Genomic DNA, 59,905 nt, shown 5'->3' on the forward strand with positions numbered 1-59,905 from the left:
ATTTTTGAACCATACATGTTATGAGCCTTATCTTGGTTTGATAATTTTTTAGAGACACCAAGGCTTGCATTGATTACATAATAATCCAAATGCACCTCCTGTTTTAGGTACTCAGGTTTAATTCTATCTAATAACCATCCAATTATGAATTTTCTTGGATAAAAAAATCACAAACATGCTTGGTGTCTAGACTCATTTTTATTTCCATAAGGCTACAATTTATACACCAAATGTTCCATCTTTTATTCTAAAGTTCTTTAGATAATTAACCTCATTTTTTAAAACTTTTCCAGCTTTCCAATCAATCAATTGCGCATCTTGTCAACAAATCATATACAAACAACAAAAGACAAGGACATCTTACCAAAAGACATTCAACTATGACAAGTGTAAAGAGACAGACTTGGTACTGGCCAACGACCGTGGTATGAGTATGAATAGAATTTCACTTGTCCAATTACTACTACTTATGATCCTCACTACCTCAGTATATGTCTCAACAAGCTCAATATACCATTATCTACACCCCGCTTCCTAAAAGTCCATCAAAAAACCTCTTTCCATACTTTATCATGTGCTTCTTTCGAGTTGACAAAGATCATGTGTAGATTCTATAATTTCAATGTACCCATCAAATGCTTAAGCAAGAAAACTACTGTATCTAACTTCCTTGCAAAAATCCAATGGGTTCCTTGAAATTGTCTTAAGGCTCCAAGCCTCCAACTGCAGCCGAGCAAAAAACACTATGTACAACAAAATCATCAAATGGCAATAAAATTGAGGCTCTTTCAAATTTTAGCATGTTGAAATCTTCCAATGATGAATATAGTGGACTATAAATAAATGCAACTTCAGTTCATTAAGCTATGGTTCTCAAAAGTAAAATCACTAAGCTATGATGCATGTCTTTAATCAGGATATAAGGCTTCTATACAGCTCTGCCACATACCAAATAAAAGTGTTAACATGTGGATGACCTGTACTATAACACCATTCAACACCTGAAACAACAGTTGTAACAGAAGCACATTTACTGAAGGAACAGATGTTTTGTGGAGTCTAACTATTCCTTATATATCTTAATGATACCACATAAACCAGAACAGGTAGAATCCACAACAAGCAGGCAGCAACATGTACATGGCAGATTGAAAGATGTAACAAAAATAGGCAATAAAACTAAGCATAAATTAGCGAGTATTGTTTTCCTAAGTCAAATGGATAGATTTCTAAACAAAGAGAGTGGGAATGTTATAAAATAAGCATGAAACAAGGGCATTAACTACTCACATTATCAGCATCCCAAACCCTCACAGTTTTGTCAAAAGAAGACGTAGCCAGGCGTGGCATGCTTGGGCTAAATCGAACATCAGTAATCAGCAAAGTGTGTTCTTCCAAAGTCGATTTTGGCTTTAGAGTTTCAGTGTACCACAAAACAGCCTGCATTAAAAAAATCATTCAACGACGTGGCCAAACCATCAACTTTATATAAGAATTTCTCAAGCAACACTAAGGACTCGTTTGGTTCGCGGGTAAAGAAGGGGGAAAGTGTGATCAACGGGAAAGTAACGAGATGCCACTTATTTAGTTGGAGTTTTCAAAGGAGAGAGATGGAAAAGTTGTATTTCCATAGGAATATGATTCTCATATTTCATAAAAAAGTCTTTTCCATGTGAAACATGGAAAAGTTATTTTCCTATGAGGCGAAAATCACTCAATCTTTATTTTTTTGTCAAAAAAGGCCCTTCAGCATTAAAGAGGCATTAAATTAAAGACCTAATTTTTATTAAGGGTGTAATAGGAATTACACATAACTTTTTCAGAAAAGTGGATGGTCAACCAAACATAAGCACTCTAGAAATCTGTCACTTTTCCATGTTTAACCAAACATGCCAAATGTACATTCCCAGGCATTCTCTTCCTATAAATCTTCTACCCAGGAATCATATTCGTAGGAGAGAAAATGCTTCCAGTGAACCAAACGAGAGCCCTAAGAGATATCCCATCCAGATAAGTGACAATTTTTTACTGAAATAGAGCATTTTCTATTTGGTTCTGACCTTCTTATCATGGCCTCCAGTTGCTAGCAGTTTTCCATCAGAGGAGAAGTGGCAACAAACGACTTTATTTGTACTCGCTTGGGATGATCCGATCTCAGTAAATGTAAACCCTGACAGTGCAGTTCTGATAACATTAAACATAAAGTGAACCGAAGAAGATGAAAACCTTTTTTACCCATCTTTTCTTTTTATAGTAGCAGAGCAAAAGCATCTCATTTAAACAATGAACCAACATAAAAGGCAGCACCTTTGCTGACATCCAAACAGCGACCAACTGTATCTCTTGGATCTGTGTCATCATGAGATAAAAAAGACTCGACATTATCACCCAAAGATCCATCCTCCACAAACCGATCCATGTCAGCCTGCAATTCAATATCTTTATCATCCCACTGCCAAAATGAAGTGCTAATGAGTGTCTGTGCAAGTAAAGATGATGTGTTAACTTTCACTAATTTACAACCCAAGTTCCAGGGCACTTACTAACTGGTTTGTTGGCGATGTTAGAGTTCCAGTTCCTTCAGAACCAAAGACGATCAATGGCTTAGATGACCCACCCTTTTGTTGCAATTGTGGCATTGATATCGCATCTCCTGGTGTGTGAGTAGATGGTGTTGAGGGTGCCGAGCTTGGAGAGGGTCCAGCAGTGTTTGCAGTTCCGGAACTGTTGGCAGGACCTGAGGATGAGACAGGCTGCTTTCGCTTACGCCCACCTTGAGTTTTTGAAGCCTGAAAATCCACAAAAAAGATCGTGTTCCAAACCTTAATGAGCATGTAAACCAAATTAACTCTAAATTGTCCATAACCAAGAGGTACAGCTTAATGATGTTTTTTCCACTGATTCTGGGCACAAGAACAACAGCCATAGAAAAACAGGAGTTATTCGGTATTATTCTAAGATAAACTTACAGTAGCATATTCGCCGACAATTCTTAAATTAACATCCTAGTTTCCCAACTCGATTCATTTTGTCGTATTTCTTATCCAAATTTCCAGAAAAAATCAGCCAGAGCAAATCATTGTTGTTGCTGTCAAAGAAATGGGCTCCAAATTTATAAATTTAATCTCCATTACTGTTCTCATAGGGCAATCAGAAAATATTTACATTCAGCACCATACTAGCAAATGTTCTACAAACTGTAAAACAATCCACTTGTTTTTTCAAAAAGGATTGAAGCCCCCAATGTTCTGCAAGACAATGGACGGTGGTTAGCTCTATAAATGTGTACAAATAGCATCATATCACTGACCCAGTATATCCAAAAGTAGACCATATAAGTTTAAGAAACTTCCATATTCTCCAAATTATAGATTATCTTCGATATAGATGTCAGATAAGTTACTACAATTAGTTATAAACATGGTAAAAATGCTATAGTTGAAGTTTACAAGAAGCAGGTGTAAAGTGAGATGCTTACATTTAGAGCCTAAATGAGGTGTCTGCATTTTCTTACCATTAAATCAGGTTGTTAGTAGAAAAAATCAAAAAGAAAAGCAGAAATGTTGTTATCCTGTTGCAAGGGCTGTGGGGCTCTTACATAAATCAAAGGAGGAAGTTGACAAACTATAACCTTAATTACAATAAATGCACCCCTGCATACTAAGATGAGGAGTAAGGCATGTACACTGAACAAAAGCTGCTATTTGAGATGCCGTCTTATACCATAATCTATAAGGTTTTATCTGAAGTATTCGTATAAACCAGGAAATGTTTCAATTTTCTACGCACCTTCTTAGACTATGATTACATCATTAGTGAAGGTAACAGAACCCTGGCAACAAAATTGCTCTGCAAGTCACATTTGAGATGCCACTGCATGAAAAGAAAAGACAAACCTGATCAGTTCCTCTAAAGGAGCTTGACATGCTTCCGTCCACTGTTACATTGCCAGTACTGAGCTTTTCTTGTTTAGGAAGAAGGTAATTTGAATTTTGTGACTGCAAACTTGAAATAGCATGCTGTTGAAGCTGCTGCTGTTGGCTACCACTTCGCTGCTGCTGCTGCTGTTGCAACTGAGCTATTTTCTACTAAACGAAGATAAGAAGATAAGATAGCAGAAGGCAATCCTTGCAAACAGAAGATCATAAAACAAAACATAGCTATAAGTCTATTTCTTCGGAACCAATAATATGCAGTTATACAACCATTGGGAGTGGCAGCTGCTGCTATGTAACTAACATTATGCTTTTTGTCAGTAACAAACATCACTAATACAACAAACAATAACACAACAGCATGTAGCAGATATATGCAGATCTGATATGTAATTAAAAGCTTTTGCAATAGATCGTCAATTTTCATTTCCCATTTTCATAATAAGCCAAGATGATAATTTGAGGCATCAGGGCAGTCCATACAGCCTGCAAGCACTGGTGGCCAATGGCAAAGAAGAGCAATAGCAACCAGCTAATTGCAGGACAAAAACAGTCTTTGATTGCCCAACAGGGGAATGGAAAATACACATTATAACATAGTTGACAAATATGCCCATGATAATTATTGCAAAAGTTTATGTCAAGTAGCGGCAAGATGAAACAACACCAACAACAAGAAAAAAAACTTGCATTTCAACAATAAAATTCATTTATTGGCTGAAACAACTTAATTATGCAGTTATACAACCATCAGGAATGGAAGGTACTGCTTTGTAATTTACATCATGCTTTTTGTCGGAAACAAATATCACTTAGAACACACAATAACACAACAGTATGCAGTAGACATATGCAGGTCTGATATGCAATCAAAAGCTTTTGCAACAAATCATCGATTTACATTTTCCACTATCATAATAGCTCATTATGATAATTTTAGGCATCAGGGCAGTCTACATAGCCTGTAAGCATTGGTGGCCAATGACAAAGAATAGTGATCGCAACCATCTTTTGCAGGACAAAAACAGTCTTGATTGCCAAACAGGGGATCGTAACATACACATTATAACATAGTTGACAAATATGCTCATTATGATTACTGCAAGAGTTTATGTCCAGTTGTAGCAGCAAGATGAAACAAGACCCAAAAAACTTTCATTTCAACAACAAAGTTCAATTACTACCTAACACATCTTCATCATGATATTTGCAGATAATTGTCAGGAACTCTTGAAATTTATCATAAGAACTGTTTCATGATTATACCTTTTCTATCCACAAAAATAAGAAATTATATAAAGCTTTCAACAAGTAGAAGCACCAAGATAAGAAAAGGATTAGAGGTGCACCTTAATTAGCATATCTGTATCAGCACGAGGTATAACAGGGCATGAAGTTTGCGTTGGAGATCCAACATTTGGAATGACATCAACATTGTTTGATTGACCATCCTTCCCAAGAAGCATGTTCCTATTGTTCAGAAGCATCCTTAGCCTTCTGCTGTCAACATCACCAGCTGATGGGGATGTCAAATTCTGCTGTGCTTGAAAAAGTAGCTGTTGTTGGTGTGGACTTAGAAACTGAAGTTGATGAAATTGTTGTGGGGATTGCATAAATGATTTTTGTTGTTGCAGAATTCCTGAACGGAGCTGGTCAAGTCCCTGAAAAAAGTAAAAAAAAAATAACAAAAGATGTACAAACAAGGCACGTTGCTAAGTAAGGAACAGACATGAAAGTTTGCATACGTGCAAAGGGTTTGGATACAGAAATCAGATGCAAAAGTGATAGTTGAATTTGAGACAGCATAAAACTCGCAACAACATATTCGCAGTTTAAAAGGTAATAAATATCTAATGACTTTAGGAATGGTACCAAGCTGTAAGAAAAACAAAAGGATGTAACAGAAGTATTTTTTTCATCGAATAAAAGTTAGTGGTTCTGGATGCACTGCGAAAGAGAAACATGTATAGGAGAAACCCGAGCTACTAAAGGAAGTGAAATGATGTCTAACAAAAATTAGTCTATCAATGACAAGCTGCTATAGAGAAACTGCAGGACTCAGTTTCTTTTTTTCTTTATTTCTTTTTTTTTTGAGGTGAGGATAGGAACCCAAAAACATCACGACTGCCATTTTCAGAATAATGTTTAAATACTATGGAGCTTATTAGGGAGGTGCTAAAGTGTCAATTATAAAAATCCAAAACAATAAACATCGGTAGTCAGAAAATTGTGTTTTAAGGATGTATAAATCTTTCGATCACAAGGATTGGAATTTTGGAAGACAAAATCATAGAATTTGATCAAGGGATAAAACTGCTAACTATAAGCCAATGAGGAAAACATAATGAAAAGGCAGTGATTATCCACAATAATTACCATGGTAAGATGAAAGCAAAGGTAAATGGTGCCAAAAAGTTTGCAAATAACTGGTTTTGTGAATGTGTATTGTCTCATAAATGCAGGCTGCATCCAGGATTTGTTTAAATTTGTCACATACAAAGAAAAAACCCTGTGGTTTGTATTGTTTGGTATGTACAGTTTGGGAATATGCTGTTTACATATTCAGCCAGATAAGGGGCTAAATTGGTGTCACACCAAACTCTAGAAAACTGGATAAAAGAACCTAGTAAGCATGGGGAATGCAATGTCAATTGATGTTCAACAAAAAATGAAACATATTCACAATTGACGGACAAGAAGTCAAGCACTACCGTAAAGAGAGTACTTTCGTTACCTTCAACATCTATTTAAGAGATAAAAAAAAAAGAAGGGGAGACAAATTAACACATTTATAATGAAATTAGAATAAGACAGATGATGATGCAGAAAGATGATACTGGGATGTTGTGTGTGACATCTAGGTGACTTGCATTGCATGCATTATAGAGGTCGAAAATGATGAAGGTGGAAATGCAAAACATGAATAAAGCACAAATGAAATTCACAAATCTAAGTTTTACAAGTCATGAAGACAAAACTTACTGTGAGAGGCCATCCTTTCAAAGTCAAGTTGTTCCCTGTTTGATTTGATCCTGCCATGATTGCGATTACTGAGTTTATATAGCTTAAGAACAACTACTTCAGTTAATCTTAGAAATATTTTTTATATATTATAGTAAAGAAGGAAGGGTAAGCCATTGATAGGACCACAACTGAGCAATATATCAAACTCAAGTGATAGTGATCATAGGCGATCAAGGCTGTAGCTTCATGGAGCAAATAAAATATGATAAGAGCACACACAGAGCTATAATCAAAACGATATAACTAGAAAGCAAATTACCTACCAAATCTTAATTGAAACAAAATATTGAAAGCAGTACACAAATCGTGAAAATATGTTAGGATGTGCACAAACATGGTAATATGCATTTTCAGTTAAAAGTTCCAAATATGTAAACAAATTAAAATGAACTAAAAAGTTCATAACAGCAACTACCTGGAATTCCAATTTGCGATCCATCAGGACCTGCAGCCCTAGGGTTCAAAGCAGGATTCATCTCAGTCTTGATGTCCTGTCAAAATTTCAGTTACACCAGCAACAACAAAAACAAAAAACAGTAATCGCATTGCTTACTAAAAACTAACCTGTGTTGCTCCAGGAAGTTGCTGATTCCTAACCTGAACCTGCTGCAAAGTCCCTGATAAGCTACCAGCTGAACCATGAAAAACTTGCCTGAAATGAAAACATGATCAAATGGCAGATCTAGCATAGTTGTTTGAGATGTTTCGCCCATCTGACAACTCTACGCAAATGCAAACTATAGATGCACAAAGGCACCATAACCATGATGATTAGAGAAAATAACATTAGCTGCAATCTGTGACATATTTAAACTTCATTAAATCTTAATAATCATTGAGTATCATGCAAGTTTTAGGACATATACCCTGAAGGCTGTCCAGATGTTGCAGCTGATTTTAACAATGATGCATGGCTTGGATCCACTAGCTGACCCACATTTTCACCAAATCTTTGCTGCAAACAAATTGCCCAGATGGCGAAGGATCAGTTGATAAGCAAGTAAATACTATGTAAGCAAAAACAATACATGTCAGCATAGAATTACCTTTGAAGAGGTTTCATCTAAAGGGTCCCTTTGAAGTGGAAACTTCAATCGTTCCTCATACATTTTTGTTGCCAAGGCATTAGCAATTCCAGAACTCTGCCGCATTAAAGAGTCACTGCCAACAAGCCCATTCACAGTGCCATTTAGAAGATGAGCTCCCTCTCTACATTGCTGCTGCTGCTGTTGCTGCTGCTGCTGCTGCTGCTGCTGTTGCTGCTGCTGCTGCTGCCGCCTCTGTAAAAGTTGTTGCATTTGAATTTGTTGATGTTGTTGCTGCTGTTGAGGTGGTGCCTGCTGCTGCTCCCTTGCTTTTGTATGTTGAGTCTGCCGTCGTAAAAGGCAATGGATGTTAACGGCCAAAAATTAGTAGGCTGCAGCTGCCAAATCAACTTGAACTTTAAAAGAAGCATGTCTATAACATGCATAACAATATCAGCATACCTTAGAAATTGCAATTCTCTTGTGACAGGGAGCATCTTTTGCATGGTAACATTTACATAACACATCACCATCACATGCTCAGTTTTCTTTTCAAAATGAATAAAAACATATGGAAAAGGATATGAAGCAGCCATGCAAGCACAAGCATTTGAACCAGACAAATATCATTTATCACACTCCTGATCTGGAATAAAAATGATAATTTACTGCATACAAGAAAGCCTATTGCAGTAAATGGTACTAGGTAAACCATTACAGAAGACAGCACTCGGTAGAAAATGCAGAAAGGGGTCCAAACAAAGAGAAATTACTGCCTACATGCCTAGAATGAAATCGATAAAAGATGATGCATTTCAAGCAATTAGAATTTCTACTGTGGTGTTATGAAGCCAAATCAGCCATTCTACAAAGTTAAATACATATTCAATATCTGATATGTTACATGTGTAAAAAACGGCCTTCATGCTGCCTGAAAGACAATACTGTCACAGATCAGAATGTGTAGATAACAAAACAAGTTCAATTTCAGAACTAATCAGCTGAAGTAGATACACAATACGATGCCAAAGAGTGCTTCATGTAACTTTTTTCCCTAGATAAGGGACTAACAACTTGCAGCATATAAATGCACAATCTTGCCCAAGAAAAGGAGAACGGAGAACAAAACAAAAAAGGAGAATAAAAGGAGAATGGAGAATAAATGCACAATCTTACAGCATATAGATGCACAATCTTGCCCAAAAAAGGAGAATGGAGAATAAAATCGATGTTTTTTTAAACAAAAATGAAAATAATATTATGAACGGCCATAAAAACTTGCCTCAATGTATGACGATGCGACAACAGAATGCTTTTCATTTGTCCGTGCAATGAATATATCCCAAAAAACAGACCACCACTCAAAAAGAAAACCACCAGGAGCATCAATTGCTGAAAATTAGGTAATCAAAGTATTCAAATAATATCAATTTAATAAAAAGAAAATCCAAGCATAAAAAAGTACCAACAATCTCCATGGCTTCCGGAAATTTCTCTGCAACTTACCGACCGGATCAGAAGATACCTTCCCTTCAGCTTGGAAGGCCTTTGCAGTTGCCTGCAGATTTCTCTTCACTAAATAATCATAAATATACACATCCAGCCTGTTTTGAGCATTCCATAGAAGATTACAGCATCAGTCAAAGAGTAAGAAATTTCTAATAGAGGGGGAGAGACGTGCCAAGTGCATAGAAACGAAGAAAGCTTACAATTGAGCCAGAAGAACAAATCTTCCGGAGAGGAAAAACAGAGAAAAATGAAAACTTTATTTCTTGAGCTAAAACTCGGCAATAGAGTAAATGGGAAATAAAAAGTAAGGACGGGGGAAAAAATAACAAGAACATCAACGAAAAGATGTAGCAGAAGAAAAGGAAGAATATTTTTAATTCTCCATTACTTGATGCAAGAGCTGCAAAGATTCCATCAAATAAAAATTTCAGCACTTGCAATCCACGATAAAAGAAATACAAGAATCCAGTAAGGACCATGCAGAAAATTGAATCTAAACGAAAAAAAGAGGGCAAAAAAGCACAAGGAACAAAGAAAAAGATTTCTAATAAACAAGAAAATATTTTGTTAAAACAGCATCAAATCTCCTAAACACTGACCCTGAGCAAGAAAACACACTGAAACTCACAAAAATCGGTTCTTGAAATAGAAATAACAAAAAGATCAAAAAAATCAAAAAAATCGGCCAAAGATGGAAAATCCTGGAACAAAATGGGCGGCTAGCAGCTCAAACGCATCAAAACCCTAGCGGACACAACCCTACAATAACGGCTACCAAATACACAAGAAGAACCCACCAGGAAACAGCGATCAAAATATGAAAACTAGATAACCGACAAAATCGAATGATAAAGAAGACAAGACCCTACAAAAATCCGAAACGAAACAGAGATTTCAAACAAGCAAGGCTTCAAAGGGTTACATTTTAACCCTACGATAACGGCTACCAAATACGCAAGAAGAACCCACCAGGAAACAGCGATCAAAATATGAAAAACTAGATAACCGACAAAATCGAATGATAAAGAAGACAAAACCCTCCAAAAATCCGAAACGAAACAGAGATTTCAAACAAGCAAGGCATCAAAAGCTTACATTTTATCGGCTTCCCAGTTGGTCTGCGACATGATTCCGGCCAATCCAAAACCGACCAAATCCTCTCTCCTCCGCTGCGTCTCTCCCTCTTCCCCAAACTCTCACTCTTCGAGCCGAGAGACTTCAGAGAATCCGAACTTAATCTTCTTCCCCCTCCTCGAATCGGATTCCATCAAGAAAGCACGAGCATCGCCTTTCTTTGTCCCCCACCCTTTTTTCGTCTTCTCGTAACTCCCAGCCGCAGCTCTATTCCTTCTTTTATCCAAAACAGAGGTCAGGAGAGAGAACAGAGGAAACCGTCGAGAAAAAATTAAAAAAAAAAACTCTCAGCGACTGGGTAGACAGCCGTACCCTATTTATATTAGGGCTAAAAATCTTGAGAATAAATGAATAAAAATAAAATACGTCTCGATATTTTCGCTTCTGTAAGTCGACGACGATGGTTACCGATGAATACCCTTTTTATCGTCTCCAGCCTCCCCTTAAAATTTATATGCGGGTTAAGAATTGTAGTCCAAGGTATCCTGGTTCCTGTCCGATCATTAATCCCCATTCCGATTTCTATAAATAGAATAAAGTACAAAATAATATTAAGATTAAAGATAAATTATACTTAGATCCAATAGTACGAAAAACCTAAAATTACTTTAAAAATAACCAAAATAATCCTTAAAAAAACTTTCTAGCATTTATATATTTATTATACTTATACTCAATATTTTATAAAAACTTATACTTACACCCATTTAAATTGACAATATTAGTAAAACCGTTTATTTACCTCTCTAAAAAAATAAGATTTTTCGTTCGCTTTTTAGACTCTCGAAACTCTTCAAATTATTCCATCTTCCAAAGTCTTTTTCTCTTTAAGATTAAGCAGCTATAGGTTATTTTCCGCTTTACCACCCCACCACGAATGTCTCTTTCCGACAAGCGACCAGCAAAAAACTTCTTTTTTAACTGACATTTGACGACGAACATCCTTTTCGACCAGCTCCATCCTTTCTGATCAGATTTTTTTCTCGTTTTTTGCCCCACCACATCATAAAAACCAAAGATGTTGACGTGTTATTTGTTGATTTTGAACTCTACTTTTTCAATATTGTAAACATAATTTCTTAATATTATCATTAGAATGAGGATTCCTATATCTACATATGGAGCTATAATATCTCTGATAGCCTGTCATCAAAAGGATTCAAATCAATACATACGTGAAAACTTTTTGTTTGGAGGGTGCATCAATTGCAGTTCTATTGTCTAGTTTGAACCATGGATAGGCTGGCTCAAGCAACAAAATTCTTGATGTTAATTCTCTGCAGCAGAAAATTTTAGAGGCATTCACTTGTTTGAGAGAACTAGATTGCTTTTTTCTTTAACACATGACTCTTTTCTGCTAAATTATCAAGATTAAGCTCATATCCATGGCATCTCATGGTTGTTTTTCTCTCTAGATGGATGTTATATCACTTAAAACTAGTTTGGTCATTTTTAATTTTTTTTCTGATGTTGCATTTAGTCTTATTTAAGTTAATGGTTTAGCTAACATTTTTGTTAGGTTATGGGTTAAAGGATTGGATAAAAACAAACCTCAGTGGGATAGAAGTAAATTTTTCAAACTACTGGATGTAAGTATAATATATCCATAATTTTAGGAGCTTTTATAATTTATTCATTATGAAGGAGTAATTTTGACTTTTTATATGAGCAAAATAGATTCACTGATGCCGTTAATTTAGTGGTAAATATAAGTTTTAGGAACTGGTAGATATAAGTATAATAAATGTAAATTTCAATAGGAACTTTTGTGATATACTCTTATCTCAATTCTCTCATGTTGGCTCTACTTTGGACGTATATATAAGAGATCAGCACCATCTCAATTCTCTCATGTTGGCTCTACTTTGGACGTATATATAAGAGATCAGCACCATCTCAAATTCTCAATTCTCTCACGTTGGCTCTACTTTGTCCAAAACCCACTCCCTTGGCCCAAAATCAACACACCGAGCGCGAGAAACTGGCTTCACCACATGGGCGGACGGGATTCGTTTGAGATGGCAATTTCAACAGTAAATCATGCATCCGTACAGTGGTTTCTATGCGACAGCTCCCTCAGGCATTGCCTTGCCGAGGCGAGACTACATTATATATTTATTGCCCGTGGATCGGTCCGAAGGGGTCCACGGCATTGACCGTCTGATTCACAAATACGGACAGCATCGAACGGGATCGTGGTTGTATCCTTCACCTCCTTTCGCGCCCATCCACCGTTGAATCGCTAACCGCACAGCTCTCAAAGCGCTCCAAACCCGATCATTTCATCCATCTGTACAAACTCAAAGCAAGCAGTGGATGATCCAACTGTGGATGGACGCGAAGGAAGGTGAAGGATACGATATAATCCCATTGAACAGAGGCGTGTTTTTCAGGTCGTACAATCACCAAATCGGACGGTCTTGATCAAGTACAGAGTTGATGATTGTATGTAAGACTTGCAAACTTTTTTCAAGTTTTCTTTTGTCAATCAGTAAATAGATTGACAAATTAAATACTGCAAGAAAGCAGTTTTTGGACGTCGATTTGGCTGCTGCAGCTATCGCGATAGCCTTGTTGGAGACATCAAGGGAAAGGCCTCATTTTGTTCTAAAATATCGGAATCGCCCTTGCTTTGAGTCGGCGCCCTGGATTCCTTCCAGCTTTCCGTTCCCGGCCATTTACGAGGTTATTATGGTCACTTTGATATGTTTTGCCAACGAATCTATCCTTATCTCGCCAGCTCAATCCATGCTGTCTGATCTTGATCAGACGGTTGTCGGCGATTTAGAGCTGGAAAAAAAATAGACTAAAATGGTTCTCTGTTCCCATAATCAGCCGTCTGATCTAGATCATACGGTGGAGACGGGTGCGATATCGAACTCGCGAAGCGGTCATCGACGCAAGGTTGATCTTGTCGTTTAGAGGAACAAAGGTGTCAGTCCTTGCCGGGGAACGAGGTTTTCTTGATTGCGCAGCCCACGTCCCCTTCTTAAAATGACAAGAGAGCTCCCTACAGACAGGCCGGGCAAGGCTACAAAATAGGGGTAATTTCGTCATTGAGACGCTATCGTTACGTAAATAAGTGGCCAGAGACGCGTTGCCAAGGATCGGGCCGAGGGAACGTTCTCCGTCGTTCGATCTTTTGATCAACATCTTAAATGATTGGAGAAGCATCTGGGAGGAAGTCCAGTGACTGGACGGACGATAATGCACGGGAGCTTGACCTACGTACCACGGGAGCTAATCCTACTTACCACCGCATGGAAGAGCCTACGCGGGCTCAGATCGGTCGTTCCCTCTGCCAGATAAATCCATCTAGCCGTCCATCACCGACGGGAAGTTTTCTGTGCGCATGGACGTTTTCTGTGCGCATAGAAAAATGCTGTGCGTACTCTAACCGTATCCCGAGCTGTTTTTATAAACTGTTAAGAATAAAATAGATATTCTTTCGTGAACCATGTATTCCGAGTATCGCGTATAAGAACTCGGTTAGGTGCTAATTCCAGCTAATGCCAAGGGATACGCCAAGCATTAGTCATAAAATAATCTTGTGGTGCTTCGGATATGGAATATCGGAAACGACCAAAGAGTACTTTGGGGTATGCTCTTATCCAGTTATCATTCTCTCAATTTCCAACGGTTTGCTGGATTGGCTGCTTCTTCCTGCGAAGCTACATCCACTCGCATTTATCCTGGCTGGCTGCATGCAATTACCCCACAGTTATAAGCAGGGATAATCTTATATTTTTTTTTAAAATATGCACATCCATTATTATGTATGTCATGAAAGTATACTAGGTCAACAGAATTTTAGTTCAAACATTGCAAGATACATAGAATTTTTTTGCACGAATACCCTCCTAAATATCAAATTTTGCATGAATACCCTTCCAAAATTAATATTTGCATGTATACACTCGTAAAACGCTTGTTCTGTTATTTTATTTTTTTATATTCTTATTTTTGCATATGTACTCACGTCATCTAAGGTCGTTAAAAAATTAACGATTTTAAATTAAAATAAATAGAATATTCTTAATGGATAGATGTGCAAAAGAAAACATTTATAAGATGATCGCGATAGAGGACAAAAAGTAATTTCAAAATTTTATTTTATTTTTAATTAAAATAAATATGGTTTTTATTAACGGTGTTAGAAGAATCATTATATTAGGAGCATTTGTACAAAAATACTGTTTTATGAAAGTACATAAATAAATATAAATTTTAAGAGCGCATTTACGCAAATTTAAATTTTTAGACGAATACTTATGTAAAAAACCCAAATACATATTATTAATAAACTATAAATTGAAAAGTATATGATGGAGTCATCCTATCGATCACCTTGTAATTTCAAAGACTTATATCGTTCGAAGACATAAACTATATTTAATTTTGTGGCATATGTATGAGTGTGTTTCCAATTAACCAGGACAATTATGCTTATTACTTGTCGACAGCTAGGTTGAAAATTGCCTTGATTAATTGATTAAACTAAGTTTATTAAACCCACCAGTATTAACTTGGAAATTTAAAACTTGGTGTTGCCAGAGATTGGTTCACTACATAGACGGATTGTTGATGTCAATTAAGCCTTGCTTACTGCAACAACTTTCGCATCAGTTTGGTGATCTGGACGGTGATTTATAGCTTTTCCCTTTGGAGTATTATGTAGTCGGGGAGAACTGCTTAAGACTATGGGTTGAAAGGGAATAAATTAACTTGTTCAAACTACAAGAGATCTTCATTTTCTGCTCTCTCTCTCTCTCTCTCTATGTTGACACATTGTTTTGAGAGAGAGAGAGAGAGTAGAGAAAGGGATATGCTAAGGGTACAGAAAAGGAAGATCCTTTTTTTTCTTTTTCTTGGCTGACATGCCGTGACATGTGGCACTATACAACTATCTATAAAGAGAGCTTGATGACCCTAGAAGGAGATTTCATTATGGTAATCGATTAGATTCGGGACGCTGAGCGACATGTAGATGATCATCTTTTTCTTAGCGATATACGGTGGATGGTGAGAGACTGTGAATCCTCTTAGGTTACTCATGTGTACCGGAAGACAAATGAAAATGCCTTAATCTCCCAAATCCAATTTCTAGCTCTTCCTGCATCATTCAAATCCCATTTCACCATATTTACTTTTATAAAAATAATTTTCCAAAGTTACCCTCTATTTAATTAATTTTTCAAAACTACATCTTTGTTTAATTAATTTTCAATTTTGATTTCGATTCCAATCACGAATGAAATGTGTGAGAGAATATAGCCATTCTGATTTTCATTCCAACCCATTTAAATTTCAGTTATCAACCAAACACTCCCTAAGTAAAATTATATTTATGTACACACACACACACATATATATATATATATATGTAGACATACATACAACATGCACACGCATGTTCGTATGTATGCGCTAGCAATTGAGCTCATGCAATGCATGTTTCGAGGAAGAGAGAAGAAAACAAATGATAAAAGTTCAATTATTCTAGTTGTGAAATCAAAGAATCTAATCTATTTTGGAGTCAAATTGAACTGAGAGATAGGATGCAATTTGTTTGATAGTTTTAGGAAGAATGTCCAATTTGATTGAAAAAGAAGAAAAAGTGGATGTCATATTTAATGGTGTGAGTGGGGAATATTTTTAAGATAATTAGGAGAGGTATTATTAGTACAAAAATAACAAGCAAAATAAAAAAAATATTTTTTTATTTTATTTTAAACTGACATATACATGTATTCGTGCAGGCATATATAGATAGAAACATATATACATATATACATACATAAATACATAGATATATATAGAAAGAGAGAATAAGATAGACTTGGCTATACTTGAATATGTCTCTATTAAAATTAAGACTGGATAGAACGATAGAGATCTTACGTCGATGATTTGAGTTATTGGATGTGACCTACTATTTCTCAATTATCTATATTTGGAAAATTATGCAATCTGAAATTTTTTAGTCCGTGCATCAAGCAGTCAAATATATATATATATATATATATATATATATATATATATATATATATATATATATATATATATATATATATATATATATATATATATATATATATATATATATTACTTCATATTATTTAAACGATCTTTTTGATGTATTGACTGCGGGTATCTAAATCATAGGATTTTTTTTTATGTGCTGGTACTTTAGATTCTAACTCACTAAAGCACTGGGCAATAGAAAAATTTCAAAGAGCAATCCTAGTTATTGGCAGTACAGCCCCTACCCAACTGTACTGCAACAAAAGTCTCGTACTGCAATTCCGGATTCCAGTAGCGACCCCACGCAAAACCCCACATAAATCTCTTTCAGCTCTTCTTTTCCCTGTTGCTTCTGGGATTTATATGAAATTGGTATGAAGCCTCCACTCAAGCTAGCGATGGAAGAATTATATCGCGTCCCAGCGGAATCAATCTCTTATTCACCCTTTTCAATCGGACTCACATATCATGTGCACAAGGTATTAGAGAAAGAAGTGAAAAATAAGTACCGTAAAACGGCTACATGCCTAAAGCGAATAGCAGCTACTTTTGTACTGAAAGGAAGCACCCCCAACCGGCGGAGCCCGTTTGTAAGCTACAAGCCCGTTGGATCTCCGACCAGTCGACGGCCGGGGGAGATTCTCCGGCATGATATTCTCCAGAGAATTCACATGCCAGGGAGGACACCTCCTCCTGTCACTCCACCTCGCCACCTTTCCTTCCGATACCTCCATGACCTTCAGATGATCTCCAGCAGGGACTCTGCGCCCGTCGCCGCCCGCAAAGCCGGCGGCACTCGAGCCAATTATGATGCATGCTGCGGTTGCGACGCACCGGCTTCCCCAGCTTGCTTCTTTGCTCGCAGGCCTGAACAGGTTTTAAGGACATTAACAAACCGCGTATATATATATATAATTTATAGAGATCTAGAGAGAGCTGGCAAGGCATCGGCTGTGACGGTGGTGCATGGTATTAAACCAGGCATATTCCAGAGTGCAGGAAATTAAATTGGAGCTCACCATGGGGTAAGAGGGGTTTTGTTCGATGGCGAGGGGCGTGGAGGAGGAGGTGAGGAAGAGGAAGAGGGGGGTCTGAGGCAGGAGCTGATAGAAATCGCCATGTCCGCTCTTTGTTAATTTAGTGAAGTTTGATGTTTTTGGTTGGGGGGGGGGGGGGGGGGTTTGGGTTTAAATAGAGAGAGAGAGAGAGAGTGATGATTACATGATGATTAATTGATTGCATACATACAGCTTGGAGAGAAGGGAGGGGGCTTGCGCGTAGTTGGTCAGATCACGGCTGTTGATGAGGACACGGACGGTGGACTTTAGTGGTTTTCCGGGGAAAAAAAAGGAAAAGGGCGGATTTTAGCAGAGAAAGTTCTCTGCTTGCCGTCTGGAGTTACCAATAGCGTGCGGACTTTGGGCGACGCGTTGAATGTGGTGGAACCCACAGGTGAGATATTTGTGTGCGTGACTCGTGCACGAGATTGTGCCTTTGGGCGGGCTTTCAGCAGCCGTTCGATTGCGATCGGATGGTGCTAGGTGGCACCGTATAAACGCTTCTCGATGTGAGATGACCAGGTCAGGGTATCGCATATCACGGCTCCATTGACCATTGATGGGGAGTGGGGAGTAGAGCCCGCTGGAAACTTGGATGCACGTTTTTATCGTACTCTTGGTAGTGGTCCTCCGCCCTGGAAGATGGGAAGTCAAGCAGCCAATTTTTTGGCGTCAGGTATTGGAAGCCAGATCACCGCACTTTCAGGCCCTATTGGAAGGGCTAAAATATAATTATTAAATAATTAATTTTTTATAAAAATTCTACTATCAATAGTTTTTCTTTCAAAAACTCTACTGCCAATAGCTTTTCAAGCAGAACCTTAGAGCGCTTGTTATATAGAAATTAGATTTATTTTTTTAACTTTTTTTGTTAAATAGAGAAGACTAGAAGATAATTAGGATTGTAGATTAGATGGAAACTTTTTTTGATTCCGGCCAAATCTGATTTAATATTCAAATCATGATATTAGACTTGGATGTAACATATCATCGATTGGATTAGACCTATAAAAACTATTTTAAACTCAGCAAAGTATTTGGGACGTATTGAGGTCAAGCTAAAATGTTAGGATTCAAGCTAGATCGGGTCAACTCGGGTTTATCGTCCGAAGCATGTATCTAGTTATGTTTTTTTAACCAAAATATATAAATTAATAACTAAATATAAAAATAAAAAATAAGTAAAATTTAAAAGTGGGAAATTTAATTTAATTTTTTATTAAAAAAATTTACTTTCATCCCATCAATTGATCACTCTTAACTTTAGAAACTATATATATATACACACACACACACACAAAGAGAGAAGTGTTTCCCAAAATAAACAATGAAATACATTTTTTAAATATAATTAGTGAAAGTAGATGTGGGGAGATGTAGTTGTTGAAAATAAAAAAGGAGAATTAGTTAGAGGCTTCATTCAATGAAGTAAAGAGTTTAGACTGAAGAAGAAGGCTTATGTGAGTTGGGTCTTTGCATTGGGCCAGATTGGGTTCCAATCAGACGAGTCTTATTTTTTGTTGATCCAAAGTAGGCACATATGACATATGGGCCAGGCCCGATTGAGTCTAGTTGAACACTACATGATCCCAACCCGAGTTGAAATTTAAGTAAGGTCCAATTTTTGAACCGGACCCAACCAATGGGTCTTCAAATACAAAAAGGGCCGGGTCTAATCGAGTCAAGACCGAGCCGAGTTATAGGCCGTTCCAATCCATTTGTAGGCTTATCCATAATGCGGTAATAGACTTCAACATAGGGTTTTCCCTGCTTTGGATATCCTTACCCTCCAAATCCTAGTAAACAAGAGATTTGAATTCAAGTTATTTAGCTCAATCATCAAAGACACTTTGCTCCACGAGCTGGCACCTTCATTGCATGGTACATAGCACATTATGGTCCTAGGATAGTACAAAACTGAGATTTAAATTTAATTAGACCTGCTTTTTGAAAAAAAAGAAAAAAAAATAGAGCCAGACTTGAATTACTTTAAGTTCTAAAATTCTAATAATAACAATTGTCGTCTGCCTGTAACTATCCCCATGCTAGGTTTGTTCGATAATAAAATTATGGGCTATTACGATGGTCATTAATATATGTAATAACTAATAGTGGAATAATCAATTCATGGTGGAGAGATTATGATGCTACATTCAATCAAAATGAATACGTTTTTCATTCCCTAACATATCGATTTTAAGTAAAAAAATTCTTTGGAAGAATGACGGTAATGTCAAACAACAATTTTCATTCATATTATATGACGGTCGTTAAAATGGGATGACACTTATGTAAAAATCAATTATCTATATAAAAAGATAGAAGGCCTTTAATGTTATTATCATAGATATTATAACACTATAATGGCTATTAATTCAATATTTGACTGTTTTAACGATGCAGACTTCCATACTAAGCTGTATCACTAAGTTGAAGCCTGGCTAATGGCTGTATTGATTTGCGAGCAGTCAGATGGTACTAAATTATGCAGTCTATACATTATTAATAATACCCAAGTTTTATAAGTAATAATATCATCCTAAATTTGATAAGATCAGATTAGTTGATGTGAAGAACTTTCATGCAGCATATATCTTCAAGATGGCCTATATGGAACATCACTTTTCTTGATTTCCAACATTTCTCAGTACTCCAGATATCAGGGATTAATTAGATCAAACTTGACATTAGGGACTACTGTGCGAACTTTCCCAATCCAGCTAGTACACAGTGGATGGGCAGGTTGTTTGAGGCTGAGAAAGAAGCTTATAAGCATCTTTGAGATTAATAATTTTGCACCTGCGTCCCTTGCTCCGGCAAAGTTGATCCATCCAGTTTCCTCTAGGAATGAGGAATATCCAAGTGACATTGAGAATCTCGCTTGGCAGGATTCCAGCGAGCTGAGGAATATCCAACTCATCGGACGGCATAGTGGAAATCGATCGGCTACCATAGCAGCTCTGCAATCTACAGCTTCCATATTGAGAAGCAATGGGATCTTATTTAATGGTGTATTCTCTATTCAAGGATGAGCCTAGAATTGGATGGTTTTTTAAGCTCAATATTCTCCACAAAATCGTCACCAAAGTTCTTGCTGTTAGATTAGCCAAATTTGTTGGAGGATGAATCTCAATCGGCACTTGTTAAAGGGAGGTGCATCATTGACAATTTATGTTGCGCCCATAAAATGGTGGCTTTTTGTAAGAGAATCAAACTCAAGGGGGTTGTATGTAAGAATGGCTTTTGATGAGGTGAATTGGAGCTCTCTCTTGGCAGTTCTTCGAGGAAGAATATTCTTAGATAAGTGGGCGAGCTGGATCGAAGCATTACCTTCTTCTGCATCTATTGGTGCCCCAGTGAATGGTTCACCGAGCAAATGGATTAAGTGTCGATAGGGACTCAGACAAGGAGAACCCCTATCTCAGGCTCTCTTTATCTTGGTGATTGATGTTCTATCCTGAGTCTTGAAGCAAGCGGGCTAGCTCCATTGGTCAAAATTGAAAAAATGGGTTCCACTCTGGCTTCTCGAAACCTTACGAGTCTTTCAAAAAGAAAATCTTAGCGGCAATCAAGGCAGTTCACTTGGCTTTCGAACAAGCTTCGGGGCTAAAAACAAATTTCCAAAAAAGTTCGCCGATTTGCATGAACAAGGAAAGAGAGGAGGCTACTTTGCTGGCTTGTCCACCTTGATGAATTGCGAAAAATTGGTCATTTCCTTTTACCTATTTGGGTTTGCCGCTTAGCGATCGAAAGCTTCCGAAGCATTATTGGATGCCCCTCATTGAGATGGTCTCCTCTAGGCTCGCCGCTTGGAAAGATAAACTTAAAACTCCTTAGCATCAGGGTCGTCTTACTTTTGATTGATGCAGTGCTATCAGCGATACCATCTTATTACGTATCGGTCTTCTAGCTTCCACATTGGGTGGTCAACAGAATTGATCAACTTCGATGAGCCTTTTTGTGGAAAGGTGAGGACCATATGAGCGGTTTCCATTGTTTGGTTAGCTGGGATGGTATTTGCAGAGATAAAAAAGGTGATGGCCTGGGCATTAAAAATCTTGGTGGCATGAACCAAGTTCTTTGGCCGAGTGGGCTTGGAAACTAATCAGAGGTCCTCATGCCTGCCATGCAAGGAGGAAATGTGGAATCAGGGTGAAAGAATCATTCGTGAGAATTTCTTCGGTTTGCTCTGTATCTTGTAATCACCTATGTGATTCTTTAACGAATGCTAGGGAGAGCTTCCTGGCTTCATTTTCCATCAACCCAAATAAAAAAAAAAAAAAATGGAGGAGGTCATGAATGCATGCTTGCAACTGATTTTGTTTTCCCTGAAAAAGGTGATTTTGTTGTTGCAAGAGCAATGATGCAGATCGGGCATAGCAAGGATCCTAGTCTTTTGATCCTCACTTGCTACGTGCCTCGACCATTTATCTTTCCCCTCTGTTTGTGTCGGGCTGCTGGATTTGCCAGCCTTTGCTCTGCTGCTGTGCAGGGGAACGGAGATCTTTCGGATAAATGTGGCCTGTGCCCTTCGGGACTGGATGAAGGACCGGGATGAAATGTGGCCTGTGCCCTTCGGGACCGGGATGTCGTCAGGCCTCTGAGCACCGAGCCTGAGGTGATGAGGATGAGGCTGGCTGAGGAGCGTGAGTTCCTGCTCGTAAGCAGCGACAAATTAGGATGTATTCTTGTAGTCGGAACGAAACTGGCGGCAGCAATCACATGTTGCAAGGATCCAGTTAATCAAGTCCTCGAGAGGAAGAATGGCGACAATCTTCTTATTGGTTGTAGGGATCGAGGGTTTGAATTAGAGAGGAGCTTTTTGCGAGAGAGAGAGAGAGAGAGAGAGAGAGAGAGAGAGAGCTCGTTGGGTAACTTGGATAAATCTGACAAAAGGAGCTTTATTTGCAATATCTAGCTGCCAAGACATGAACTCTAGCTTTGTGCTTTGTCAGGTAGATGGTTAATTTCTCTTCTTTTTTTTTTCTTTTTTTTGAGTGTATGATAGAAAATCTAGAAAGAGGTGTTTGCTATATATTCTGAATAACATCCAGCCATGATCATTCTGAAGAACAAAAGCGGTCATGATCCCATCTAGTGAAGAACCTGGATAGGAAGGCATATGTTATGATGTGTTGGCTATCTTTCTTAAGATGCTGGAGGTCTTTGCGATGATATAGGCACAGATGCTATTCTTTCATTGTTTATACAGTTATATTGTCGCAACCTAAGACTAGATTAGTTGGAAATTATTATTTGAGTTTTTTTTTTGACCCCGCATAAGCATCCAAAAACTACTTAGAAATTCTCACATAAATTTTATAATTTAAGAGTTAAAGCTGTCTTCAGCCATTCAGTTGTGTGTTTTCCTTTTGGATGCTGGTGGTGTGCACTTTGTTCGGATGTCCTCCAACTGTTAAGGGACCATAAAATATTTGACTATTATTGAACGAATGATTGTTTACTTAGCCCATGATGGGTTTTATTCTTCCAAAAACAAATATCACAAGCATCCTATCGAGACCTTTACTCGTCCAACTCATAGTTTATTGAAGGCTTTTGTTTTTTTGATGGTCCCCTGACCATTTTTAAGAAGTAAGTGACATCCAAGCATCATGCTCCCCCACTGATTTTAGCTCGGCAGTATATTGTTCGCCAGCCGCCGCCGACCCTTATTTTCCCGTCAATTGCATCAGTCTTCGCCTTCTCCCTTGTTGATTTGATAGCACATTTCTCGTAGAATTTTCCAAGTTATTTCTTTTCGGAGCGAGTTGACATAAGAGTCAAAGCTGCGTCATAAATGAGGCCCAACTTGATGGGTATGGAAGTTAATGCATAAGGTCGCACGTATGTCCGCTTCTAGATATATAGCCTTCCTCTGGTTACTCCTCAGGAGCCCTATTTTCGGCCTCAACAGGGATCTAGATTCCTCAAGGTCTCTGTTTCATGTCTTTGATTACTCCGAATTGGTCCCCGCTGTCTTGAACCCTGCTTTCCACAGCAGAAGGGTGGGTCATGGCCATTTAAACGAGGGTGTTGCCTTATGATCTGTCATCGACCGTGGAAAGGGCACTAGCGTGGCACATGGCTAAGGGGCTGTCCAATCCCTTCTCTGTAGCATTTACCTTTTTCTTGTCCCCCGCTCAGAGTGGAATCAAAGGAGCCATTGATTAGGGGTTCTTTTTCTTGTTCCGCATCTTTGGTAGTTCTTGGAGAATAATGCTTCCAGTCTTGAAAATTTTCCAGCTCTTCCCGTTAAAGGAAAGAGTCTTGATTATCTGCTCTATTTTTTAGTAATTCTTTGGGTATTTCCTATCTCCACTGGTTAAATATGATAGAAATAATTGGGCATCTCAAGCATGCCAGCAGAAATAATTGGTGGATGCCTAACATTTTGTTATATATTGTGTGATTAGTTATATTGCCGTTAAATTATGAGCCGAAGATGGTTGTCGCTAAGCATGCCTTTAGGTTGGTGAGAACCAAAGAGAAATAAGGTTGAATGAGAATAAGGTGAGTACGAATTGGTAGTCGTTGAGGCCAACCTGCAAGAAATTCACTTACCACAAAGTTTCTGGTGGAAGATCTTCTAATACTTAAGTCAGAAAATTAAAACAACAGTATGGAAGAAAAAAATAATAGAGGGAAGTTGACAACGTGACAACCCTTCCGTGCGAGCAGCACGTGGCGACAATCGCGGCGCTCGTGCTCTAACTGCAACCTTGATTTAACTGTCCGCTTTTATTACTTTCGAGCAAAGCGGCATCTCGATTTTCATCTAGATCGTTCATCTCGGCTAAGATAGAAGTCGAGAGGGTCGATTCACGCTTGTGGTCGAGACGTACAATATTTTTCCCATCAAATTTTATCCTCATGTTTTAGGATTGCCTATATATAAATTCTTATTAATGGGATGTTCCATCTGTATCTTTTAACCTATTAACTATGGGCGACCGTATAACAAGTCTTAGAACAGCATGGATTAGCTTGGTAGTCGTGTTGAGGCCTAGATTGGTCGTGACAACCTATATGCAATAAGAAAATCACAAACGACGTAATTTACTGCATTAGTCTTAAATCCCGCTGCAGAATATATATGTCTTTTGATAAATTTATCGTTTAGTGATTGCTAATTTGCATTCCTCTAGATAAGAAGATACAAGGACAAAAGGAGTGCAAACAAAAACCATATACGGTGGCATTTGAACTAGGTGACTCGGTAAGACTCCACTGCAGTGGAAGGAATTGTTAGAAAGGAGCAACCCAGGATGAACGAATGATTGCTTCCACATGGAGAGCCATAAAGGATGGACCCAGCTGGCATCATGCATCATGGAAGTATTTATGCTACTTTACAACATTTTGTATCCATTACGATAGTAAACTCCTAGCTGCCAACGAATGGGCTTTTTAGCCATATAAAATTGAAGCATCGAACGATTTAGGAGTTTTTTTATAAAATAAAATTCAGCGCGTGGTTAGAGAGGCCGGCAACATCATGCCCCTCAAAATGATCAATCTTTAACGTACATATATACCTTCATCGATTCGCTTACATGGCGGCCCGCCAGGGGTACACCGAGCTAACGGTAAACTTTCATTTGGCTACCAAACTCCCTCGATCACAGCCATGAGTTGAGACAGCGACGGTGATGGGCTCCACACGGTAGCAGCAATGCACTGCAGCATTCACGGACCACTGTGCTTCGTTCCACTCACTCGCGGTGGAATTAATTATCAAAGCGATTCCCGGCATTGGAAACCCCTTCAACCCCTCCTCCTCCTAACAAAAAGCACGGCTCTTTATTTTTTTTCCTCCCCCACTCTCGTGATTCCCTTTCCTCTCCCCTCTCCCTCTCTCTCTCTCTTTCTCTCTCCCCCTCCCTCCCTCCGACACCTAACCTCTTCGATCTCCCAACCTCCTCTCCTAATGGTACTATTATGTCTTCCCCAAATCGCGGTCTTTCGGTGTGAAAAACCGCCTTTTCTAGTTCACCATTGAGCTCCTCGCTCGCCTCCGGCCGCCTCCTTGTTCTCGCTCTCCCAATGGGGCTTCCAGTGCTCTTGTCGTTGGTATGCTTCATCGCCATGGCCGGAGTGGGGAGGGCGGAGCCGACGCAGGACAGGGCGGCGCTTCTGGCCTTCATCTCCCGGGTCCGCCACGAGCCGCGCGTCCAGTGGAGCGCCAACGTCTCCGCCTGCAGCTGGGTCGGCGTCACCTGCGACCCCGGCAACACCTCGGTGGTGGAGCTCCGCCTCCCGGGAGTCGCCCTGGTGGGCACCATACCCGCCGGCACCCTCGGCCGCCTCGCCTCCCTCCGCGTCCTCTCCCTCCGCGCCAACCGCCTCTCGGGCCCCATCCCCGACGATATCGGCAACCTCACCATCCTTCGGAGCCTCTACCTCCAGGAAAACCAGTTCTCCGGCGGGATACCGCCGGCCGTGTCCAGGCTGGGCGGGCTCCGCCGCCTCGACCTCTCCGGGAACAACCTCACCGGCGAGATCCCCTTCGCGCTCAACAGCCTCACGCACCTCACCGGCCTCTTCCTCGAGCGCAACCGCCTCTCCGGCAGCCTCCCCAGCATCAGCATCAACTCCCTCGTCGACTTCAACGTGTCCTACAACAACCTCAACGGATCGATCCCCCAGACCCTCGATCGCTTTCCGGCGTCCTCCTTCGCCGGAAATCTAAACCTCTGCGGCGCTCCCCTCCCGCCGTGCACCCCATTCTTCCCCTCCCCCGCCCCATCCCCCGGAGGAAACCCGGCAGGGGGATCGAAATCGTCCAAGAAGCTGTCCACGGCGGCGATCATCGCGATCGCGGCGGGCGGCGGCGCGTTGCTGCTGCTAGTGCTTCTGCTGTTGCTGATCTGCTGGGCGTTCCGGCGGCGGAGGGAGCGGCGGCGGCGGAGGGAGAAGGCGGCGAAGGGGGTCGGAGCAGCGGCGGGGGCGGGGAGGTCGGGGGAGACGGGGATGACGTCGTCGTCCAAGGAAGAGATGCGGGGAGCGGGAGGGACGGTGGAGGGGGAGAGGAACCGGCTGGTATTCGTGGGAAGGGGCGGGGGTTACAGCTTCGACCTGGAGGATTTGCTGCGGGCGTCCGCGGAGGTACTGGGGAAGGGCAGCGTGGGGACGTCGTACAAGGCGGTGCTGGAGGAGGGGACGACGGTGGTGGTGAAGCGGCTCAAGGACGTGGTGGCCACGAAGCGGGAGTTCGAGCTCCACATGGAAACCCTGGGCAAGGTGGACCACCGCAATTTATTACCGCTTCGAGCCTACTATTATTCCAAGGACGAGAAGCTCCTCGTCTTCGACTACCTTTCCGCCGGCAGCCTCTCCTCCCTCCTTCACGGTCAGTGCATTCCCTCTCTCTCTCGATTTCTGTCTCTCAAAATAAAACTAATTAAAGATGATCATTACAAAGTAAGTTTAGTTAATAGAATATCATCGGTTCAAATGCGTTAAAAGGGTAAAAAATAAGAATTGGAACGGAGATTAGCGGGCTCGGTGACCCATTTTATTTAGGTAGAAATGGAGGATATTTTTGTTGTGGGAAAAGAAAAGGATGGTACGGCGGTAGGCAGTGGCTACCAGCAGAGGCTTGGGCGGTAAGCGTCCGGCTTGTGGAATTCTATACCCGAAACCGGCTCATCGCGTGTTCACAAAAAGAGAGAGAGAAAAAAAAGCGGTCGTTGTAGCGTTATAACAGCCGTTTTAGCAGTTAGACTCGATAACAATAGCAATTAGTGAAGGCCGTTTGCCATTCGCTAATTGGCTGAATGAAAAATATTTCTTTAAGGCAAATCTTCCAGCGGCGAACGCTAAATTGGTAATTGGAGCGAAAAATGCCGGTTATTGCTTGTTCTTAACCAGGACGCTCCAAAGGATACAAGTCGGTTCCGCATAGTAGGATGGATGGGTCCGGTATGGTTGATAGATACAGCTGTCCGTAGGTGCGACGAAGGAGCAAAAAAAAAAAAAAAAGGAGTGCTGGTCGAGGTGCCATGTGGACAGTCAATTATCGGGGTCTTCGGTCAACAGTAGCAGTTGCGGAACTCGTTTTTATTCCAACGTGGCGCTTCTATCCGTCTCGCGCTCGCCAACCTTATATTATGTGCGGGAGAATGATCGGTGTGGGCCCCCTTTTCGAAAGAGACTTTTTGTCCGTCGCGTGGTTACATCCTCGGGTTACATTCTCTGTAACCACGCGCACCACTTATTCAGCCGTTCTTTAGATTTGTAATTACCACTCATTTTTTCACGCGTATACGCTCGCCTTGTGAGCTGCTGTGTAAGCGTCGAGTATGCTTTATGTGGACGCACCGTGCTTCCTGCTGTTTTCTTGTGTCTGGGTCAGCGATGTGATCACCCGTATTCCACTTGCATGGATTTCCCCCCCTGGCCGTATGCTTTTGTTTTGTCTCTATAGATATATACTTCTCTTCAAATTTCTGACTATTTTCGGCCGATATGCCCTCTTTGGTCTTTACAATTTTAATGCTGGATCCGGCAGCTTTTGTTCGGCAGTCGCATGCTTGCCTTTTTACCTATTACTTTCTTTAACTTTGATCCATGACGTCTGCCTCTCTTGTTTGTTCTTTTTTCTTTATTGATTCCGTTTTTCTTTTGTTTACGCGTTCTCTCTCTCTCTCTCTCTCTTTCTTTTTACCGCCCCGGCAGACAAACGTCGACATCTTCTCTTAATCCTTACAAGTCAAATTTCCGCGTGGCGTCTCCGTCAGCGCCCGTCAATTGTCTTAATCAACAAGGATCTTCTCGCGTCAGACCCACACGATTGACGTGATACAGGAATAGTCCCCTTTAGGAAGAGAGTTGGGTGGCCTTCCGTAGTTGCAAGGCCTTTTTTTTTTTTTAGCAAGATCTTAATTGTCAACCTCTGGTTGGCCCTCATATCAAAATAATTCATTTTTATTCACTTTTGTCAGCAGTTTTATGTATCTCCCATAATAATAATTTTTGAATATCCAGATTGCGAAAAAAGAGAAAAATAGTTTTTAACAATTGATTACTTCTTTATGATTTTTTTTATAGTACATATTATTCTTTTCAATTGTCTGGAGACGTGTTTTTTTTTTTTTTTTTTGAGGGAATCCTGGAGACGCGCTTTAACTTGCAAAAGTCACATCTTGAGTTTGAAATCAGGACCGCCTTTCAGGGACCCCAAAAAAAAAGACGAAAAAAAGGGAGAAGGACGTGCACTAAATCGTGGCCTGGGCATTGGGATAAAGTTATTTACCAGGAAGAAAATAATTTTAGGAAGGTCCGAGGATCAAAAATAACTTAAATCGTTATTAAAGAATAACGAATTAATCATCTGAACAATTTTTTTTAAAAAAATTATTACTTCCCTCATATTTTGTATTTAATTTTTGACTTTGACTTTGACTAACTGCACGACAACAGGGAGCCGGGGATCCGGGCGGACGCCTCTGGACTGGGACAGCCGGATCCGCGTGGCACTGGCGGCCGGCCGCGGCCTTGCCCACCTGCACTCCGCTGCGCGGCTGGTCCATGGCAACGTCAAGGCCTCGAACGTGCTTCTGCCGCAGGACCTGGAGTCGGCGCTTCTCTCCGACTTCGGTCTCCAACCGCTCTTCGGCCCCTCCGCCCCGCCCAACCGCGTCGCCGGCTACCGCGCCCCCGAGGTCCTCGAGACCCGCCGCCCCACCTTCAAGTCCGACGTCTACAGCTACGGCGTCTTGTTGTTGGAATTGTTGACGGGGAAGGCGCCGAACCAGGCGTCGCTCGGGGAGGATGGGATCGATCTCCCGCGGTGGGTACAGTCGGTGGTGAGGGAGGAGTGGACGGCGGAGGTGTTCGACGTGGAGCTTATGCGTTACCCCAACATCGAGGAGGAAATGGTGCAGCTGCTCCAGATCGCCATGGCCTGCGTCGCCACCGTCCCCGACGCCCGCCCGGACATCCCCGAGGTCCTCCGCATGATGGAGGATCTCCTCAACCGGACGGAGGGAGACGACGCCCTCCGCGGTTCCTCTGACGACCCGTCCAAGGGTGGCTCCGCCGGGCCCACGCCGCCCGCCGCCGCCACCCCGTGACTACTATGATGGTGGATGGATTTGATGATGGCTGCCGATCCTTCTCTTCCCTCGCAAGGGGACGTCCGCAGAATATATAGAAGTCATCACCACCGAAAATAGAAAAATTGTGCATTTTCTGTACTCTCTCTGTTCCCAATTTTTTTTTACCCCGCTGGCTTCCTTTTTTTTTCCTTTTTATTTAATCCAAATTGATTCGTTTCGGGGGGTAATGGATGGGATTGGATTCCATGGCTTCTGGGAAGTGGAACCGGACCGTCAAGTTGAAAGTTTTTAGTTGGATTTAATTTGGATTCATTTTCTTTCTTCTGCTGCTCGTACTTTTATTGCCAGAGAATTTATTCTCTCTTCTTGACATCTTGTGGAGAGAGGTGTGCGCTGTGATGTCTCGGTTGCGTGTTTTTTTTTTAATTTTAATTCTACATCGAAGGGTATGCCAAAGAAATACAAAAGGGAACACACACCAGAGAGAGAGAGAGAGAGAGAGAGAGAGAGAGAGAGAGATCGATCCCTATCATTCAACAGGTTGGGTTGTAAGATATAACTCATGAAATTAGTCTGTTATTTAATAGAGTTAGGACTGGAATATTTTTGGATTCTTCTGATGCTGGCACAGGGAATTTTAACTCTCGTTGCTGTTAGAAGCTGAATTTTGAGTCCAACCTGATGAAGATAAATATGTGATTGTGTTTTAAGAGTAGGTGCTTTACATGTTAAATTTGCCCATCTCAGGTCATGTTAGGATACAACCGAGCGCATAAAATATTGGGCTGTCGTAAGGATTAGAAGATAAGTATCGCTGTAACTAAGATTTAATATTTAATGGTACATCTGCATCTGTATTTTGTATTTTAATAGGATTTATTGATCACGCCGGGACTGCAATATGGGATTCACACATCTTTCATCTTAATTTGAATATTTTTTTATTTCATGGATGTATTTATATTTATATTATTTAATGCATTAATTTATATAAAAAAAAAAGAAGAAGAAAAGGCTACGAGATGTTAGGTTATGTAAAAGTAAACTCATGTATGATATGTAAGTACATGGCAGCTGGTGGTGGGCAGCAGCCTGTCAGCCTTTCGACGACCCGACTGAAGCTGGCACACCTATTCCCCCTGTATCATCGGTAATTCATCTAGTCCCGATTCCTATTCGCACCCCATGATGCGCTATGTTTGTCCAAATATCGGGCCGGTTTCTCCCATTGATGGTTTCTTTTAATTTAGAACATTATGGAAGGGAATTCATCCGCTTTAACTTTTTGAAGTGGGGGTGTGCCGACGACAGGCTGGCCAGCGGGGAGTCTTCTTTTTGTCGCGGTTCGTAACATCCTTTTTATATTAACTTTTTTTTTTTAAAATAGTTTATGGGTTTGCTGCTGGGAGCCTCACGCGAAACAGTGGAATGGGATATGGAATGCTGGGGGTCTCTCTTTTATGTCATTCGCACCTGCTACATACTTTAGAGGAGGTGATGCATGAGCAAGGGGGGCTGGAGGAATCACATGCAGCCAGCGAGTGGTGCCGTGCTGATCTCTTTCTCGACCGCACCGTCTGATGATTAGCATTTTTCTGGCTGATGGAATTCCTGATGACCTCTTGCATACAAGCAAGATGGTGCTATCGCTAAGCTAAATCTCAGCTCGTGCCTTCTCCTTTGGTTTCGCCGGCTTAGGACGCCTGCAGTAGCGAGGACGAGTCTCGGTCTCCAGGGCCAGGGCCAGGGCCAGGCCTGCGGGTCCAGGTGAGTGGGGCCTCATCGGCTCTCTCTCATCTCTGGAGCAGTATATATATTATAGTGCTCGCTCCAATAGTCCGCTTCTTTTCCCTGCAATCTCTCTCTCCACGAGTTGGCAAAGTACCATCAGTGGCGCGCGGTTCGGGCTGCCGCCCAGCGCTGTTCTAGCCCTTTTTCCTGGTCTCCCTGTCATATTTGCCCGTGAACCAGCCGGTCAGGTAGCCAACTGGATCGAGATAAGACCTAAGTTTGAATTTCTCACGAACTTGACGCTCATGGTCAGATATGGATCTGACATAATTAAACCCATCTATGATTGGATGGAATGGATTAGATTCAGCTCAACAATAATTAGCCAACACTCAAACTTGGTGCTCGATCTTAGATGCAAAGCCAACTCAAGCCAAAAGTTCCCGACCTCATGCACTTGTAGCCTAAAGTGAGATAGAGAGGGACCAACCAGCTGCCAGCACCATGTAGACTGGGATTAATGGGCCATACTAAAATAAAACTAGTGCGGTCTGCTTTTACAAAATTTCAGCCCGATCGAGGTGTGCAGCTTTCTGAAAATAACCAAGCTAGCAACAATAATCATAAAAAAAAATATTTTTTTTTAAAAAAAACTAGATCTTAATTTTTGTATCAACTTTGTCTTCAGCCACTCAACTCAATTTTTTATTTTATTGTGATTTATGCCCTGACAATGTCTCGAATTGAAATGATCGTGCTATACATAGGTAACTCATATACCAGTGTCTGAAGCAGCGTATAAGGAATTCCAGTTCCAAGCTGAATGCGATGCAGTAAAATAAGGTGAGGAATGATTTGTGAAGGAAAAGGGAAGAATTCGTCAAACATATACAGTAGTGCTGGCCCCCAATTGTCATTGCGAGGATCCAGTACACAATAACCAGAAATATCTTTCGACTGTTTCAAAGTTGACAGCCCTCCAACATAAAATTTTTACGATGTTATACATTTACCTGCGCAAATGCATATGCGAAAGCGTGAATACATTCCTGCAGCTTTCTCACCATAGAGTACTCTCCGTTCAGCATCCAAAATAAGTTGCGCGGCTTGAGAATTCTGCTCTCCAATAAACATGACTGCAGGATATTATTGATCCAATGGAGTTGAAGAGATCCTGCCTCGTGCTCCTGCAAATTTTACGGTCTTGTAGAGGTGCTTTTCATCATTACCAAATTAAAATCATCAATGTGCTCTGTTGTATCCTAGAGCTAGGATTCTTGAGAGTCATGGGCATGAGTAACTTGCTTGTGATAAGACAATGCGCATGAAAATTAAGAAATTTAATAGCTAGCAACAAATGAATGTTTAATTATACAGGTGTTACGATAGAATGATATCTTGCGATTCTAATGATTTCTTCCTTCCTTACTTGGGCTGCTTCTTGTTGATGTTGTATTGTATCTGAAATCCAGTTTTAAGTCTCGACATCATTTAAGTTCTACAATAATAGTTGAAAAAACGTATGGTGCCAAAAAAAAAAGAGTACAAGACCACAAAAAAACTTATTGTGAGTTGTCCTGTTCAAGTTTCTTTCTTCTTTGCTCTTCAACTTTGTTCGTTCTTTGCCGACCAAGTCTTGCAAGTACTTATCTGGATGTTTTCCAAAACCACCGACTCCAGTCTGCATGGCTTGGCAGTCTGATCTGAATCCTTTCTCCGAAACATCACGGTCGATCGTAGGAAGCCTTCATCATCTTCTTTGGAAGTTGGGCATTTTTATGGAGAACCCAAATAGGAAAGCAACCGCTGCTACACTCCCAAGAAGTTGTGTCTGAACCCAAAGTAACTCCCGACGAAATCAGCCACGACCACACCGGTGTCAAGTTTATCCCGTACATCTCCAAACTGGGAAGCAGCCAAGCCGTACAGGGTCCATGAAACAGGGCATATCCAATAATACCATCTCCACCAAACAGGAATTCTCTGTAAAATGAAGCAGCAACTTTAGTGGATATACTTTTATGAAAGACCTAGCAACCATCGAGATCTCGGAGTCGGAACTTACAGGTCATGGAACAATAAATCCACAGAAAAGATTTCATATCGAATAGAAGGCAAAGGAAACTATTGAAGCAATGTTGTGGTTGGGGTCAAGCCTACTGCCATCATTCCATAAAATGTGAAGTACACCAATGCGAAGTACGTACATGAAGAACATGTACTAGAAGAATTTAGCTGCCGTCCATTCAAACCCAATCATTGCATACACTATTATACCATAAATCAAAGACTGCATCAAGATATATGGAATGCCGATCGCAACCTGCAGTTCGGAAATGGTGGTTAGAGCCAAAGAGGCGGAAAGCGGCACCTGGTATGATCCAGCTTTTATCACACATGTGAAAAAAAAAAACGGTTTTTTACTTCAATTTTTAGAACCTCTCGATGGAGAAGCTCGAAAGGAGGATAGGTAAGGTAAGGTGATGTAAAGTAAGCATCTGTCCAAATGCATACGGCAAGGTTGATTACATTCCAGCGGCTCTCTCTCTATAAAATACGGTTCGTTCGATAGCTACAACTGGCTGAACGGACGAAGAACATTGTAACCCAACGAAGAGAATGGCAGCATTCATGGAACCCATTGCATTAAACAAATCCTGCTGCCTATCCCTGCAATATAAAATAGTACGTATAGGCACACTGAGATCATTCTAGATCGAAAATAGAGTTAAAAAGCTTGGGGTAAGTGTAGTCAGCATCTACCTTTTAGTGCCAAGGTCCCAGAAAGTAGTCCCCAACAACAAGGCTATAATTGCCGTGAAGAAGAACCTCCTTGATTCCTTTATCAAATTCTTGCTCCTCCTGAAATGGAAGATGCAGATACAAGTAAAGACATGCTAGCTACATCTATTAGGAAGAAAAGGTCCGAAGCAAAAAAGTTACTCACATACAGTTTAGATATTTTGTATACTTCGCTGAGCCTGAAATCAAGACCTAGTTTCTCTTCTTGGGCCAATGTAGTCGCTTCCAGCATCCATGTGGCAGGATTGTGACCATTCTTTATCTTGCCGACACCATCAATCCCCTTGATAAAATAAACCAAAAGACATTGTTAGTTGTTCTGTTGAGCTGAATCTTGCAAGGTAGTAAATCTTTCTTTTTTTTTCTTCTGTGTCTCGCCTCAAAATAATTGATAAGATATTAAGATGGCAAGCATGGCGCCCTAGCGGACCTACATACATCTCTTCTCCTCCTCGCTTCATCAGGAAGAGCGGCAATCAAATATAAAATGTATTAAAGTTGTGTCTCATTGTACTTCAGTTCGCATATACAAACAAAAAACCAATCAATCATAGCTTTCCTTCATCTCATCAAAGGCTTCAAATATATCGATGCTCCACGGCAATCGTCAGCCTCTTTCGTTGCGCGGTCGATAGTCCATTCACTCCAGGTAATCCAACAACCGTATCCCTCAATGATGTCAGCTCTACAAGTTCCATGACCTCTTCAACGAACATCTGTGATCGATAGTTTCAGTAGTCGTTCCATGCATTAATGAACTGAAAAGGAATGTAACTATTAGGCTTTCATTTATGTAACAAACCTTTCTAGTTTCCTGCACAGGTAAGCTCTATCTCTGGAACATCTGTTCTTATTATCTTCGGAAAAAGCCCAAAGACGAATATATCGCATGCAGAACTTAGCATCTGTGGGATCCAACTTGGTCGGTAGATGGGACTTCCACACACTAACATAGGGGCCAGATCTTTGTTCTAGTTTTGTTCCAAATGTAATAATGATGACATGATCATTTTTAACCCTTATCAGAGGCCAGAGTGGAAGCCGTATTGGTGCCTGTATGTCTCTGGAATCTTGAGTTGCTAAACACGTATATGACAGTAACAGTTTAATGCTGATGAGCATTGCTCTCTTCATATGGCATCCCGAATGCATGTAAATATATTTCTAGGTTATCCTACTTTCCAATGTGGCGAATTTCGCTCCTGAATCCTGTTCAACCCTCCTCATAGTAGCCAAAATAGTCCACATCAAATCTAGTGATCCTCTTGGATCGAACAGGCTCTTCTCATCTTGCAATCCAAGGTTCTAGTTGTCGAATTCTTTATGCTCTCCCTTAGCTAGAGTCAGCATGCCCCTCCTCACTCGACCGTAAGTCGGCAATCTCTCAAGAGCGGCCCACTTCAGAGCCTCCTCCTCATCTTTGTCCCGCGAAGGCAATGAAAAGATCTCATCTTCATGCCTCCAACGTGAATTGTTGCCTCCATGGAAGCCACCAGAAAATTATCCAACGCTGACTTATTCCTTCCGGCAGCCAGAAGAAAAGCAAAACCAAGGGAATGTAATGGCTTCCTTCTACTTTTCTTTTAAGCCAGCAATCCTCAAAAACTCAAACAAAACTCGGAGAATCTTTGGGATTATGAGGCCTATAAGGACTTAAGGAAGGAATAAATTAAAAGGATTAGCTTTTAAGTGGATGAGAGGGGAAATGGTTTATATAGATCTAGGCAAGCACGGAGAAGAGATTGGTGGCTTTGATATGTTTGGAGGTTGAACACAGGAGAACTTTTGTGAGATTTGAGTCTCTTGATCACAAAGCTAGGCGTCCTAGAATTTCCTCAACAACCATTTCCAAGCCAACTCTTCTCTTAGAACATAATGCCCTTTTGCCCTTTTATTTTGGCGCCGTTGCAGATATCGTGCTCATTATTTTTTATCATATTATTTTTGACTAAAAGCTAGAATGAAATCCACACGAATGAGACTTGCATTAACTAATTTGAATGCATCATCAAGCTTCCTTCTGAAAAGAAGAAGAAGAAGATAAATTAGACTAAATGAATCCACTCTGGAAAAATTAATGGATTAATCTCGTAGTGCCGTGCCAAAACAATTGATTGCCAAAACATAATGGAAACAAACTTGTCATAAGAAAAAAGAAAATAGAAGGATAAGCCAAATCCAAAAGATTATAATTCAAAAAAAAAAATCTAGTACAACAAAAGATACACATTAATAACGGATCGATTTAAAAGCAAATCAACAAAGAAAGAAAGATTAACAACGTTCTAAACAATTATTAAATCAAATAAAAACGTAAAAATGAATTTATTAGATAATAGATTTTGTAAGTGCATGATCTTTTTTAATGTTAGTTACTTAGTTATTCTAAAAAGAAGTCATCAAGAATTATAAACTGGTTTACTTAACTTAGGCTATACAGCTGTTGGGGATTGAATCTTGCAACCCGTGGGTTTCGAATTTTGTGTGGGAATGATTTGACCTTTTCATGTATTGATTAGGTATTTAATGATTAAAAGATCAATTTAAAATTGTGAGAAAAGGATTGGAAAAGTTTGACCTATATCACATCTTTCCTGAAGAAATATAGATATTTAGTCGGCTAATACACTAATTTATATCAGCTACAGCTAGAGATAAAAGCCTAAGATTTTTATATTTTGTGATACTTGTAAGTGCTTGAAATTGATAGAGATCGATATCTTATTTTTTCCCCAACCCATCCATGATTTTTTTTTCTCCCCAGTCAATACACCCATCCGTACCGAGTTGCAAAGCATTACCACTGTTGGTGGAAAAATGGACCACCCCACAAATGTAATTATAGCACCCAAATCCATCAGCAAGCTCGAGCTCATCCTAAGTGATGGAGCTCTTCCGCTCTCGAGCTCATCCTAAGTAATCGGGTTCTTCCGCTCTCGAGCTCATCCTAAGTGATCGGGCTCTTCCGCTCTCGAGCTCATCCTAAGTGATCGGGCTCTTCCGCTCTCGAGCTCATAGACCAGAGAGCCGAGACCAGAGAGCCGAGACCAGAGGGCCGAGACCAGAGAGCCGAGACCAGAAGGCCGAGACCAGCAGGCCGAGCTCATGCCTTAGCCAAATATCCAATTTCCACCTAACCCTCTAAGGGACCTGACAACTCCACTATAACCTGCCACTATCTCCAAGCCATCAAGGCATAAGATCTTCGCAGGTATTCGGCACGACCTGCCATTAATGCACGAGACTCTCTCAAGTCTCCGATGCACTCAGTCATTTAATGAACACGGCCCAAGACGATCTCCGGATCACTGAACCATCAGAACGTATGGCTCTCCCTGACCGCCGGTTCATTCGGTAATAAATGCACTTACCATCCACGGACCCCAGGCCCACCACAGCCGGCGGTTCAACCACTCCAACAGGTCCGATCGACCGTGACAACTCCCTGATTCCGGTCTGATCCGGTCCCGTTCTCCATTACGCCATTAATGGGCCAAATCGTGCCCAATTATTACAAAAACAGGACAAACCTCCTGTCACCTCCCAGGTAACAAAAATCCTCCTATAAAAGAAAACCTGGGGGGAAAAGGGAGGGAGGACAACAAAAAACGGAAACAAAAACAGATCCCCGGGACTGAACCCTCCGGGAAGCACAGACGCAATTGAGGACATCATCCTCTTCGTCTTCTTTATCTTATCCAAATGTTCTTGCTGTCTTCTCCATATACTCTCTTCCCTGCTCTCTCCACATACTTGCCCCCTCTGACTTAGGCATCGGAGGGCCGGCGCCGGGGAGCCCGGCCACCGGTTTTCCTTGCAGGACTTGCACACCCCCCCGCAGCGGAGGACGCAGCCGGCCGGCGCACCGCCGTCCGCCCCCTGTAGCAGCGGAGCTCCTCCTTCCCCGGCTTCGCGGCGGCCCCCGGGTCCAATTTCCAGCAACAACCACCAATGAGGCACAATTGCTTGTGTGCGTCTACGACTATCATACCTGCTTAATAAATTAAGTGCATGCCCTGGACTTCATCAAATTATCCTGCCCTTACCCAAAGGCCAAAAAAAAGTCCAGTCATCCTTTCAAATTGTCCTTCACTTACCCAAAGGCGAAAATAAAAAAATCCAGTCATCCACGGCGGAGGGGCAACCAACGCCGTCGAGCGCTCTGATCTGGGTTCAACACCAGTTCCTCCATAACCCGACTTCTCACAGGTTCAGTGCATGAGTGATCTCATTTTCTTGTTTGGATCCTGAATCAATCCAATTGTTGACCCAAGGGATTATTTGGGTCGGATCGTATGGATACGATCTAGTTCCAATATAAAAAATTGGATCTTGATCGGGTCTGAATCGTTCATAGTAGTAATGACTCCTAATGGTTAATGACTGAGAGAAGTATTGAAGTTAGCAGATCTACCCGACCATTTAAAGATTGGTATACCAAATTTGGATCAGGTCGATTAATTAGATCAAAAGATCCAAATTAAATCTTGATAACAATCAGATCAAAACAAACCCGATCAAATTAGAGCCCAATAAATCTAGGCTCGATCTAGAATGTGGAATGGTTCAAATTTAGAACCTGACCCGATCCTATAAATCCTTAAATTAGGTTTGGACATAAATATCCGCAAACTGGTTGAATTGGATCATGAGTTAATTCAATCCATTTGCAGCAGTAATTCACAGTTTAATTAATCTCACCTATTTTTCATCAAACAATCTTACAAGGCTAAAGAAACTTGAAATAACATAATGTTGTCAAACAAAACAGAACAATTCCCCTTTTTTTCCTCCGAAATTTAGAAGGGCCTCTCTGTTGTTCTCTCTGTCCTGTTTCTTTCCAACGTCTGGTTGCTCATGTTGTTTCAAATTACCTCTACTGCAGTCCACCTCTTTTCCGTCGTCCGACCCACCATCAAGCTTTTCCGTCATGAGCATCAATACCTTCCTCTCTATTGCCCCTGGAAACCGTTCTATCCTCGGCCCCGAACAAGCGGTGTAGTGATGCTGGTTGACTCGGCAATCGGCCACTCTGGTTGAGCTCGATGGAGACTGGCGGTGGAAGGCCGACTCGGCAATCGACGCATTTACCTTGAAGATCTCCAAAAAAGTTGGTTGTATAGGCGGAAAAAAAATATTTATTTCATAAAATTTGGATACGTGGATGGGCTAGAATATCCTGCACGCATGCAGATCACATCCTGTCTGTGATCGTCTGGAAGTTCGAACCTGATTGCGCGCTTTTGAACGCGTCAGATGGTGGCTCTCGACCGCTTGGGCAGCGGCGGCGCGGTGAATTTTAATTGGACGGTCTTTGTGGGCGGCCCTAGGGCACGTCACTCCCGACGATAAAAGGACCCAACGTGGGATTAGGAAAAGGGAAGAGAGATGCGCAGGCCGAAATTTAAAGATAAAAAACGGAAAGAATACGAGTCGTTCTATTTTTTATTCACCGTCCGATCAAAAATAGGTGAAGTGGGATGCATCCACCAATGCCCCGCGAGGATCCGAACCCGACTTCTCATTCTCTCTCCCCAATCAGTGCACCCATCCATTCATTTCGCTCCATCCAAATTAATACCCTTATCACATCCCTCTTCCCCCTCCGCCATCAATGGCTGGCACAGGGGAAGACCGCCAAGAGCAAGGCAGTAGTACTCCTCTCCTCCTCAGACACCGCGCCGGCGGCCGATCCCTCTGCTTCCTCTCCGCCGTCGCCTCCAGCTTCCGGCTGAAAACGACGGTGTGGGCGGAGCTGGGCGGCTCCGTGGGAGACCTCGGCACCTACATTCCCATCGTGCTCGCCCTGTCCCTCGTCAACGGCCTCGACCTGGGCACCACCCTCGTCTTCACCGCCCTCTACAACGCTGCCACCGGCCTCCTCTTCGGCATCCCCATGCCCGTCCAGCCCATGAAGTCCATCGCCGCCGTCGCCATCTCCGAGTCCTCCACACCCCTCTCCATCCCGGAGATCATGGCCGCCGGGCTCTCCACCGCCGTCCTCCTCTTCCTCCTAGGCGCCACCGGCCTAATGTCCTTCCTCTACCGCTTCATCCCCGTCCCCGTCGTCCGCGGGGTCCAGCTCTCCCAGGGCCTCTCCTTCGCCTTCTCCGCCATCAAGTACATCCGCCACGACCAGGACTTCGCGGCCGCCAAGTCCGGCGGCCCCCGCCCCTGGCTCGGCCTCGACGGCCTCCTCCTCGCCCTCTCCACCCTCCTCTTCGTCATCCTCGTCACCGGCTCCGGCGGGGACGAGGAGGACCGGGATCGACAACGGCAATTCGAATCCCCGCCTCACAGCTCCGCCCATCGCCCTCATGGCCGCCGCTGGAAGAGGTCGTGCATCCCTTCCTCGAGGATCCCCGCCGCGCTATTGGTATTCTTGTTAGGGCTGGCCCTCTGCTTCGTTCGAGACCCATCCATCATCGGAGACCTCCGATTCGGGCCTTCGAAGCTCCAGATCGTGAGGATGACGTGGAACGACTGGAAGGTGGGATTCTTGCGGGCGGCGATCCCGCAGATCCCCCTCTCGGTGCTCAACTCGGTGATCGCCGTGTGCAAGCTCTCCGCCGACCTCTTCCCGGAGCGGGAGGTGTCCGCGGCGGCGGTGTCGGTGAGCGTGGGGCTGATGAATCTGGTGGGGTGCTGGTTCGGGGCGATGCCGGTCTGCCACGGCGCCGGCGGGCTGGCCGGGCAGTACCGGTTCGGCGGCCGGAGCGGAGCGTCGGTCCTGTTCCTAGCCGTGGGGAAGCTGGCGCTGGGGCTGGCCTTCGGGAGCTCGTTCGTCAGGATCCTGGGCGAGTTCCCCATCGGGATCCTCGGGGTGCTGCTGCTCTTCTCCGGGATCGAGCTGGCCATGGCGTCGAGGGACATGGGCACCAAGGAGGAGTCCTTCGTCATGCTCGTCTGCGCGGCCGTCTCCCTGACGGGGTCCAGCGCCGCGCTCGGGTTCGGCTGCGGGATTCTGCTCTACCTTCTCCTCAGGCTCAGGGAGCTCGACTGCTATACTCTCGCTCTCGCAAATCGTGGTGGTGGTGTCGCTGCTCAGATCGGGGAGCAAGCTGGGGTCTAGTTTGCATGTTTCAATCGCCGGTTACAAGAACAGGAGAAAAGGCTCGGCCATCAATCTTGATTTGTCCTGTTATTTCTATAATAGCGGTGGTTATGGTTGATCGGAATCAGTATGTTCCCCGGCCGTCTCCGTCTCCGTCTCAAAAATAGGCGCTGTGATGAAGTTACATGCGCTGCCACTTGTATGTCCGTTCCAAACCAAGTCTATGACCCTTTTTCGTAAGCCGGATCATCACTTTCCGATCCCCCCCAATCCAGCACGAACTATGGACGTCGTATATTCGATCAAATTCATTAGCCGGTCCTCTTTCACATGCATCTTTCCTCAACCGTGTTGTATTTGTTTTCTGAATTAGGACCATGCAGCACAAAATGAGGCATTGCTATTTAGTTTATTAGGTTCTTCATGTTCCGTCTCGCTACAAGAAATCGCCAAACTAGAATTTTGTGGATGCAAGGCCTCGACATGGCCCCGAGTTCGAGGCCCGCCCGATCGAGCCAACTTCAGAATGGGCTTTGGGTCTTGAATGCATCATTGATCTTTGGGCCGGAGTTCAGCCAACGCTTCGCCCAACTGGAAGTCCGAGCCCAAGGAACAGAAACCATAGTCCGAGGAGCAGAAAGCTGGTGAACATCTTGAGGTCATTGCACTTCCGCTTCCGGCTTGTTTGGCCAGGCAGTCGATTCTTCTATTTTGTTTTCTGTCTGCTTCTCCAAATCATTGAAGCTACTACTAGCAGTTCAATCTATCAATGTCTAAGTAATTAAGTATGAAATGGAAAATAAGTTTCATATCAGATCCAATACTTTACCGTAGATTTTGTTTTTCAATAAAAAAAAATCGTCTCTTTCTTCCATTACTACACTTAATTGTTACATTTCATATGTTTGATAAAACAGATGTTGTTAGAGGTATGCGTTCCGCTTATGACTTACCTGCTGTCTCGTTAAGGCCATCTGCTTGTCTTCACCAAATTTTCTAGCATGAAGACCCCATTCTATGCTTTTGCAGGTTTTTTTTTTTTTTTCAATAGCTATAATGTTCTTCAAATTATTATAAAATTCTTGAATTTTCTTTATTTTTCTATTGACCAAATAATTTTTGAACTATTCTCCAAAAATGGACTGAAAGGTATGCAATCATTCTTGAATTATACATGAATTTGATGATTCTCGTGAATTACAAATTATTCTCGAAAAATGAACTAGTTTATGAGTTACAAATTAACATTGCTATCAGTGGTGTTTTTTTTGCCATCATTTTGTTAATTTTATCTCTCTTATATTTATTATCAAGTAAATATATTCAAAAATATTTTAGAAAGAATATAATTTTTTGTTTATTTTTTAAATTTTTGCTATCTGAAATCTTTCTGATGGTTTGATGAATTTTGGGGTTTTCCTTGAATTCCAAATCATCACATCGAGTCGCATCGTTCCCAAAAAAAAAAACTTGTTCCCGTTAATGCTCCATGAAACCAAACATGTTAATGGTAACTCTGAGCATTGATTCCAGCATGGATGTGAAAATTTCACATCGGTTCAATGGGCGGCGTCATGGAAGATGAGTTCCCATGAGTTTAGATGGTCCTCCTCATATGAAGTAACGCCCACGGAAACATCAGGATTGTGACTGGTACGACTCCATCTATTATCATCCTCCTCATTTGAACTTGTCGCCGCTAGAATCCGAACCGCAGAATCGGGTCGGTAGACAACCGAGGTGAAGTGGTGAGGTTGGTTGATCTCGGAGCTGTAAACTTTGGCCGGAGAGCGGAGTGCTGATGATATGATTTTGCTTAAGCTCGAGTTGAAGTTCATTTGGTGACTCCCGGCCAACTTGAAATCAGAAAAAAAAAAGTCCATTTGCTAGAGTTTGTCCAATTAAGAATTCTCCGGTGCTTAAGTCAACAGAATTTTAAGAAAATAGTGAAAAGTTTGGAGAAAGAGGCAATATTTCTAGAGAAAGAAAGAGGAGAGAATCATACCGAGGATCTTCCATTTGTCCCCCTGCATAGAAGGGGTTGGTGTCTATTGCCAAGAGTGATGGGATGTGTTCAAACTACTCGGTAACGACTGCCAGGTCACGTACATTGGTAAAAATTGATGGGATCGTGCTGTAATGGCTAACAAGCTATAGTGGGTTATAACTGTTGTCGAGATCGTAGTCATATTCTTAATAAACATTAACTGCCTTTAAATGAATTTAAATGGAAGACACATGACACTTCTTTGTTGCTAAAACATCACTCCGCTAACCTTAAGATCAAGTACTTCGGATAATATCTAGGTCAGATACTTCAGTCGACACCAAGATTAGGTCAACAAATATACACCATATCAAAATTTATGAAGTACTCGACCATCATTACCATAAAATTAGCGTAGTGATGTTTTTTCAAGCCATCCCGGTGCTTTGTAAATTCTCCAGTGGTGGTGGTCGAACCAACACCAGATCCTCTCATCACGTGTTTGTTTCTCTTTCCGCGACAGATGAAAAGGGAAATGGCCCTTTCTAGCCCAAGGCTTTAAATAACAGTTGTAATGTTACCATGGCTTCAAAAAATTGTTGCTACTTCATATATATATATATATATGTTGGTGGAAAAATGGACCACCCCACAAATGTAATTATAGCACCCAAATCCATCAGCAAGCTCGAGCTCATCCTAAGTGATCGGGCTCTTCCGCTCTCGAGCTCATCCTAAGTGATCGAGCTCTTCCGCTCTCAAGCTCATCCTAAGTGATCGGGCTCTTCCGCTCTCGAGCTCATAGACCAGAGAGCCGAGACCAGAGAGCCGAGACCAGAAGGCCGAGACCAGAGAGCCGAGACTAGAAGGCCGAGACCAGAAGGCCGAGCACAGCAGGCCGAGCCCATGCCTTAGCCAAATATCCAATTTCCACCTAACCCTCTAAGGGACCTGACAACTCCACTATAACCTGCCACTATCTCCAAGCCATCAAGGCATAAGATCTTCGCAGGTATTCGGCACGACCTGCCATTAATGCACGAGACTCTCTCAAGTCTCCGATGCACTCAGTCATTTAATGAACACGGCCCAAGACGATCTCCGGATCACTGAACCATCAGAACGTATGGCTCTCCCTGACCGCCGGTTCATTCGGTAATAAATGCACTTACCATCCACGGACCCCAGGCCCACCACAGCCGGTGGTTCAACCACTCCAACAGGTCCGATCGACCGTGACAACTCCCTGATTCCGGTCTGATCCGGTCCCGTTCTCCACTACGCCATAAATGGGCCAAATCGTGCCCAATTATTACAGACAGGGACAAATCCCCCGGTTACCTCCCAGGTAACGTAATCTCCTACTATAAAAGGGAACCTGGGAGAACCAAAGGGGGGGGAGGGAACAGAAACTTGAAACAGATCCCCGGGACCGAAAGCCCGAGAGAACCCTCCTAGGCCGGGAAGCACAGACACAATTGAGGACATCATCCTCTTCGTCTTCTTTATCTTATCCAAATGTTCTTGCTGTCTTCTCCATATACTCTCTTCCCTGCTCTCTCCACATACTTGCCCCCTCTGACTTAGGCATCGGAGGGCCGGCGCCGGGGAGCCCGGCCACCGGTTTTCCTTGTAGGACTTGCGCACCCCACAGTGGAGGACGCCACCAGCCGGCGCACCGTCGACCACCCTTCCAGCGGCGGAGCTCTGCCCCTCCAGGAGGACGCCACCAGCCGGCGCTCCGTCGACCACCTTTCTCGCCGTCGATCGCTGCCCCCGCGGCGGAAGCCCCTCCTTCCCCGGCTTCGCGGCGGCCCCCGGGTCCAATTTCCAGCAACAGTTGGCGCTAGAGGAAGGGACCGAGTTCGCTGCCATGAAGCTAAGAAGCAAAGGGGCTTCCAATGCCTCTCGACGTCCTCCACCTAGCCCGGAGCGTTCCGTTCGAAACCCATCACCTCCGACCGAGTCAGTTCATCAAGTTCGGCCGGAGCAGTTCGATGCCCTGGTACAACAGGTGCAGGCCCTGGCTACCGCTGTCAAAAGCCTGCAGCCCAGGAGCATCCCAACAGCACCGCCTCCTCCGGCTCCAGTTCAACCGGAGCCTCCCACAAGCGGACTTCACCTTCGAGGTCAGGACTCCCAAGTCCAGGCCTCCCTTTGGAGAGAGCACCCAGCCGGAGGCCACGGAGGCTGGCCACAGCCTTCGGAAGCTGAATCGGTTCCAGGACAACCTGCGCTCGAACGAACCGCTGCAGCGATCCTCCAGAACGATGAACTCGACCGGAAGGTCGAGAGGCTGGAACGTCAAATCCAGGCACTCCACGGAAGGAAGTCAGGACATAATGGCGACTTCGAGTTCAATACGAAGTCCCCCTTCTCCCAGCAAATTGATGACGAACTAGTCCCGCCGCGGTTCAAGATGCCCCAGGTGGAGCCTTACAACGGCAGTTCCGACCCCCTCGACCACCTGGAGAGTTATCGGGTCTTAATGGCCCTACAAGGAGCCTCGGAGGCCATGATGTGCAAAGCCTTTCCAGCAACGCTCCGAGGACCGGCCCGGCTTTGGTTCACCGGGCTGAAGCCGAGTACTGTCCCCTCCTTTGAGCAGCTCGGCAGGCAGTTTGCCAGTAATTTTGCCGCTAGCCAGCCCCAGCGGCGGACGTCGGACTCCCTCCTTGACATCAAACAAAAGGAGGGAGAGTCCTTCAAGGAGTACTTGGATCGGTTTACCGCCGCAACATGGGAAGTCCGGGAGCTAGACCAGTCAATCGCCATGTCGGCACTAAAGACTGGAGCCCGGTCTTACAGGTTCCTCTTCTCTATCGAGAAGAACTTCTCTGCGGACCTCACCGAAATGTTGGCTCGAGCTCGCAAGTACGCCAAGGCTGAGGAAGCCATGGCCTCTCGGCGGGAGGAAGCCGAACAACCTGCCAAGATGCAGAAGAAGCACCAGGAGCACTCCCAACCAAGTAGCAGATTCCCCTGGCATGAGAAAGAGCCTCCTTGGCCCAAGAGCCTAGCTCGCCCGGGGTCTCCCCTCCAAAAATTTCAGACGTACACTCCTCTCACATCCACCCGAGCAGAAATCCTCATGGAGATTGAGGGTCGGGGCTACCTCCGACCTCCATTGAGAATGCGTCCGACAGAGTCGCGGAAGCACTCGAAAAAGTACTGCCGCTTCCACCGAGATCGCGGCCATGATACGGAGGATTGTTACGAGCTTCGTGATGAGATCGAGGCACTTGTCCGCCGAGGTCGGTTGAGTTATTTTGTCCGTGATCATGCCTACAGGAGAGAGCCCGAGGAACAAAATCCAGTGCCGCATAAGGAGCAGAATGACAACTGACCTCTCACGGGCATCATCAATACCATCAGAGGGCGGGCAACTAGAGGCACCAGAAGCTCCGAGCTCGGAAAAAAGAGCTTCCTCAAAGCATCCGTGCACTGTGAAAGTCACATCTCCTTTTCTGATGAAGACCAAAAGGGTGTTGAGCCCTCTTTATGACGACGCTGTAGCTATTTCCCTCATCATTGCAAGGCTTTAAAAAAAGGATTTTAGTACATAATGAAAGCTCGGCTGATGCCTTATTTTGTATGCCTTCCAAAGGATGAGCGCTCCTCTGGCTAGATTCATAGGAGATTCTACCCCAAGAAAGTACTATGAAGCTAAATCCCTTCATGGTCCAGAAGGCTGCCGAGCTCAGAAGGCCGAGCTCCGAAGGCCGCCGAGCTCCGAAGGCCGCCGAGCTCAGAAGGCCGAGCACCAAAGGCCGCCGAGCTCAGAAGGCTGCCAAGCTCCGAAGCCCGAGCTCAGAAGCCCGAATGCAGAACACCTCCCCCAGAAAATCGAGCCAAAGAAAGCTAGTGCCAAGCTAAGTCCTAAGGGACTTCGAAGCTCGGAAGCCATCAAAATATCTCCAAAAGGTACAGGACGCCACTTTGGCTTCAAATAATTTCAATATTTTATCTATTTCCAGGTCGGAGAATCCAAAAAACGACCAAACGTCGCCCCGAATAGGGCGCACGATCGCTAAACGGACGAAGTCCGTCTCCTGTATGCGTCTCCAATGATGCTCTGGCTAAGCTCGGGACGCCGATTCGACGACACTTCGACGCCATTCGACGACACTTCGACGACATCCAACGCCATCCGACGCCATTCGACGCCACTTCGACGCCATTCGACGCCATTCGACGACACTTCGACGCCATTCGACGCCTTTCAACGCCATTCGACGCCTTTCAACGCCATTCGACGCCTTTCAACGCCATTCGACGCCTCCTACGACAACACGCCCCGATCTGAGTGGGGGCACCCTGCTAAGTCGACCACAACCCAAAGAAGGCCGCTGAGTCGACCTGAAGCACTTAACTCCAACTGCATGAGAGGTACCCATTTACTTAATGTTTCTACATTAATGTCTCTACATTGTCTATCCTATTCTTGGATTTCTCTGCCGACGTCCCCAAAGAACGGATTCCGAGCAGAAAAAGCGTCTTCAGTCGCCTTGAGTAGCGGTCCTCTCTGACCGGACGAGCTCGGCTCGTGCTCCATCGACTATTGAGTAGCGGTCCTCTCTGACCGGACGAGCTCGGCTCGTGCTCCATCGACTATGAGTAGCGGTCCTCTCTGACCCGACGAGCTCGGCTCGTGCTCCATCGGTTATGAGTAGCGGTCCTCTCTGACCGGACGAGCTCGGCTCGTGCTCCATCGACTATTGAGTAGCGGTCCTCTCTGACCGGACGAGCTCGGCTCGTGCTCCATCGACTATGAGTAGCGGTCCTCTCTGACCGGACGAGCTCGGCTCGTGCTCCATCGGTTATGAGTAGCGGTCCTCTCTGACCGGACGAGCTCGGCTCGTGCTCCTACCCCGGCCTCGGCCGGGATGCCTCGAGACGTCGAGATTCCCCGATTTGCTGGGATGCCCCGATACGTTGGGATGTGGTCTTTATTGGCCAAACGAGCTCGGCTCGTTCTCCATCGTCTTCAGCCAACGAGCTTAGCCCGCTCTTCTATTTTTGGATTTCTCTGCCGACGTCCCCAAAGAACGGAGTCCGAGCAGAGAAGCGTCTTCAGTCGCTTCGGCGTAAGGACGCACACGGTACAAGGTACCCATTCATTTAATGTCTTTACATTATTTTATTCTTGGACTTTTCTCTGCCGACGTCCCCAAAGAACGGAGTCCGAGCAGAGAAGCGTCTTCAGTCGCCTCGGCACAAGGACGCACACGGTACAAGGTACCCATTCATTTAATGTCTTTACATTCTCATTTATCTTTACTTGGATTCTTCTCTGCCGACGTCCCCAAAGAACGGACTCCGAGCAGAAAAAGCGTCTTCAGTCGCCTTGAGTAGCGGTCCTCTCTGACCGGACGAGCTCGGCTCGTGCTCCTACCCCGGCCTCGGCCGGGATGCCTCGAGACGTCGAGATGCCCCGATTTGCTGGGATGCCCCGATACGTTGGGATGTGGTCTTTATTGGCCAAACGAGCTCGGCTCGTTCTCCATCGTCTTCAGCCAACGAGCTCAGCCCGCTCTTCTATTTTTGGATTTCTCTGCCGACGTCCCCAAAGAACGGAGTCCGAGCAGAGAAGCGTCTTCAGTCGCTTCGGCGTAAGGACGCACACGGTACAAGGTACCCATTCATTTAATGTCTTTACATTATTTTATTCTTGGACTTTTCTCTGCCGACGTCCCCAAAGAACGGAGTCCGAGCAGAGAAGCGTCTTCAGTCGCCTCGGCACAAGGACGCACACGGTACAAGGTACCCATTCATTTAATGTCTTTACATTCTCATTTATCTTTACTTGGATTCTTCTCTGCCGACGTCCCCAAAGAACGGACTCCGAGCAGAAAAAGCGTCTTCAGTCGCCTTGGTGTAGGAACGCTCACAGCACCAGGACGATCGATGACTGAACTACTTCCTTCGCCCGAGCCAAAAAGCAGCTCGGACTCGGAAGTCGGGGGGTAGTGTTGGTGGAAAAATGGACCACCCCACAAATGTAATTATAGCACCCAAATCCATCAGCAAGCTCGAGCTCATCCTAAGTGATCGGGCTCTTCCGCTCTCGAGCTCATCCTAAGTGATCGAGCTCTTCCGCTCTCGAGCTCATCCTAAGTGATCGGGCTCTTCCGCTCTCGAGCTCATAGACCAGAGAGCCGAGACCAGAGAGCCGAGACCAGAAGGCCGAGACCAGAGAGCCGAGACCAGAGAGCCGAGACCAGAAGGCCGAGACCAGAAGGCCGAGACCAGAGAGCCGAGACCAGAAGGCCGAGCACAGCAGGCCGAGCCCATGCCTTAGCCAAATATCCAATTTCCACCTAACCCTCTAAGGGACCTGACAACTCCACTATAACCTGCCACTATCTCCAAGCCATAAAGGCATAAGATCTTCGCAGGTATTCGGCACGACCTGCCATTAATGCACGAGACTCTCTCAAGTCTCCGATGCACTCAGTCATTTAATGAACACGGCCCAAGACGATCTCCGGATCACTGAACCATCAGAACGTATGGCTCTCCCTGACCGCCGGTTCATTCGGTAATAAATGCACTTACCATCCACGGACCCCAGGCCCACCACAGCCGGTGGTTCAACCACTCCAACAAGTCCGATCGACCGTGACAACTCCCTGATTCCGGTCTGATTCGGTCCCGTTCTCCACTACGCCATAAATGGGCCAAATCGTGCCCAATTATTACAGACAGGGACAAATCCCCCGGTTACCTCCCAGGTAACGTAATCCCCTCCTATAAAAGGGAACCTGGGAGAACCAAAGGGGGGGAGGGAACAGAAACGGAAACAGATCCCCGGGACCGAAAGCCCGAGAGAACCCTCCTAGGCCGGGAAGCACAGACACAATTGAGGACATCATCCTCTTCGTCTTCTTTATCTTATCCAAATGTTCTTGCTGTCTTCTCCATATACTCTCTTCCCTGCTCTCTTCACATACTTCCCCCCTCTGACTTAGGCATCGGAGGGCCGGCGCCGGGGAGCCCGGCCACCGGTTTTCCTTGTAGGACTTGCGCACCCCACAGTGGAGGACGCCACCAGCCGGCGCACCGTCGACCACCCTTCCAGCGGCGGAGCTCTGCCCCTCCAGGAGGACGCCACCAGCCGGCGCTCCGTCGACCACCTTTCCCGCCGTCGATCGCCGCCCCCGCGGCGGAAGCCCCTCCTTCCTCGGCTTCGCGGCGGCCCCCGGGTCCAATTTCCAGCAACAATATATATATATATATATATATATATATATATATATATATATATATATATATATATATATATATATATATATATATATATATGTATGTATGGTTTACAGGGCAATTTAACCAAGAGAGATTAGCTGAAGCAACTTTTCCTTTTCGTTTCCCTCTTCTTTCTTTTTTTTTTTTTTGATGATGAAAGTAAGCAGCTAGTATTTGATATTTTTACTGTTTATCTGAATAAAATGGTATATTTTAAAATCTTAATATTTACATTGGGCTAATGGTATAATATCTGTTCAATAAGCCTTAACTTCAGCAAAGTCTATCAACTTAATTTTCACTCGAGGTCGCAATTTTGATTGCCTTGTTGCTTTCGGTCATGGTGATCAATGCTGGCGGTTTCAGGTCATCATTTTTTTTTCAAACAAACTCGGCGATAACGGCACGGCTCATGGCGCACGATCACGACGGTGGCGCGATGATCCCGCAGGCCGGTTTGCTCTTGTAGCTGACATTTTTAATCTCGTCCGTACGATTGCTGCAGTCTCAGAAGGAAGGATTATTTCGAATAAACGGCTCTGATCGACCCATCCGGGGAACGAAGGAAGGATTGCGGGACCGCCCGTCAGATTCCCGATCCCCTTGCGCATGTGGCTCGTCCAACCTGTCACGAGAACTGTGGCACGTGAGAGCTGCGGTACCAGTGCCCTGCTTTCCTTTACGGGTGGGCCATTTTCCCCACGCTCCTTATCGCACGCCCTCCTTTGCCTCCGACCGCCTGATGAGCATCAGAAGGCCGTCCACAACGTCCACTCTACCCGTCACGGATAAGAAAATCAGGGCACCAAACTCGCATGTCGCATCCCATGGTGGAAAGTAGAAGATGGCACGTGGCACATAAAAAACAAGCTGAAATTATTAAGGACATAATGTAATTAAGGGATTTCTTGAGTTTCTAAACTTCAAAAATGGGAGATACAAATTTATAAAAAAATTATAGTTAAATTTCAGGAGAAACATTTAATATCAAGCATACACCTTCCACCGATCTAATGCGGTTGGTTTCAATCTCTTCTGTGAAAAAAGCAATTTATCTCAACCATTGGTATATATTTTAAATTAAAGCTTTCCTCCAAGATTCAATCTCTGCTGGTAGCATTAATTTGCCGATTATTAGCAGTAGCATTACTGCTGCCGCTGCTGGGATGCATCGACTGAAAATTATTACTATTATTATATATCGTTGCCACTGATTGTAATACTGTTATTAGTAGTAGAGGCCATGCTAGTGTTGAAGAGTTGGATATCCGGCGGTGGCGCCACGTCATCATCGGCCCGCCAGGCGGAGGCGGAGATGAGGGGACGGTTGTGCCACCCGAGCGTCAAGCAGCCGTCCACCTCTTCGACGCAGTACCCCTCGCCGGAGAAGAGTGTCAGCAGCATGCTGGCCTGCTTGAAGGCGTTGGACCCGAGGTGGACCGCCCTGAGACTGGCCCTGCCCAGCCGTGCCCGCCACCGCGCCAGCGGTTCATGGCGCTCCACTCGGGCCGCCCCCTCGCAGCACACTATGTTGCAGATCTCCCGCTGGAGGTACACCTCCGCCACCGCCTGCTGCTGTTGGTGGTGGTGGTGGCGGGCGGCACCTCTCCCGGTCTCCAGAGAGTCGAACATGGTGGAGTAGTAGAAGAGCGCCTCCGTAAAGCGGTCCAGGAAGGCCGGCCTGTTGTGGTCCGCTTCCTGCTCCACCACCGTCACGATCCTGGGCCGAAGCCCCACGATCCAGCCCAGCACCGAGTCGATCGGCGCGGCAGCATCGTCGCCCGGGTCGCCAAGGAGGCGGTGGAGCTGCAGGACCGAGTTGACGGCCACGGCCTCGCCGGGGACGACCTGCAGCATCCACGGCCGCACGTCGTCTATCCGGGACGCGGCGACCCCGCGGAAGGCGAACCGGACCCGGACGGAGCGGGCGAGCTCGGCCAGGCGGAGGCCGACCTCGCGGAGGGCGTCCCGGCCGTCTGGGGAGGGTGGCCCGATCCCGGTGAGACGGAGGAAGGGGGGCCCACCGGCGCGGAGAGCCAGCGCCTGGATCAGTGCCGGCCACTGGAGGCCGTGCATCAGATTGAAATCGATGACGTGGACGCGGTTGTAGCCGTCGAATGCCTCCAAGATTGCCTGATTGGCCATGAAGTGGGCGAACTTGAGGTAGGGGGAGACCTCATAGAAATGGTGGTAGAGGATCTCCTGCTCCGCCGCCGATCCGGCGACGGAGACAGAGGAGGAGGAGGAGGAGGAGCAGGGCGAATAGATCCGCCAACACAGGGCGTCGACAAAGTACCCGGCGACCTTCCCGATTCCCACACCAGTGTTCACACGTGTGAGCACGACCCGCATCTCCTCGATGATGTTCCAAGCTAAGCCGGAGTCGCCGCGCTGGACGGCGTCGGCGCAGCTCACGAGGAGGTGAACCAAACGGATGGCAGAGCCCTCCTCCTCTCGCTGCCGGGTGGAAGCGACGACGGCCGTCTGATGCTGCCGATAGGGAAGGGGAGAGCACGTGGGATCCGGCCACGTCTCCACGACCGGGGCGGCGGGAGGGGGCCTCGGCGGCGGAAGAGATGGGGATAGCTCGGAAAGGATGGAGTCGACCCAGGCGGTAAGGTCGGAGGGGTTGTAGTGGACGGCCTCGGCGAAGGCGAGGTGGTCGTCGGGTGCTCCCCCGATGGCCGACTCCAGCCGCTCCAGGCTATGCGCTACGTGAAGCAGATCCGACGACCGGACGCGGTAGCCGGCGCCCGCAAGGAGGCCGTCGATCTCTGAGGCAGAGCACTGTGGGGCGGAGTCGGCGGCGGCCCACCCGGTCGTTGCCGTGCCCGATCCGAACGGGTACGGTCCCATCCCCTCACGCTCCCCGCAGGCGCGCTCCGGCAAAAGAACAGAGAAAGAGAAAAGTGAAGGGAGCTGGAGATCCCCCTCGCCCTCCATCTTATTTTTAGAGACAGACCGGGAGTGACGTCAGCATGTGTGACTGTACACGTGGCGGGTTCTCTAGATTTTGGCTGCGTCTTTTCTTTCTCATGATGAATTAGAATTTAGATCGCCTCGTGAGATATTCTCGTGATAGCGACGTTGCTGGGACCGTTACGAACTTCTTTTTTTTTTTTTTTCCTAAGACATTTTCTTTGTTCTTTCATGCGAGTACAAAAACCCAAAGGGAAGGGGGAAAACCCCGAAGAGAAGGAAAAAAAAAAACCCGAAGAGAACGATACTCGTCCGTCGTCACCCCATCTACGGCTTCCGATCCCTCACGCTCTCCTGTCCGTGGGGCCCCGTTAGGGAGGTGCACACGTGGGTTCTTTTTAATGTGGACGTAGAACTTCTGTATCTTTTAAATCCTAAATTCACTCCATCCGAACGCCCAAATTTGCACCCATCTGGTGCCACGTGGGCCCTAAATGATTGACTACTCGGAGTTTATCAGAAGGAGTTGTACAAGTGCTTCGTAGAGTTCTAGCCAGGAAAATGTCACATAAAAAGGTTTTTCCGTTAATAACAATTTAATATCTAACTAATTCATATATATTAAATCAAATTTCACAAGTTACACTAATCTTCTCAATTTTTATCAGTAACGTTAATCATCCCAGTTTTCTTGTCTAACGGAAATCTTCTTTTCATAATCTTCTTTTCATATGCATCGCTGGGGGTGGAAATCCTTTCCTCTCGAGGGCCCTTTTGTGGGACAAAACTGTAAGGGGGGTCTTGAATTTAGTTCCACATCGGCGTAGCGAAAAGGTTCCGTACCTTAAATGGGGGGTGGAAATCCTTTCCTCTCGAGGGCCCTTTTGTGGGACAAAACCGTGAGGAGGGCTCCGGGTACGCTCGACCCCCAAAGCGGACAATACCTCGGGAGTAACGCGGTCCTCTTTCTCTGCTAGCTTAATGTGGGCTAGGCTGTTGTGTGAGGCTCTGGCAGAATGCCGTCCCCGCAACAGATGGCGCGCCAGGAAGGGACGCCTCCTCTCTCCATTGACTACCCTCCAGGACTGTGGGGGCCCGTTGGGGTAAAACCTGGCCGAAACCTTTCCGCTGGGGGGCTATGTTGTGGGGGGGAGGGGGCCTTGAATTTAGTCCCACATCGGCTAGTAGCGGAAAGGTTCCGTGCCTTAAATGGGGGGTGGAAATTCTTTCCTCTCGAGGGCCCTTTTATGGGACAAAACCGTGAGGAGGGCTCCGGGTACGCTCGACCCCCCAAAGCGGACAATACGTCGGGAGGAACGCGGTCCTCTTTCTCTGCTAATGAAATTGAAATGAGCAATCGAACACCAGAATCTCGTGCACACAAGCACTTGTAAGACTTGTTCGTGGCCGGTATGGTTAGCTTTTAGCAATTAGTGTATCTAGCCATGTTTCAGGGACCCAACTGGATGTAAGCGCAGTGGTCAGTTAAATTTAGCAATCAATTCCTCGTTAGTTCAAACTCGAACTCCCATTCTCCAACCATGACAATCTAGGATATGCAGGATAGATGTAATTGGATGGGCCTCATGAAAGGATTCGCGATCAATGGAGCCTCGCATGCTATGTGGAGCAGCGCATTTCAGGGAGCCATATGTGACCCATTGAGTCATGGCTGTCGCAAAAATCATGAATGGCCATCATTAAATTACTCGCCCTATCTTGTTTGGGTCTGAATTCTTAAACCCACACAAATATGCAATTTCGTAAACTCTAAACGCTTAATGTCATCTTGGTAATATGTAGCCAAAAAAAATGCCATCTCGGTAATCATACGAATCGTACAAAAGCCTTATCTGCCCTGGAGATCGCTTCCACAGTTTGAAATGGTCATTGACGTGACGTTACGATTTTTAACGGTGGGTAGAAGGCATCCACCGCTTGCTCCTCTGGAGATTATTGTTGAGTGCGTACCATATCAATCATGGCGATATATCTTATTAGGACGGAAACAGAGCATGCGATGGAAACGAAAAAGGTTGGCGATTAGTGTTGATGAACTTTTGGCACAAACTATGAACATTTTCTATGATCAAGTATATATTTATATATAACATGCTCGCTCTCCGGCCGTGGAGAGAATTTTAAATTTCAAGATACCATTAGAAGCTCAATACATACAAGTATTGTTTTGTGAAGTAATTCGAATTTCAAATCATTCATTTGCTTCAACCGCTCGATATGGAAGCATCAACTCCGTTCCTTTAGATTTTTGAAGAGCGGAAGAAATTGTTGGAATTTTATAAAAAAGCCTTGGGAGGTAGAATGCAGGCCAATTTCATACCACCTGGTGGAGTGGCACAAGATCTGCCTCTTGGTTTATGTCGAGATATTAATTCTTTCACACAATAATTTACTTCTCGTATCGATGAATTAGAAGGAATGTCAACTGCCAGCCGTATCTAAAACCAACAATTAGTGGATATTGGTACCGTCACTGCATAGCAAGCAATGATGTAATGTTAAGAGGTCATGTGACATGAAGATATTGATAGCAATATGGGGAAGTTCGCATCAGGCAACAACGATTTATATGTTGTCAATGAATATTTTGTGTGAAGCCTCCTGGAGATGATGTACCCGAGGCTAGGATGAGCTGAAGGGGGACAATACGAGCGAATGTGTGTAAGCCAAGTCAAAGATTCCTATTCTAGGCGGGATTGGCTATCTACCTTCGAATGGTGTTGGTTCGTAGGACCATGAACGAATTTGTCTCAGGCCTCTAGGCACATCAGATTTGCATGAGTTCACCGGGGTACCTTGGAGCACCATATATGTGTGTATGCATGTACACATTCACTCATAGGACAACTCAATTTCTACATCTGTAGATTTTCATGTTTCCATCATTTTTAAATAGACACATGGATGCTTGCATACATACATCCACATAAAACATACATATATAGTTTGAATTAGATGGTGGGGGTCCGGGGATATGAACAGTTAGATGTAATCTATTACCTATAAATTATTTACACATAAAAAATTATGCGATTTAGCTATCATTTTCAAATGGATACTTGCATATGTGCATGCATGTATGCATATATCCATACACAGATACATCCATAGATGCATATATACTTCCAACATTACGTCTAATATATAATTGATGCTTGGGCCTAATATGGAAAGAATGGGTTGGGTTCGTGTTGATCCTGTGCCCTCGTCAGAAAGTTGGGGCCCCTGGAACCTTGTGAGCGAAAGGGAGGCGTCTTTCAAGCCCAGGCCATCTGCACCGACGGGGCCCAGAGACCTTCGATTCCTATTCCAGTGTTTTACGCGATGCTGTCGGCAGAAACTGCGGGTCGAACACAAATCAAAACCTGCACACGTTCTACCGCACCATTCCGGTCCCTCTCGCATCCCAAGCTCCAACCAAATTAATTTTTCCTTTTCCCGTCTATGCCGCGGGCTCTCAAGCCGCATTTATGTTGCTCCCCCGCCACCAACCCGCTTTTACTTTTTCTCCACGCATTACAATCAAGACCCGGGGTTCTCCCCGCACCGGCCCCATAATAAATATTACATTAAGGCACCGCTATTGGTCCCTCTCCTGTGATTATTATATACTTGTCCATATACCTGCAAGAAATAGACAATGTTCTCTTTTTTTTTCTTTCTTGATTTTTCCCGGACTCATATCACGAGCACTAAAAATAAGTCATACAACTGCACCTCGCTGCTTGCATCACTATTCAGTGAAACCACGCTGCTGGCAGGAAAGAAACTTCTTATTTACCTTCATTATGAACATATGTATGTGGTTATTATCAACTCTGCGTCATCCTTACGTCATTTTTACGGGATACAATTTTCTTGCGACCTTGCTTGCATATGGAACATGAAAAATGATATCCCAAGTTGGGACGCGTAGAGGTCCCGTCCAGGTCATTGGCAATTTGGCATCAGTTTTTGATCATGCTGATGCATTGAAAGTGCAGTTTAGTAGTGTTAACCATATTTAATTAGTTGGGCAAATTCCTTTATGAAAGTAATCATCATCTGCTTTTGAATTAGTTGGGCATGCAGCACGTTTTGTTCATTGTCTTTAGTAATTAACTATGTGCACACTACGGATATTATTTTGTACATCGTTTACATCTGTCTAAATTATATCTAGTTGAGAACTGGTAGTTTCCCGAACTCCAAATGACATGCCTGGAAAATAGAAGATTCAAATCAGATATTAATGGATTCCCAATTGGATGCTTGGCACGTACAAAATCAATGTGCTGCAAACTACTTCATAGCCACTGCTTGCAAGAAAATTCGGACCGCGAACTCGTCGTGCATTTGAAACGCTCCATCATAGAGTGCAAGTGTTGTGCTCCACGTTAGATGGGTAGCCTGTGATGGCATGGAGCAAAGTCCAGAGCTGACGTGGAAGGCCATAATCTAGAGAAGGTAGTGGAGAAGGCAATGCCGGCCATGTTAAGCCCTTTGGTTCCACAATCAGGCACGGGGACCCAAGTCCAGTGCTTCCCAAACCTATCATAGGAGAGCCATGCTATGTCCCACGACCCCTTACAGTTTGACATCAGCACCAACCTAACCACACCATCCCTCTCCACCAAACACCCCATCATCACCCCATATGGCTTCCTAATCCCCTCAACCACCTCCTCTGCAACCCTCGACACCAGCTCCCACTCCCTCCCATCTAAGCTCAGCCCCCACAACTCCACCCCCGTCACAACCCTCACCCTAACTCTCCCTCCCTCATCGATCGCCCTCGATCTAATCACCGCCACGCTCCCCTCGCCGTACACCTGCAGACGATCGCTTGTCATCGGGCCCAGGCCTCCCGGGAACCTCGGCCGGAACACCGCGGGCCCATCACCTCTCCCGCCGGCGCGTAGCAGCACGCTCTCGCTCCCGAAGTGGACCACGCTCAGCCATATCCTCCCCTCTCGCTCCACACGTGCCGGTTCCCCATCGCCCGATCTCGCCTCGCGGAAATGCCACGCGTCGGTTTCCGAGCAGTACTCGAAGACAAAGGGCCGGTTGCGGTCCATCTCCGCGAAGAGAAACCGGAAGCGGTCCGTGCCGGACGGGTCGGAGACCAGCTTCAAACCGGACCGCCGCCACGACGAGGTGCCGCGCGGACCGAGGGGACTCGCCGGGATCCGCCGCACGGAGCGGGTGGCGAGGTTGACGGCGACGAGCTCGCGGCGGCCGTTGGAGGCGAAGAGAAAGAGGTCGCCGGAGGCGGCGAGGAAGTAGAGGTCCTCCCCCGGGGGAACCGCCGGCGGCTTGAGGATCCCGGCGACCGGGATCTGGAACCAGCGGCCGGAGCGGGCGTTGAAGCCGCGGAGGACGGCGTCGCGCGGGGGGCGCTTCTTGAAGACGAAGACCCAGCCGCCGCCGGGGCCGGAGCGCTGGTCGTACAGGCGACGGAAATCGTCGGCTGCGATGAGGGAACCGAGGGCCTTGGAGACGGATTTGAGGCGGAGGACCTCCGGGAGGGCGAGGCGGCAGAAGATCTCGTGGAGGAGCTCCGACGGGAGGAGGCAGAACCCCACGGCGGTCGACGTCGGGCCGCGATCGCCGTCCATCGGGCTCCTCCGGCCAGATTTGGGGACAGCCGGCTCGGGGGGGTTAAGCGGGGGTTTATAGCGAGGGAAGACCGGTTGCGACACCAGAGAGGGGCGGGGCCACCCGCTGGTTTTCGGTAAAAACCAGCTGGGCCCCAGGTTTATTTGTTTAGATTTTAGCCCTTTACAATATATATTTTTTCCATCAGTCCCTATTTTCTTAAGATTGCTTAATTGTTTAATATTGCAGGTTAAGACACCACGTTATGAGCGTCTTATGACGATATCATAAGATTAACTAACTACTAGGTAAAACTTGCCCCCGGCCTTTCAAAAACCGGCGGTGCCGCCGTCCGCAGTTTGTCAAAACCATCGCATACCCAGAATATTATTTGAAGAAACGTCGGGAATGTAAGACTTGCAGGTCGGGGAGATTGAAAAAAAATTGCTATCTACAATACATTCTCTTCAATGAAATAAGGGCAAAAAAAAATCCTAATCCTTTTGACTGGTCAGCATGCTCTTAGGATCGATCCCAAATTGAAGGATTTGACTTTGGCAAATATTGAGGGGGTTTTCACACTTAGTTGGGATTTTTGTTGATCGAGCATTTACCTATGGTTTTAATGTTTTGCATGATTTGAGTTTGTGGATTAATATAGAGGTGACGTTTACACAACAGTGGACGGAAAAACGACCGCATAAGCGTGCAAAGGACACATGCGCCTTCGTGCGTGCTATCACATAATAGGGTCGAGGTTTGAGGGGTCCATTAATTAGAGATGATGACTAAGCA

The 59,905-nt window shown here is 44.5% G+C and overlaps 5 protein-coding genes and 2 pseudogenes across 9 annotated transcripts in view; 2 read left to right on the forward strand and 5 right to left on the reverse strand.

Moving 5' to 3' along the window:
* The window catches only part of LOC103721045 (transcriptional corepressor LEUNIG-like), an 18,088-nt gene extending 7,157 nt beyond the window's left edge, over positions 1-10,931 (reverse strand). Inside the window, exons 1-14 of one of the 4 annotated variants that reach the window (XM_017846208.5) lie at positions 10,589-10,931; positions 9,491-9,588; positions 9,267-9,376; positions 8,006-8,329; positions 7,826-7,914; positions 7,524-7,611; positions 7,375-7,450; positions 6,918-6,967; positions 5,285-5,596; positions 3,897-4,085; positions 2,544-2,789; positions 2,308-2,452; positions 2,061-2,170; positions 1,291-1,440 (exon numbers count right to left, since the gene is read on the reverse strand). In XM_017846208.5, coding sequence (XP_017701697.3) covers positions 1,291-1,440; positions 2,061-2,170; positions 2,308-2,452; positions 2,544-2,789; positions 3,897-4,085; positions 5,285-5,596; positions 6,918-6,967; positions 7,375-7,450; positions 7,524-7,611; positions 7,826-7,914; positions 8,006-8,329; positions 9,267-9,376; positions 9,491-9,588; positions 10,589-10,620 — 2,019 coding nt within the window. In that variant the 5' untranslated portion in view covers positions 10,621-10,931. Of the gene's footprint in view, positions 1-1,290; positions 1,441-2,060; positions 2,171-2,307; positions 2,453-2,543; positions 2,790-3,896; positions 4,086-5,284; positions 5,597-6,917; positions 6,968-7,374; positions 7,451-7,523; positions 7,612-7,825; positions 7,915-8,005; positions 8,330-8,446; positions 9,377-9,490; positions 9,589-10,588 lie in introns of all 4 variants that reach the window. The other 3 variants (XM_017846209.5, XM_026810192.4, XM_088705165.2) reach the window with 3 other exon arrangements.
* A 6,121-nt stretch (positions 10,932-17,052) lies between these two features.
* LOC103721053 (uncharacterized) lies at positions 17,053-17,816 on the reverse strand. The gene is made up of 2 exons (XM_008811090.6): positions 17,671-17,816; positions 17,053-17,518 (listed from the first exon to the last, which is right to left on the reverse strand). The coding sequence occupies exons 1-2, from the start codon at positions 17,769-17,771 to the stop codon at positions 17,179-17,181; spliced, it is 441 nt and encodes a 146-aa protein (XP_008809312.1). The 5' UTR covers positions 17,772-17,816; the 3' UTR covers positions 17,053-17,178.
* A 7,412-nt stretch (positions 17,817-25,228) lies between these two features.
* Positions 25,229-30,143, forward strand: LOC103721644 (putative inactive receptor kinase At2g26730). Its single transcript, XM_039131302.3, has 2 exons — positions 25,229-27,061; positions 29,134-30,143. The coding sequence occupies exons 1-2, from the start codon at positions 25,756-25,758 to the stop codon at positions 29,784-29,786; spliced, it is 1,959 nt and encodes a 652-aa protein (XP_038987230.2). The 5' UTR covers positions 25,229-25,755; the 3' UTR covers positions 29,787-30,143.
* Positions 30,144-31,964: 1,821 nt separating this feature from the next.
* LOC103721653 (ABC transporter G family member 44-like) lies at positions 31,965-35,029 on the reverse strand (annotated as a pseudogene).
* Positions 35,030-39,687: 4,658 nt separating this feature from the next.
* On the forward strand, positions 39,688-42,172 carry MOT2 (sulfate transmembrane transporter). Its single transcript, XM_088705168.2, has one exon. The coding sequence runs from the start codon at positions 39,919-39,921 to the stop codon at positions 41,374-41,376; it is 1,458 nt and encodes a 485-aa protein (XP_088561294.2). The 5' UTR covers positions 39,688-39,918; the 3' UTR covers positions 41,377-42,172.
* Positions 42,173-51,469: 9,297 nt separating this feature from the next.
* Positions 51,470-53,508, reverse strand: LOC103721072 (protein SLENDER RICE1-LIKE 1 pseudogene; annotated as a pseudogene). The gene has a single exon (XR_015969173.1). The product of XR_015969173.1 is annotated as a protein SLENDER RICE1-LIKE 1 pseudogene (transcript).
* Positions 53,509-57,717: 4,209 nt separating this feature from the next.
* Positions 57,718-59,481, reverse strand: LOC103721079 (GRAS family transcription factor family protein). The gene has a single exon (XM_008811120.6). The coding sequence runs from the start codon at positions 59,128-59,130 to the stop codon at positions 57,910-57,912; it is 1,221 nt and encodes a 406-aa protein (XP_008809342.4). The 5' UTR covers positions 59,131-59,481; the 3' UTR covers positions 57,718-57,909.
* Positions 59,482-59,905: the final 424 nt, after the last annotated feature.

Source organism: Phoenix dactylifera, chromosome 9 (genome assembly GCF_051530095.1).
Source record: "Phoenix dactylifera cultivar Ajwa chromosome 9, Ajwa_hap1_PhDact_Kaust_v1.1, whole genome shotgun sequence".
In the NCBI taxonomy this organism is placed as follows: Eukaryota; Viridiplantae; Streptophyta; class Magnoliopsida; order Arecales; family Arecaceae; genus Phoenix; species Phoenix dactylifera.

Bases quoted from the DNA above. Each gene is read 5' to 3' on its own strand.
- LOC103721053 (XM_008811090.6), bottom strand. From the start codon at position 17,771: ATGGCGATTTCTATCAGCTCCTGCCTCAGACCCCCCTCTTCCTCTTCC. The intron at 17,519-17,670 runs GTGAGCTCCAAT...AAACCTGTTCAG, and splicing joins AAAACCCCTCTTACCCCATG to GCCTGCGAGCAAAGAAGCAA.
- LOC103721644 (XM_039131302.3), top strand. From the start codon at position 25,756: ATGGGGCTTCCAGTGCTCTTGTCGTTGGTATGCTTCATCGCCATGGCC. The intron at 27,062-29,133 runs GTCAGTGCATTC...GCACGACAACAG, and splicing joins CCTCTCCTCCCTCCTTCACG to GGAGCCGGGGATCCGGGCGG.
- MOT2 (XM_088705168.2), top strand. From the start codon at position 39,919: ATGGCTGGCACAGGGGAAGACCGCCAAGAGCAAGGCAGTAGTACTCCT.
- LOC103721079 (XM_008811120.6), bottom strand. From the start codon at position 59,130: ATGGACGGCGATCGCGGCCCGACGTCGACCGCCGTGGGGTTCTGCCTC.